Source organism: Apodemus sylvaticus, chromosome 1 (assembly GCF_947179515.1).
Source record: "Apodemus sylvaticus chromosome 1, mApoSyl1.1, whole genome shotgun sequence".
Taxonomy (NCBI): domain Eukaryota; kingdom Metazoa; phylum Chordata; class Mammalia; order Rodentia; family Muridae; genus Apodemus; species Apodemus sylvaticus.
The window spans coordinates 7,696,975-7,769,063 of NC_067472.1; the positions used below are offsets into that span (position 1 = coordinate 7,696,975).

The 72,089-nt window shown below is 42.6% G+C and overlaps 1 protein-coding gene across 1 annotated transcript; it reads right to left on the bottom strand.

The window, feature by feature from the left end:
* Positions 1-7,837: 7,837 nt before the first annotated feature.
* Smc3 (structural maintenance of chromosomes 3) lies at positions 7,838-47,756 on the bottom strand. The gene is made up of 29 exons (XM_052183733.1): positions 47,590-47,756; positions 46,606-46,681; positions 37,055-37,093; positions 35,717-35,784; positions 33,758-33,829; positions 33,360-33,439; positions 33,054-33,132; positions 31,269-31,386; positions 30,196-30,371; positions 29,575-29,655; positions 29,035-29,199; positions 28,670-28,791; positions 26,308-26,521; positions 23,880-23,983; positions 23,682-23,781; positions 23,034-23,194; positions 22,174-22,315; positions 20,074-20,224; positions 17,556-17,708; positions 15,748-15,899; positions 15,012-15,170; positions 13,041-13,148; positions 12,420-12,528; positions 11,320-11,567; positions 11,023-11,235; positions 10,620-10,811; positions 10,300-10,477; positions 8,739-8,845; positions 7,838-8,218 (listed from the first exon to the last, which is right to left on the bottom strand). Exons 1-29 carry the CDS (start codon positions 47,602-47,604, stop codon positions 8,147-8,149), a joined length of 3,654 nt encoding a protein of 1,217 aa, XP_052039693.1. The 5' UTR covers positions 47,605-47,756; the 3' UTR covers positions 7,838-8,146.
* Between the last annotated feature and the right edge of the window lie 24,333 nt (positions 47,757-72,089).

Here is a 72,089-nt window from a genome sequence, read left to right on the forward strand (position 1 = left end):
AGGATGTGTCCTGCACGTATAGTCTGGAGTCCTCAGCCACCAGTTGCCCGCCCCCACGCGGTAAAATGGGCGGCTGGGGCAGCTTCGCTCTAGCACCCTCTCACCATGTTCTGCGGGAGAGTGAATTAGGGCAGCACAAGTTTGTGGGGGAAGGCCAGGGAGGCCAGCAGACTGATCCTGAAGCTGACAGAGCACCACCTCTGGTGGAATTCGGAAGTGGCAGGACCTCTCAGGGTGGCTTTTCATGGCGTGGTAAGCAATCTTAACCTCTGGGCGGCTCAGCTTCTGTGGAAATGGGGGGTCCAGAGAGCACACAGTAGATGGCCTATAAAAGAGGGTGCTAGGCCCCTCCTCTCTCTCTCTCTCTCTCTACCTTTTGGCACTCTCACCTCTCTCCTCTCTGCCCCTCTTGGGCTCTCCTCCTCCCCTCTCTCCATGTGGTCATGGCCGGCCTCCACTTCTCTACTCTCTCTGCCTCCACTACCCCATTAACTCCCATCGTCTGCCCTGAATAAACTCTACTGTATACCATGTCTGTGTGTTCTGGTCCCTGGGGGAAGGGATGCCTGGGCATGGGCCCGCCTAGACACCCCCTTCCCCACACCGCTGCCATATACCATTCTCTAAACCTTTCTCTTCTTATGAATGTAACAATGGTGCTGAGACCCGGGAAATAACAAGCCTTGTAATTACAGCATCCTCACAGGCTACCTTATACTCATCCACACACAGTACAGCACCAGACTTTGGAATCCGGATGCTTCAGCCAATGGGCCAAGTCACTTTTTTTTTTTTAAGATTTTAATTTATTTATTTTATGTATGTGAGTGCTCTATCTGCCGGTCAGAAGAGGGCATCGGGTCCCATTACGGATGGTTGTGATCCACCATGTGGTTGCTGGGACTTGAACTTAGGACCTTTGGAAGAGTAGCCAATGCTCTTAACCGCTGAGCCACCTCTCCAGCACCAAGAAGTGGACGGGTTAGAAATATCCACGAGAGGGTAAAGCTAATCAAACAGCCCTTTTGACACACAGCTGCATGTGCTCCTCAGAGTTGACTTCACGGCCAAGGCCACGCTCAGAGCAGTCAGAAGATGGTTTGAGGCCATTCTGATGGCAGCTGGGGTGCTCAGAACTGTGTTAACACAGACATGTACGAATGCCTCTCCAGCTGCTCAGCATCGGAAAAGCTGTACTCCTTTCTCAAAAAATTATGTGTATGGGTATTTTGACTACACGTCCATCTATGCACACAGTTCCTGAGGCCACAAGAGGGTGTCAGATCCCCTACAACTGGAGTTTCAGGTGCTTGTGAACTGCCATATGGGTACTGGGAATTAAACCCAGGTCCTCTGCTAGAACAACAAGTAAACAAGAAAAAATGGTTCGGGGTGGGGACAGGCCTTTATCCCAAGACTTGGGACACAGAGATATATAGATCTCTGAGTTCAAGGCCAGCCTAGTCTATATGGTTCTAGGCCAGCTAGGGCTACAGTATAAGACCCTGTCTCAAAAACAAAAAACAACTCTATTTACTTTAGTATTTGGTTGGTCTTTGTTGTTTGTGTGTTTTTTTTTTTATTCGATATAATTTATTTACATTTCAAATGATTTCCCTTTTCTAGCCCCCCCCACTTCCCGAAAGTCCCGTAAGCCCCCTTCTCTTCCCCTGTCCTCCCACCCACCCCTTCCCACTTCCCCGTTCTGGTTTTGCCGAATACATGTTTGTGTGTTTTTAAGGACTGGGTTTTACTGTGTAGCCTTGGCTAGCCAAGTCAGGGAGGCAGATCCACCTACCTTAGCCGCCTTAGTCCTGGGATCAAAGGTGAGAACCACCATGCCCACCAGAGCCCTTGACTCCTGCTGAGAGTGCCTTCCCCTAAGCTTCAGGTTTTCTGGAAGAAAGTCAATACTCCTACAATGCTGTGAGCACACAGAGGGAACTTAGGAACCATAAACGAAACAGCACAAAGGGAAGCCTGTGCTGTGGGAATGCCAGGCTGCAGAAATGAGAGAACCAGGACGCCTGAGCTTAACGAGGACTCAGAAGGACAAACAAAGGAGTGCAGGCAGGCCTGGTAAGAGGAAGAGCTGCCATCTTCCTAACACCCAGGCTTCCAGTTGTTTCTGGAACAGTGACACAACCTGTTGTGAGCAGTAGGCACCTTTGCCCAAAAGTGTTCCGTTTATGACTGAGCTGCCAGCAGTTAACACTTAGCTCATAAAGTGCTGCCCCAGCGGTCTCAGTTATACCACACCTTGACCTCACAGCTTCTGCAACCGAAGCAAGGAATCAGTGTGGGGGGAAAAAAAGATTCCCAAATCGGAGGGGCTAGCATGTATTGTGGGCGCCCTCTAGTGGTTACGGGGAAAAGAGCTTGAGGTTGAGAGAGCTGAGAGGAAAAGGTGAAGAAAGCACCATTCTGTTTGTGAGGAGGTAAGGCAGGATGTCTGGAAACTGCTCCCAGCACGTCTCTGCCTAATCATTAGACATTAATAAGCTCTGTCACATTAGTCCCAAACAATGTGGCTCTAAACCCATGTTCAGGCTCGCTCTTCCCATCTGTCTGAATTTTCAGTCTGTGGGGCTCTTATGTCACCACCATCACCGCGACCAGCACCAGCACCGCCACCAGGACCAGCAGCAGCACCAGCCCGATGCACTTGTTTGCCTGCACTCACACCAGGTGTCTGATACCTGGGAACTTAGAGGCAGTTGGGAACCAACCAGCAAGTGCTCTCCGTAACAGCTGAGCCATCAATCTTAATTTCAGGTAGTGGTCGTGGTATCATTGCTTTTGAGATGTGCCTGATGACCAGCTTGCAGATAGTCAGTTACACGGAACCCATCAAGGATAATGTTCAAATGTTAACGTCTCTGGAAAACTCCTACCACAGCGTGCCAACCTGACAGAGTAAATATATCCACATTCTTTTTGCAAACCTAATCTCCATGCTGCCTCATATCCTGTGTAGTTACTGGCTGCCACAAGGTCTCTTACACCCAGGAGACACTCTGTCTCTAGGAAGGGGAGACTGTCGGCCACATGGTGGCAGATTTATAGGCAACACTGGCATCTTCCTTGCAGAAGCCTGGCCGTTCTGAGTAACTCAGTCCCGCAGAGACATGGGTAAGCCTGACCTGAGTGTTCCTAAGTTGGTGAGTTCTTTAAAACGACAACAAAAACAGCAGAGGACAGGGACAAACTGAAGGTGGCTATCGACTGTACCCTTAAAACCCATCTTTGTGTAACGTACAGGGTCAGTCAACACCGTACGAATATGGTGAGTTTCTTGATCTTCAGCTCATGCCAGAGAAGGGACCCACGGCTTGGTTCTGGTTATCTAAGTATGCTAATGTGTTCGTTTGGGCTTCTAGCCTGATCTGGGCTTCACAGTTCATCTGTAAAACTAGAATATTAAACTAAAAAAAAAAACTGCATCTCTGGAACTAAATATGTTCTAATTGCAAGGTCCCGCTATTTTTAGCTTAATGTGCAAACGGCAAAGCCATATTTAAAGAGGACATGGCTTTGCAAAACCTGAGCTCTAGACAAGTCAATGTTTCTTGTAGATATATTAACCCACTTTATGGAGATTTAACATGACCAAAGCCGGAACACGTTTTTAGGCAAGGCTATTACTACAACAGAAAATGAGCCCTCAGGAAGGTGCAGCCTCCTCAGGCAGTGCCTGCTCTGAAGCCAGCAGCTTGCTGCTGTGGCCTGTAAGGACCACTGGCTGGAACAGTGAAGTTCCCTCTGGAACACCAACTAGCAGGCTCCTGTGAGCGGAACGGAGAACTAGCTCCTTCTAGTTGCTAGAAAAACCTTTAAATGATCAAGTCAAGCAAGTGTTTGGAAACACTTTTGCTGATGCTTAACTTAAAAAAGAATCATTCAAAAATCAGTTTTTGCCCTTTCCCATTTCTAAATTTGTACTTTTATTTTTTTTGGGGGGGGGGCGGGGAGGTTTCAAGACAGGGTTTCTTTGTGTAGCCCTGGCTGTCCTGGAAGTAGACCAGGCTGGCCTCAGAAATCCGCCTGCCTCTGCCTCCCAAGTGCTGGGATTAAAAGGTGTGCGCCACCACTGTCTGGCGAACTTGTACTTTTCAAAAATTATTTTTAAAATTGTGTCATTTCCTAAAAATGTCCACACACAAATACTAGCCAGTCTAATTTGTTATTTAAAAGGGATAACACAGCATTAAAGTGCTTCACTTGCTGATTTCCAGAGGCAACCATTATAAGCGTCACAAGCTTGAGAATACACTAAGCCCACGCAGTGGTGCAAATATATGGTCTGAGTGACTGTGAAGGCCAAAGCAGAAGAAGCACTCAAGAATTGGAGACTAATTTATATACTAGAACTAAATTCCAATTATGGTTAAATAACTGAGGATGAGGTGTTGGGCTAAGGATCTTGGGCTCACTGTTTACACACGCACAAAATCCAGGTTTAACCCCTGGTTCCAGAACATGATCACAAATAGTAAATTTCTTGGGCATCAACATGCAACCCACAAGTCTTCAGCCTTTGGGGCTGTCAGGATGGCTCAGCGGGCTAAGAGCACTGGCTGCTCTTCCACAAGTCCTCAGGGTAATTCCAGCAATTCTAAAATGGCTCGCAACCATCCACACTGGGATCTGACCCTCTTCTGGCATGCAGCTGTGTATGCAGATAGGGCACTCATACAAAAAATAAATCTTTTTTTTTAACTTTTTTTTTTTTTCGAGACAGGGCTTCTCTGTATAGCCCCGGCTCTCCTGGAACTCACTCTTGTAGACCAGGCTGGCCTCGAACTCAGAAATTCGCCTGCCTCTACCTCCCAGAGTGCTGGGATTACAGGCGTGCACCACCACCGCCCGGCTTAAATAAATCTTAAAAATAAAACAAGTGCGTGTTCTGCAAGCCTAAAGGCTGAGCTTTGATCCCTGGAACCCACCTGTGGGTGTAAAGAGATAACTGACTGCATAAAGTTATCTGACCATTGTGTATGTGCGCGCGCGCGCGCGCGCACACACACACACACACACACACAATGCACTCCTTACATTCAGTGAAGTCTCATTAATATGTATTTTAAGTGGCTTTCAGTGTTTCTAGGTTCTATTAACAGGCAAGTGGCTGTTAAAACAATCTCTTCCACAGACAATGACCCCAAGGCACTGGAGGTGTCAGCAAGCAAAAGAAAGTTAAAGGGAAACATGGTATGAAGAAGAGACAAACTGTCCCTTTGCAAATAACATCAGACACAGAAAAATCTCAATATCCCACCGAGGGAGTTATGATGGAAGTTTCCTAAGACCACGAGGAGAGACCAGCACTGTAGCTGCAGGGAGGCATCGCTGAAGAATCACAGTACAAAGGGGTAAAAGCCAGTCTTGATGATGGTGGCAAACTGTGTTAGGAATGCACTGTTTTATATGGTGACACTTCCTGTTCGTAGTATTAGTTTACCCTAGAAAACCATCACAGAAACACAGGTTGAGGGACATTCTGTTTCTGAAAAGTACTCTTCAAAACTGTGAAGGCTGCCAGGTATGGTGGCACACATCTTGAATCTGTAGCCCTTAGGAGGCAGAAGCAGGTGGATCTCTGTGAGTTTGAGGCTGTCCAGCCTGGTTTATATAGCAAGTTCCATCAAGTTATAAGAAACACAGAAGATGGAGAAAAGCACACACAGGAAAGGACACATGGTGTAACTTCTGTGGACCCTGCCTGAGGCAGCATGAAGGGTAGTACTGGGTAACACTAAGCAAAACCTGCACCTTTAACTGATGGTTACAGTCATGTTAGGTGACCAACACACCTAGGAATCATGGGGCTGAACTGTCTCTCCCCAGATTCACATGCTCAACTGTAACGAAATAAAGGCTGTGTCTTTAGAGGTCATAAGTTAGTATAAGGCCCATGACTGGTATTCTTACCAGAAAAGGAAATTCAGAGTCAGGCAGTTTTGTTTGTTTTTAAATGTCCTACTTCAAAAGACACTATATTAAAAAAGTTTATAAACACACACACATACACACACTCACACACACAGGGAGGGAGAGGGAGGAGAGGGAATTAAGTAAACCTAACGTTAAAAACATTTTTAAAAAACCATCTCAAAATCTGGTAAGAGCTGGAGAGATAGCTCAGTGGTTCAGAGCCCTGACTGCCCTTCCAGAGGTCCTGAGTTCAATTCCCAGCAACCACATGGTGACTCATAACCATCTGTAATGGGATCTGATGCCCTCTTCTGGTGTGTCTGAATACGAGAATGTGCACATATAAAAAATATCTTTAGAAAAAAATCCTGACAAGAACAGGGTTGGCAAGATGGTTAAGTGGTGAAGGCACTTGACACCAAGCCTGAGGGCTCGAGTTATCCCAGGAACACACGGTGGAAGGAGGAACTCCCATCCGCACGCCCAACACGGACAGAACATATGCACACATACATAAAAATAATAAAATGTAGGGGAAAAACTCTTCAAGAATTAAAATAAAATTCCAAAGATATGGACAAGTTTCAGCAGAGAAGATATACAAATAAGTGACAAAATAAATACAAAAGCTCATAAAGAGTTGCTTAACATCATTGGTCATCGGAAAAATAAGAATGAAAACCTTTACTGAGCCAGTTTCACATCAGCAAGAAGGGCCATTTTTTAAAGAAAAGGGAGTATATAGCAAGTGTCGGTGAAGATGGACTTTTTTGGAAAAGCCTGATAGTTTCTCAAGTACTCTGTGACAAACAACAGCGTTCCTGGGCACAGTCAAGAGAAACAGGAGCTCACCCAGACACCTACCTCTTCAGTGACACCCACAGCAGCATTATTTACAGAAGCAAAAGGTAGGGACCGGCAAGCCCGGCTAATGGAAAGATGAGCAGGCCTCGGTACACATCGTCAGCAGGACACCCACACCAGGAAAGACTGATCCTCACAGCGCTGTGTTAAGCGAGAGCTGCCACCACATGAATTAAGCGAAACAAAGAGATCCATGGTGGAAAACTGAAAGCCATCATGGTCTCCAGAGGCCGGGAGGAGTGGGTCCACTCACACCTAGTTCTAAAATTGAAGCAGTAACTATACAATTCTGAGTGTACTGGCATGAACGGCACACGGGCATACATGGGCACATTTTATGGCATAGGAATGGCAATACCATTTAAAAACAAAGTGTCCCAAAGACCTCATGGTGAATGTGGTCTCAGCAACAGAACCTTTCTTTTTTGTGGTCCTAGAACTGAACACAGGGCTCAGTCGTCTTAAAAATGTCTCCTGATACTTACTGTCTTTGTTTAGCAAACAGGGAGACTGGCTCATTTTTGGCATCAGCCTGAATCCCACTTAAAACTGCTTTTCCAAACCCAAGACTTTGATTAAGATAGAGTCATATTACATTTACAGTGTTGAAGGGGGCTGGGGAGAGGTGCAGCAGGGAGCACTGGCTGCTCTTCCTGTGGCAGCTCACAAACATCCTTAACCTGCCCCATGAGATCCAATACCCTATTCTGGGTGTATGGACGCACACACAGACAAAAATGTTCAAAGGACGAGCATGGCTTTTAGCATCCTCAAACTCTACTATCTGAGGAACTTATATGCAAGGTGGTTGGGACAGCACTCCCTTAAGATTATGACAAGACTTCAGCACTGTGATACTTTTGGAAAATTAAAAACAGATTATAACCTGTTGCCAGAATTGAAAACCCAGTGATATAAAGAAGAGAATATGGAACTGTACTTTTTAGTCCTCTATTAACTGACAGCAACACTTTCTTATGCAAAATAGGTATTTAATGTTTCTAAACATTACAAAGACAAAGGCCGCATTTACACTAAGTTAGTCACAAACCAATTATTTAATAGAAGCTATAAAATAATTGGGAAGAATATTTAAGAATATCTCAAAAGATTTAAAATAGGAGAACACTTTACAAAAAGCCGCATAGGAAATAAAATTCCTCAACTATACGTAGAAATGTAACATTACAGGGGAGCTTATAAAATACAAAGACAAGTATAAAAGGACTGTGTATTCTAAATCCAAAAACTCAATAATAACCAAATATTTAGTTTTAAAATGTACAGTTCCTGGGTATGGCTCACATTACTATACACATCTTCCAAGACAGCAGGCATTATCTTTCAGTTAACCATGTGTGGTATCATCTTCTACAAAATCTTTGGCCATCTCTGCTGTGATCACATCAATGTGACTAACCTGAAAAACAATGTTAAAGTCTGTTAAATTTTAAAGGAACATACCAGTTAGTATCTGCACTACATGGGGTAGTAGCTAATACACACAGCCTGCCACCTATAAAACTTTTAGTTTTACACACCATGTCAAGTGGTTCTGAAGCACGGACTGCTAGAAGTCTTTACAACCCAGTCTGTCCAACGCTGAAGAGTAAAAAGCACTCTATAGCCTGGCACCGTGTAAATACCTGTACTTACAGAGTCCCAGCACTCCAGAGGTAGAGGCAGGATTGGCAGCCTAGGGCAGCCTGGGCTACAGTAACTTGTTGGGGCTGCAGAGGATCAAGGTCTTAGGCTCTCTAACAAGCGGTCACCACCCACATCTTTTTCTCTTAATGGAAATCAAGGTAACGAATGGATGAAAGAAGTTTTTCATTTTTGAGGAAGACATTTAAACAACGACTTTCTAAGTTTTCTTTCACTAATATAAAATCAAAATAAAAAAATACAATAATTATCAACCTAAAACAAAGTAAAATTACCTTATTTCTGAACTTTACACCATAGAATTTGTCAGCTGACTCAAGCAGTTCAGGCCTAAAAGTGGTAGTAATAAACTGGGCATGTACAGCTAGCTCCATAATCATATCTGTGAAAACAAAGAGTAAGTCTCTTTATTACACCTGAAAATTTAAAAAGCAACTATTTTTTATTTCTGGCTATAATTCAAATCTGTCAAAACAGCCTGTGATTTTTTTTTTTGTCTGCAAATTATCCACTTGACTTTTCAAAGTAGGAATAAAATGTTTAATCCTAGTATGTTACAGCAAGAAAATGCAACATTGTTATTTACTATAAAGAATCTTCTAACCCAGTATGGGAGGAAGCAGGTGGGTCAGAAGTCGTTCAAGACCATCCTACAAGACACCATCTCAAAAAGAAAAGAAAAACAAAACCTGAAATAAAAGACTTTCAGCATAGACATGTCAGAGCCAAACATTTCTTATACACACAAAAGTAATATTAATTATCCTCTTCCTGTTACTCCCTCCAAAAGCTTTGAACTTGTAAGATCAGATTTAGCATCTCTCTTAAAAAAAAAAAGGTTTATGACAAGCATGACTTTCTGAACATCTCGTGCGTGTGTGTTTCTGCACAAATGTTTAGCCTGCATATATACATGTGTGTGCACAGGACCCTCCCTCAGAGTCAGACGAGGGTGTTGGATCCCCCTGGGAATTATGGACGGCCATGAACCACACCATATGGGTGTGAAATCAAACCTAAGTCTTCTTGCAAGAGCAGCCAATGATCTTAACTGCTAAGCCATCTCCAACCCCACAAGCACTACTCTTAACACTGAAAAGACAAACAAGTTTTAAGGCTTTTGTATAAAAATTAATGCAGGATTTCTCAATTAAGTGGAAGAATTACATCTGTAATTCCCCAAATTAGTATTACACCCCCGAAAATAGTCTAATACGTATCTATTAAAACTATTCAGAGAAAATGTTATTGAATATATACTGTCTACCCAAAAACTTTAGGGAACAAATGACTAAGAAGGGCTAAGCTACCACCATTATCTCTAAGACATTCCTTGAGAGTGAGTGCTCAGTGCCTCCTAGACAGGCCATGAACTGACTCCGCCTTCTAATGCTGAGAATGCAGACGAGTGCCACCTCGCCCGTTTTACTGCATGTGAAGCCCACGGTTCTATGCTGGCTGAGTGAGCACTCTATCCCCAGCCAGGCAGTTCTGCATTTAAGCCAGAGGCTGATACTGCTGTCCTCCTGATTATCCTTAATCACATTTGTGTGTACACGGGTGTTGGTCAGAGAACAACTTGTGGAATTAGTTTTCTTCCACTCGGTGGGACACAGGGACTGGAGTAAGGTTCCTGGGCTTAGTGACAAGGAACTTTATCAACTGAGCTGTCTTGGTGGCCTCCCGCCTCACCGAACCGGAAGCTCCTGGTTGGTCAGGCTGGCTGGCCTGAGTCCCAGGATCTTCTGTCTCCTTGTGCTACCTGCTTGCACAGTCAGCACTTTATTCCCCACCTCCAGCCCACAAGTCCTCACTGAGCAGAAAGCAGCACTGTACCTGACACAGCTTTCCTATGCTGCGCATCCAAAGCTTGGTCAATCTCATCAAACAGGTAAAAAGGAGCAGGGTCACATTTCTGAATGGCAAAAATGAGAGCAAGGGCCACCAGAGATTTCTGTCCTCCGGAAAGCTGCTGCATCTCTCTCATCTCCCCTTGCTTCCCTGTAAAGGACACCTAAGAGAACACAAAAGGTGTCAGACCCCAAGGAGATGGCACCGTCATCCATCAAAATTAAGTGGTACACGAGCAATTCAGGTAAAATATGAATTCTACTCCAACAATGCTACAAGAAACAGTGAGTGTCAGGGGATTTTACCCTGATCCCGACTCCTGTGAACTGGTCAACTGATGGAACACTGCTCTGTGAGCCAGAGCCCCTCTCGCTCTCGCCGCTCCCCTCTCCTTCGTCCTGAGACTGGCTGCCCTCCACATCTCCTTTCTTCATCACCAAAGTCGCTTTGCCACCAGGTACCAACTTCTGGAAAACTTCACTGAAGTTCTTAGATACCTTAAAGGAAATTCAAATGTTGCTTAGGCATATTTCTATTTGAAACGGGTATTTAAAAGCAAACAGAGGTATTTTTACTTTGTCAAATACGATCCTTTCCAGAGCTGCATAACTCCAACTCACTTTACTATGTTAGTAGCCTGTGAGCTGGATTAGTTCACATACATTAGACCTACTTCCAAACTAGATTTTAATTATCAACAGAGCATACCTGTTTGAAAGTTAACTGAATAGCTTCATATTTCCGAAGTTCGAGTACATTCATTAACTCCATGATTGATTTGTAGCCCCTATCCAACTCCTCTTGTCGCTTGATCAGCTTTTCTTTCTGCTCAGAGAAGTTCACGAACTGATCTAGAGCCTTCTTGTTCACATGGCTGTACTTCTTTAACTCGGTGTTGCACTGCTCGAGTTTTCGAAACAACTAAAAGAGGAATACATTAATATAGTCACACACCACAGGGACTCTTACAAGGTTACTGTAAACTTAAAATGTAGTTAGACTTGCCTGCTTAAGGCTCAGTGTCTGGTACTTCTCAAACGCTTCCTGGGGAAGGGACCCCAGCTCCCGAATCTTCTTCATACACTCTTCCTTCTTCTTCAGCAGCATGCCCTGTCGGTTGGTCATCTTCTCCAGTTCTTTAGTGTCATGATTTATGGCATCCATGTGTTCTTTCTCCATATTTTTCCAGCGCTCCATACTTTTCTGGAGCTCTTTAATTCCAGCTTCTGTTTTGTCAATGGAATTATCCAAATCTAAGATAGGGGACAACAAAATGAAGGACATTAAGACGCATTTCACTATCAGAATTTTACCTGAGTAAACTTTAATGGTCAGAGTAAAAGCACTAGTCTTTATCAGCAGTAGTAATACTCCTGAAAGCATCAGCAAGGACACTCACGTACACCATGGGGAACACAGAAAATGTCATTGCATCTTTTGTTAATAACATGTGACTGGAGGGACACAGGGGCACACAGTTACCCCATCATGGGGAGGCAGACAGGCCGACGAGAGTTCAGGGTCAGAGTGATCTACATAGACCCAGGCCAGCTAGGACTACAGGGAAGAACTTGTTTCAAAAACAAAACCAACCAAGGTCATGAGTAAGCAGACAGATGACCGACTGGACAGAGTTCAACACCCAGCATCAGCACGGTGAAGGAAGGAAAGAGCAGCCGCAAGCTGCACCCCTGCTGCCATGCCCTGGTCCAGCATTCTCTCTAGTTCCTTCTTTAATCTCACCCTCTCCCCTAATAAATAAAATGCAGAACATTCACTAGTCTCATGAAACTGTCAAAAATATTTTAATAAAAAAGTTGGTTTTGTATTTCATTTTGTAGTAAATAATTTTGCAAAGCAAACTGCATTTAGTAAAATACTGAAAAAAATCTTTTAATGATTTGTTTTTATTTCACGTATACTGGTGTTATGCCTGCTTGTATGTGTGTATGATGAGGTCAGGTCCCCTGGACCTGGAGTTACAGACAGTTGTGAGCTGCCACGTGGGTGCTGGGAACTGAACCCAGGTCCTTTGGAAGGGTAGCCAGTGCTCTTAAAGAGCCAACTTTCCAGGCCCCTGAAAAAAATTTAAATTAAACATTTACCTTCTGATCTTGCCATAGTATCTTTTACTCTTTTATTAATAGCTTCAAGTTCTGATGTTGTGGCAGTAAGAACAGTACCACCTTCTGTCTCTCTCAGTTCATTAAGTTCCTGCAATGCAAAACAATAAAGTTTAATGAGAGTAAACCTCAAAATATGATTCATGAGTTATATGTACACTAAAATATATTATATTAAATATGTTATAACTAGTTACTTAAATAAACATTCAAGGAAGCAGATGCTGTGTGCTTGTCCTCATGTATGGGTATGTATATGAATTTGGGCATAATTGTAGAAGCCAATAAAGAGGAAAAAATGATGTAATTGCTAGAAAATCTGAGTACCTAACTACTAAGAAACTGTAAACTAACACTAAGTTAGATCATCTAGAACTTATCACGATTGCAATCATACAAAGTAGATGATACTGTTACACTTATTCTATACTACAGAAAATCAGCAAAAGAAATATGAAATACTTCCTCAGGTCACACTCTAGGTGGCAGTGCCAACCTGAGGAGCACACTCAGTCTTCTGGCCCGACTGACACTTCCAGTGAGTGCTCACTGACGTACTTCCTATAGCTATGATCAGCAAGGAGCTCTCGGAAAACAATATACCTGTTCTACTTGGTCCAAGCGTTTCCTCAGATTCTCATTCAGGTAAGTCTCTACTCGAGTAATAATACCTTCTAGTTTAATTCTTTCATTTAGCAGCTGTCTGTTTTCCTAGAATAGAAGAAAATATTATAAAAGCGTTAAAATGTCAAGAAATCTATTAAGGGCCAGAGATGGCTCAGCAGGCAGGTAAAGGCACCTGCTACACTGTGGGATGTCTTAAGTTTACTTGTGGAACCCACACGAAGGTAGAAATAGAGTCAACCCCAGGAGGCTGTCCTCCCTCCACATACGCACTGCAGCACACACACAAACAATAATGAAGTCACATGTTAGGAAGAAAGACGAGCAAATGCCACCAAATGTGCTGCCCTGTTGCCTGCACTCAAATGAGCTGAAATGGGAGCTGTCTTTTTTTCTTTTTAAGATTTATTTATTTTACACATTTGAGTGCTCTATCTGCATGTACACCTGTGTCCCAGAAGAGGGCAGCAGATCCCATTACAGATGGTTGTGAGCCACCATGTGGTTGCTGGGAATTGAACTCAGGACCTCTGGAAGAGCAGTCAGTGCTGTTATCCTCTGAGCCATCTCTCTCCAGCCTTGAAATGGGAGTTTTTCGATCCTTGGGACCCAAGTGGTGCAGAGAGAGAACTGATTCTCGCAAGATATTCTCTTATTTCCATATCCAGCCAAGAAATTAAAAGAAAAGTAATTTTCAAGTTGTTTCTGTTCTAGTTGTTTTTTAAAGAAATGTTACCAAGGAGACAGAAGCAATGGTGCAGCAGTTAAGAACACCAACACAGTGGCTCGCAACCCATCTCTATCTCCAGGAACCTGACATCCTCTCCTGGCCTCATAGGGCATCAGGCATTTAAGTAGTGTACATACATATACATACATAGGCAAAATACTTATACATATTAAATATGAATAAAAGACATGGGGCTATCAAAAACAACAATCTTTTCCCATTTTTAATTTTTGGCCCCAGTGTTGATTGCTTGCATCAATGTATGAAAAAAAAAAAAGTCATGGGCTGGCAAAATGGTTCAGTGGATAAAGGTGTTTGCTGCTGAGACTAAGAACCTGAGTTCTATTGCCAGAATTCACATAGTAGGAAAGAGAACTTTTCCCAGGCATTGTCTTCTGACCTCCACATGTGTGAACCACACACCCACACCCCCCTAGACATGAGTGGGGCAGACTAGGCTACAAGTGGAGACTTCATCTATAAGAAAAAGCAAAACCAAATGTAATTAAAACATTTAATGAAAATATCATATACAAAGGAGGTCATATGAGCATTATGTGTGTGCATGCATATACATGGAAGTGCATACACATAAAGAAAGCTAAGACTATCACTGTGATTAACACTGTCTACCTGACAAGCTCTACTCCATACAGGAGGCAAGGCTCTGGACATGCGGTCAAGACAAGGACTATCTCTAAAGTTATCTGAGGTGGGAAGACCTACTCTGAATGTAAGAGGCACCATTCCATGGGCTGGGGATCTGAACTGCATAAAAGAAAGCAAGCTCAGTACAGGTTCTCGCTTCCTCTGCCTCAGACGCAGTGAGCAGCTACCCTGAGCTCCCAATACCGTGAGTGTCATAGTACTAAATCCAGTACTATGCTGTGAGCCAAATAAACCCTTTCTCTTTAAAGCGGCTTCCGTTGGCATATTTTATCAAAAGTGACCACTGCACTTATTAATGATCAACATGCAATGAATAAGACAAAAGAAAATTAAAATTTCATATACAATCCTAAAATATCCAGAACAGCTTAGACAAATGTATCAAAAACCTTATTTACTCTCATAGGTATTCAAGATGAATGTCTAGTCTTCCCGTCTTTTTAATATATTTTCTTAACTATTCTCTTTCAAATACTATGAGACAGGGTCTTCCTGTTCCTCTAACAACAGCCAGTCTTCAACAGGTTTTCTTCACTCTTAAGTGTACTTACCTGCTGAAGTTGACGGATCTCATCATTTAGTGCATCGACTCTCTTCTGATCTTCTAGACTGAGTTGAGAAAGCAAATCCGTCCCTAGTTCTGCTTTCAGTGACTCTCTGGTGGACTCCATAGCATGCAGACTTGCCTCCAAGCTTTGTAAGCTACGTTGCTACACGAGATTATCAATTATTAATCATTGTTGCTATGTTACATCTAATGGTAAAACCTTGCAAACTATATACATATTAAGTGAGCTAAACAATTGTATCAACTCAATAATTTAAGCACTACAATGTTGATAAGTTGCTGTTAGATTTACTAAATGTTTTTTGTGCTTATGGTATTTATAAGTTATGACAGGTTTATTGGGATAAAAACCAAAAGAAACAGAAACATGTACTAACTAATTTTTTTTCTCTTGTCGGTGCCCGGGAGTTGGATCCAGGACCTCAGGGAAAGGATGCTGAGCAAAGTTCTGTCACCAGGTTCTCCTCTAGGCACTATGCTAAGTTCAATCAACAGAGCTGTGTAGGTATTTACAATGCAAAACTGAGAGAAGGGACAAGTATTACAACTATTCAAGTATATTTGTAAAAAAAAATTGATAGATTGTTTTGAATAATAAAAAAATCTTTTTTGTCTTTTAGTCCTGATATATAAAGCATAAAGTCAATGATAGATGTACAACCTATGACCCACCCCAAGTCTACACACAAGCAAAGCTGTAACGAGACATACTCACGGACCTTTGGCATGAAGGTCTTTTCTGACTGCTGTCTCTTCTCTTTTAGCATCTTCATCTCTGACAATATGCTATCTCTGGATGCTTTAAATTTTCTTTGTTGGGTCTCTATCTGCTGCATTTGGTTCATCAATTGATCAATTTCATTATTAATCCATATACAAGGCTAAGGAAAATTCTCCTAAGATTGTAAGTATATTACATACTCTCCATTCTCTTCATTTCTTACAAACATCATCACGAATCCTCTCCTCTCCTCCTAAGTAATCCCCAGATTTATGGACTACACAGATGTTGAACTAAATACTATCACTAAAAATGTTCAGTCAGCCGGGCGGTGGTGGTGCACGCCTGTAATCCCAGCACTCTGGGAGGCAGAGGCAGGCGGATTTCTGAGTTCGAGGCCAGCCTGGTCTACAGAGTGAGTTCCAGGACAGCCAGCGCTACACAGAGAAACCCTGTCTTGACAAAACCAAATCCAAAAAGCCAAAAAAAAAAAAAAAAAAAAAGTCAGTCATAAAAGAAACTTGAAGCATTTTGCCATACATTTTACTCTAAAATATGCACTTATTTAACTTATTGCTGAACAAAAGACATAGAAATTATTAAATGTTAAGCAAAATCAAGTAATAGCATATATGTGGGTATATAGACAAACATACATAAATACTTAAATATATTTTCATTAAAAAATTGAATATGCAGAAGGCACTGCTTTGGTGACTGAGGTAAAAAGAACAGCCTTGCCTAATGTGAAATAATGAAATCTAAACAGACTGTACAATCTATGGCAGCTGGAAGCTGTCAACATCCTCTCGTCTGTATGCATGACGTGGGGTGCAGGGACAAGTGTGGGTAAGAGCAGAGGGAACACGTGTTGTCTTCTTTTATTGTTCTCCACAATACGTTACGAGACGGTATTTCTTCATACGTTTAGAAAGCACCAGCAGGTTAAAGCTCGCTAGCCAGCAAACTCCAAGTCTCCACCTGCCCCATCCTTCCCCAAGAGTTACAGGTTACAGCAGAGCACCACCACAGTCAGCCTTTCACATGAATGCTGGGGACCCGAACTCAGGTCTTCATGCTTGTGCTGCAGTCAGATACCCTCTGAGCCAGCACCCAACCCATAAGCACCCCTTTTCTTAAAAGGTCCTCATATCCCGCCCTACATCTTGCCACATTTAAGAAGTTCTCAAAGTGTTACACATAGATAGATCCCTGCAGGGCACAGCTAAGGCATTTGTCTTTGTCTGAACTACAAACAGGACACCACACTAAAGCAGCACAGTGGCTGTCAGAATGCGTAAGTGCTCTGTTGGAGCTGAACTCGCCGCCCTCTGCGTAGCACCACACTGATTTGGCAGACCTGCAGATATTCATAATTGGAAAGCTGCTGTCATCATTACCTCCACTAACAAATCCAGCCCAATTTTTGCCAAGATAGTGAACCCTAAAGCACGTTTCCAGTGCTTAAATCCACTAAGTAGATTTGACATCTAGAAACATCAGCCAGGACTCCCCTTCCATTTCCCCTTTTGGTCTGACAAACCTGAATTCTGTTGCTCCTCAAGTTCCATTTCTTCAAAACATGCACTAGTATTGTCTACTTAACAGTGAAACAAAGATCAATATTATTTTTTAAATCTTTTCTTAGTCTTCAGTAGTTGAAAACGCTCTTGTGTTTAAATAAAAAGCAAAGTGAAGCATCAACCCCTGCCCTCCAACATTCATGAGAACCTAACATACAGGCAGTGCATGCCACCAGATGCTGTTTCTCTGCAGTGTCCTGTCAAGCTCACGACAGAAGGATATTTTCAATGTTTCTGCGTAGGTTTTCATTGAGCTTTGCCTCAAGCTCACCCAGTTCCTCTTCTGCTTTTCTAACGTCTTTCTGTAACTCAAGTCGAGATTTTCTTGTGTCGTAATAGCCTCCAGTCAGAGCACCTCTATGACTGACTTGATCACCTATAGACAAAACGGAAGCAGTCATTCTGTATACCAGCCTCTATTCAATAAGTAACTTATAATGAAATACTAACTTGAGGGCTTTAACAACAGGAGACTTAAGAGGGAAAGTCAGGAATTTTACTTATTCGAAAATATCTTACTTTTTAAAATAATTTTTTGTTTTTTTGTTTTCTAAGACAGGACTTCTCTGTGTAGCCCTGGCTGCCCTCAAACTCAGAGATGCACCTGCTTCTGCCTCCCGAATGCTGGGATTTAAAGGAATGCACCACCACCATCACCTTCCCACTCCAAAATTGTATTTCTTAATATAAAATTGGTAATTGTACTGGCTGGTTTTGTGTGTCAACTTGACACAGGCTGGAGTTATCACAGAGAAAGGAGTTTCAGTTGGGGAAGTGCCTCCATGAGATCCAACTGTGAGGCATTTTCTCAATTAGTGATCAAGGGGGAGGGCCCCTTGTGGGTGGTACCATCCCTGGGCTGGTATTCTTGGGTTCTATAAGAGAGCAGGCTGAGCAAGCCAGGGGAAGCAAGCCAGTAAGAAACATCCCTCCATGGCCTCTGCATCAGCTCCTGCTTGAGTTCCAGTCCTGACTTCCTTTAGTGATGAACTGCAACGTGGAAGTGTAAGCTCAATAAACCCTTTTCTCCCCAACTTGCTTCTTGGTCATGATGGTTGTACAGTAATAGAAACCCTGACTAAGACAGTAATCTTAATTTGGGAAGATCTGAACAACAATTTGAATTTAAAGAAAGAACCCACCAACATTTACAAACCTGAGGAGGGTTCTCTGCCAAAGTGACAAGCAGGGTAAACGAGAGGCCACTGCTCTGAAACCCAGCTATCGAGAACAAGGATGTTTATCAACAAAGCATTCTTAAGCAACTGACAGGTATGTATGCATGTAGATTTTCCTATGTATTTATTTTTGAGCGGCAGGGTCTTACTATGTAGTCTTGGTTGTCCTGGAACTAATGATGTAGACCAGGCTGTCCTAAAACTTGAGATCCACATGCCCCAGCCTCCTGAATGTTGGGATAAAGGTATGTACCACCATGACCAGCTCAGAGACCGAATAATCTCACATTGATTTAGCTACAAGTAAAGTATCTTTACCTGAGAGACATTCTAAACTTTAGCACCAGGAGTAGTAGGACACATTATAAGAAACAAACATCACTCATACAGTAGTCAGACCAAGAATGCTGACTGGGATAAATATGGCAAATCCAAAGAATGGACATTTTCTCAGAGTTGCCTGATAGGGAGGTGAGAGGGAGGAGCTGGGTGTAGTGGTGCACGCCTTTAATCACAGCATCTCTGGTGGCTGAGGCAGGAGGATCTGTGAGCTCTGGGACAATCTGGTCTACATTATTTGAGTTCCAGGATAGCCAGAGCTGCGTGGTAAGACCCTATGTCCCAATCCACACCCCCAAGTGTCAAAAAGGGAGGAGACAGGAGGCACTGTCTTTAGTAATTTTCAAATGTTTAGGTGTAACAATGTATCTAGAATGGCTTTGTTAAGAGATACTTGCTAAGTTCTAGAGATGAACTGCTGTAATGTTTAAAGCTTATTTTCATTCAGATGACTTGACAATGTGGGTATGCTACTTTGAGAAATTAAACAAAAATGAAAACACTAAACTATATTATTAAAAATTCTTGCCGGGCAGTGGTGGTGCACCCCTTTAATCCCAGCACTTGGGAGGCAGAGGCAGGTGGATTTCTGAGTTGAGACCAGCCTGGTCTACAGAATGAGTTTCAGGACAGCCAGGGCTACACAGAGAAACCCTATCTTGAAAAAACCAAAACCAAAACCAAAAAAAAAAGAAAGAAAGAAAAATTCTTATCATGAATTACAAAGATAGTCGGGTGGTGGTGGCGTACGCCTGTAATCCCAGCACTCTGGGAGGCAGAGGCAGGTGGATTTCTGAGTTCGAGGCCAGCCTGGTCTACAGAGTGAGTTCCAGGACAGCCAGGGCTGTACAGAGAAACCCACTGTACAGAGTGCTAGGATTACAGGTGTGCGCCACCACCGCCCAGCTTTAACTATTATCTTAATGAACCATATTAAAATTATTTTGGTAATTATCCAACAAACTGGTCTCTTAGTGCCCCAAGGCATTTTATTTAACATACTTTAGTTTTTGAGAACAGGCCCACAGGCTTCATTCACTGTTCAACAGCTAAGGGAGCACACTGGCCAGGGACCACGCGTTCACACTTACTAGAATGGGTCTATACTCTGCTAAACTTACCATGCACACACCAAATATGTACAGCCCAAGCGACAGGTTACACATCCCATGTTAAATTAAATGTTTTATTAGCATGTGCTTAAAGCTAATTACTATTACACACCTTCCAAAGTAATGCAGTCCATAGTGAAGGCACGAGCCAGCTGAGTTGAAACCTCCATGCTCCGACAGATGAGGGTCTTTCCAAACACATGTTTGAAAGCTTTGTCAAACCTGGGATTGTACCTCAGCTTACTGATCATAGGAATAGCATCCTGTAATGAATAAATATTTTGTTAGAAAAAATACTGTCACATAGTCAATTAAAAACTGTTTGCAGAATTATTACTACCATCTATGTCTTTAGGAAATAAAAAACGCAAGTGGCCTTAGAAAGGGCATTAGAAAAATCATTCTACTGAACTACAATGGAAATTTTGCTTCTGTATCCAAGGTTTAACAGCTGGTTACTGTAAAGAACTCTTAAGCTGACCATGAAAGCTTTACTCCTAGTTCTGCCTCTAGATGTTTTCTTTGGAGGACTTGCTTAACTTATCTCGTTAAGACCTACTATGTGTTCAAGACTGTAACAGTCCTTCCTTTAAAATTGTAAAGAGCACATGAATGAATGAATATATATATATATATATACATATATATATATATATATATATATATATGTATGAGAAAGTATGTGTGATATAAAAGGTAAAGGTGTAAAACTAGTATTTCCTCAGTATTCTAACTAGATATGGCAGACATTGAAATTAGATATTCAGTAAATTACTTTTTCAGACAGTATTTATCTTCCAGGCTAGGGGAATAGCTCAGTGGGTAAAGGGCTTCCTGTGAAAGCATGAGGACCCAAGTGCAGAGCCCAGTACCTATATAAAAAGTCAGGCACGGCAGCACACACCTGTAACCCCTGCACTGCTGACAGGTGCTGGGGAGGCTGGAGATAGGTGGATCCCTGGAGCTCTCTGGACAAGTTAATCTAGCCAATTAGTGAGGTTCAGGTTTAATGAAATGACCCTGTCTCAAAAATTATGGTGAGAGTGTACAGGACATTCTCTGGCCTCTACTTGCACATAAGCGCATACACACACCATTTTAATTTTCTTCTCTAAACTCAGAACAGGACTTTTTAATGCTAGAGGACACCACTGTGACCACCGTTCAGCACAAGGAATACACTACAGTCTAGAAGCCATTTCCAGCTACACCGCAGCGATCTCTGTGGTTAGCCACTGAAGGTGATCACTACTCACACTGCTGTACCTTCTAACTCTCTGGTCTGTAATAAGTCACTGTGCAACAGAACCACACTGCAGCCATTCTTCTGTCTTTCTGTTGTGCTGAGGATGGAACCCAGAGCACCATGCACATTGCAGAACTGTTCTTCCAATGAGCTACATATTTCCATCTCAAGCTCTTTCTTTACAGAATTTGTGTATGCACCTGTACTGCATGTGCATGAATGTGTTTGGACATGAAACAGTATGCATGCAGAGGTCAGAGGACAATCTGAAAGACTCAGTCCTCTCCTTTACCAGCTGGGTTCCACGGACTGACCCAGGTGGTCAGGCTTGGCAGTGCATGCCTTCCCCCACGGAGTCATTGCCCCAGGTTTCTTTTGTGTCTTGTTTCATTCATATGACCTCATATCTGTGAGCCTCAGTTTTCCTCCTCCCCAGAATTTCAAAGTAAAATTGGTAGATTTGAAAGCGGGAAAGATTCTCAATATTCTCCTTAAATTACCAATCACTCTAATACAGGTTCAGCCTTAATCTTACAGCAAGACAGTTTGCTTCAACGTGAACATGCTGAGATCAAATACTTCAAGGCAATAAACATTACTACAGCTGGCAATCCCTTTAAGGATATGTAAAAATATAACAAGAATAGACACTTCTTAGACTATTTTAAAAGCATATCCAGAAAGCCTCAACATATTCCTTTTATGTGACAGGATTCTTGGGGAATTCTTCCCAAATCCCTAAGCCTGCTGTTACTCTGAAGATGATCATATATACAATGTTTTGTTCCATGTCTTAGTTATGACCTCTCCCTACTCAGCCCAATCCAGCACTAAGTATACTACATAAAATGAATGTCTACCTTACAGTCCACAGAATCCCACGTACCTAAACACTACCACATATTAAGCAGATGTCATAATAACAACTTAGCAAGACTTTGCAACTAAGGAACGACTGTGACTCACGTTAGTTTCAGGATAGGCAGTGTCCCTCACATCTAATTTGTTAAGAGGCAGGAAAGTCACCTCTCCAGGAAGATTCATTTTATTGAACTCCATTAAAATTTTCGTGCTGACTTCATCTGAATCAACAATGTGATAAAATAACCTGCATAAACAGAATAAGACACATCTTTACTGCCAGGCTGTAAGGTGTCACAGACATTTAAAGACCACGCAACTCACATTTTTCTACGCAGTCCAATCAATTATTTTAATAAAAAACTTCCAATGAACTGGATAAGGTTCTAATTTCTAAAATTAGAAACAAGTATCTAGTACCTACTTTTTTTTTTTTTTTTTGGTTTTTTGGATTTGGTTTTTTCAAGACAGGGTCTCTCTGTGTAGTCCTGGCTGTCCTGGAACTCACTCTGTAGACCAGGCTGGCCTCGAACTCAGAAATCCACCTGCCTCTGCCTCCCAGAGTGCTGGGATTACAGACATGTACCACCACCGCCCGGCTAGTACCTACTTCTTTAATTAGAAAGTTATATATAGTCGGGCAGTGGTGGTGCATCCTTTAATCCCAGCACTTGGGAGGCAGAGGCACGGGGATTTCTGAGTTGGAGGCCAGCCTGGCCTACAGAGTGAGTTCCAGGACAGCCAGGGCTATGTGGAGAAACCCTGTCTTGAAGAGGAAAAAAAAAAGTTATATATATAGAACAAATTATAGTGTAATAGAAGACATATTGTACTACAATTACAAAACTTTTTTTTTTTTTGGTTATCCTCATTTCTTCTTTATCTTTAAAAGGAAAAGAACAAAAGCCATTTAAATGTCAGGCAAAACAAAAACCAAACAAACAAAAAAAGCCCCCACTTCTCACCTGTTACCAGCAGTGACTTCCACACAGGTATAGAAAGCTGGTTCACACTCAAAGTTATTCATTACGATGCCATGGTAGCCATTCTGAACATGTTGGTTTATACCTTTTCGCCGAAAATGTTCTAGTACTTTATTAATGCTATCTATTCCATTTAAAATGGCCTGTAAAGTATTAATGACAAATATTAGCATCACCAGTGACACTCCTGCTGTCAAGAACTGAGCCTACTATGCCATTCATTTAGTCATAATACTAAAAATTAAATACTATCTAGCATATCATCCACTTGAAATATGGTAACTACATTTTACATTATTGTGGGTTCTGCTCTATGATGCTAGAGTTTAGGCTCTTTAACAAGCAAACTGGCTTTCCTTAATACAGGTAATGAACCAGGTCTGAGGGCAGCATCTGAGCTTCCAGCACTCAGTGGGCTGAGCAAGACCATGAGTTTGAGGTCAGTCTGAGCTACATAAGGAGACCTTATAACAAGTAAAGCAAAGTAGAAAAGTATAAAGCAAAGACAAATAAAAGCTACCAATATAACCCAACTACGTCATACTTGTGAGTGATCTGACTCTGCCATCTTGTCCTGGGAACACGGGCTGCAGGCACTAACTGGTAGATGACCCAACAAGACCGGCTTACCTTTCCTGTGGCCGCTCTGAGAAGCTGCTGCTTCTTCTCAAGGTCTTCTCTTTTAGCAGCCAGTGCTTGCTGCTCTGCATTCTCCTCTCTCCACAGGTAACTAAAGAGTAAGAGTGAGGTGTGGACAGTATTTAAGAGTTACATACTAAAACCAAACAGGGACTATGTCAAAATTACAGCATATCTTAGTCTACTAACTTTCTTTCACTTTGTAGTTCATCTTTCTTATTTTTTACTTCATAATATTTTCTGTCCAGTTCTTCAACTCGAGCTTTGACTTCATTGAGATCCTGATCCAGTTTCTATGGGGAAAATTTTTTCTAGTTTGTTATCATTGATTTAATCCATAGTGACAAACAGCAGATACATATACTGAAATTCAAGAAATGGCATAATTTAAATATGTCCAATTTATTATATATTGGCTATACATGAGAGAAAAAACTAAAACCGAGTTTCAAAAGGGCCACCAGGTATAACAGAGAATCTGAAGACACAAACCATGTAAATGAATGGTTTCTAACGAGGTGATGGGATCTGTGACAGGAAAGCAGAGGGCGAGGTGCAGCAAGGGGAGGGGAGCGGCTGGGGAGGTGGGGTGAGAAGGAAGCACAGCAGGGATGTAGGAGAATGTGAGCTGGGGTGGTGACACACGTCGATTCTAGCATTCAGAAGACAGAGGCTGGCAGACCTGTGAGTGCCAGGCCAGCCTTGTCTCTCTGGTGAGTTCCAAGACAGTCAGGCTATGTAGCAAGACCTTCTCTCAAAATACAAAACAAACAAATAAACAAACCCAAAGATATAATAAAACCCATTACTCTCTATGGTAAGTTAAAAGAAAAAAAAAGAAAAAGAAAGGATTAGAAAGGGCTGGCAAGACAGGCAGCTGAGCAAGTGGAGACACTTGCTGTGCAAGCCTGACGGCTGCTCTGTCACAGGATCCACATGCTATATTTCTTCTCATGCACCCTACGACCTTCCACCCCCGCTCGTACAAACATGCACATGAATTGAGTTCTTTTTAAGCTCAATAAAAACTTCCATCCTCTATTTCAAGTTTTAAGAAAAATGTTAGCTAAATATGTAAACGATGTTTAAAAAAACATCATTTAGAAAAAAAACAACAAAAAAATCACTATTATTTTAACTAAAAAAAATATTTTGCAGTAAATTATGAAACTGGGGGAGGAGCCAGAGAGCTAGCTGAGCAGTGAGTGCTGCTCGCACAGGGGTCCACATTCGTAGTTGCCAGGACCTACAGAGAATGGCTCATGTCTGCCAGCTCCACAGGATCCAACGGCCTCTTCTGGCCTCCCCCACCCCCCAAACATGCACATACTCACACATAAACACATCTGAATACAAAAAAATTTTTAAAATGTCCCCAAAAAATGAAAACTGTTAGAATAGGAAACTGAAAATTATTTTTAAATTAATATAAATTTATTTTAGACTCGTCTAACACATTAAAATGGCAGAGTCAAGACATTTGGTACATGTCTTTAATCTCAGCACTCAGGAGGCAGAGGCAGGCAGATTTCTGTGAGTTTGAAGCCAGCCTGGTCTACAAATTCTCAGATAGTCAGGTCTACACATTCTCAGATAGTCAGGTCTACACATACATATACTCTCTCTCTCATAAATGAATAAAAATAAAGGCAGATTATGAAGTAATGAAAACACTTAAAATATACTCAGTCTAGGATCTGGAAAGATAGCTCACACAGACATGCATGCAGGCAAAACACCAATGCATATAAAATAAAATCATTTAAAAATAAATAAAATACAATATACTCAAATCTATGCAATATGTCATGGACTAACTATCCTTTCCTCCCCAACTTGCTTCTTGGTCATGTTGTTTTATACAGGAATAGAAACCCTGACTAAGACACTGTATGTACACACCACACTGTGGTGGGCCTTTCTAACTCCTTTGTTCATTTTAAGAACAGCATGGAGAAGCTGGGGTGATGGCACAATGGGTAAGAGGACTTGCTTCCGTTTGAAGGAGAGATCTGAGTCCTCTGACATACACACATTCAAATACTCAGTTTAAAAAAAAAAATTGCTAGGCGGTGGTGGCGCATGCCATTAATCCCAGCACTCTGGGAGGCAGAGGCAGGTGGATTTCTGAGTTCGAGGCCAGCCTGGTCTACAGAGTGAGTTCCAGGACAGCCAGGGCTATACAGAGAAACCTGGCTTGAAAAAACCAAAGCCAAAAAGCCAAAAAGCCAAAAAGCCAAAAAGCCAAAAAGCCAAAAAGCCAAAAAGCCAAAAAGCCAAAAAGCCAAAAAGCCAAAAAGCCAAAAGCCAAAAGCCCAAAAAAAAAAAAAAAAAAAAAAAAATTTAAGCATGCAAGCTTACTTAAAAACAACACAAGCAATGCAGATAAAATTTATGTTTATCATATTAAAAATATTTCACAAAACTTACTAAAGTTCTTATGGTCTGTGGTGATGCATGCCTATAATTCTAACATTTAGGAACCTGAAGCAAGATTGCTTTGAGTTTAGGGATAGCCTGGGCTACACAGTGAATTATAGAAACAGCCTGAGCAACAGTGTAAGACATTGTCTCAAACAATAAACCAAACCAAAAAATATAAAACAATTTTTCTTACATTATATTGCTCCAGATTTTTCTCTTTATTTGCCTCGGTATCCTCCAAATCCTTGTGTATAGCAGCAATCTGTCTTTTCTTATCATTGATAGCCTGATCTAAAGACTTCAGTTCCTTTTTAATCCACTTATCCCTTTCTTCTTTTGATGTAAACTGGCTTCCTCGACCCTGCTTTGCATAAAGATCAGTTCTTTCCTGTGTAGCTTGAGCCAATCTGCAGAAGACAAATACAAGAAATAAAATTTAACTGTAACTATCAACCCTACAGAAACTATCCTTTTAAAAGTTAGGGAATTCATTGTAAGGGAATTACAGGTTGTTGAGATGGCTCAGGACCCATTTGGTAAAAGGAAAAAACAAACTCTTAAAGGTTAGCTTCTCTCCTCCACAGATGACGAGCACGATGACCGGAGCAAGGAGGGGTTAAGTGCTAATAAACCTCCCACATCAGCTGTTTTCATGTTACTAACACCAAAGGAACCTTAAGATCAGAACTACAAGCAGAGTAATTCCTTTACTAAGGATTTTAGACATATCCAAGACCTGAATGGTCACTAAATTCTAGACAGTGCTACTGCCCTGCCTCGGGAACTTTCAGAAATACTCAAAATATATTTAACTAATACATGAACTTTCAACTCTTCAATAAAACACTCTAAAAGATAATATAATCAAATTAAGTATTTAAACAAATATAAGTATTCTGATTATATAAAACATTCCTATAAGATAATAAATTTAAATGATTTAAAAATGTTAATGTACTACAGCTAGGAAAGTAATTCAACAAAAACATGGAAAAGCACCTGCAAAGCATGTTAAGAAAACAGAAACAAAAAAATTAAATCACAAGCAATCAGCAAACACTGAAATCTAGATGAATATTAAAATGTTTGGAAGTTAAAATAGCACTGAGTGATAAAAATTTCAAAATGAAACCTAGTATTATTTAGATTTGACGTGGCAGCATATATCTTGTGATTCTCAGGTAAACCTGAGGCTGAGAGAAGATTATCAGGAATTCAAGGCCAGCTTCAGACTATATAGGAGGATCTAGGCCCCACCACCAACCCTCCAAAGATGTTGCTTGGATTTAAAAAAGAAAAAACCAAACAAACAAAACCCTGAAGGTGTAGATACCATTCAGTCACCTTAAGGCACCTAGCCTCTCAGAACAAGGCTGGGCAGGCAGAGCTCCTTTGGTGGAGCCTGCCTCACACGCAAACCATGGGTTTTTCGTAGCACCTACCACACCACTGGTGTTGCACACGTGCCCGTGACTGTAATTCCAGCACTTTGCAAGTGGAGTTACATAATGAGAGACACCCTGGGCTTCATGAGACCCCATCTCTAAAACAAGCAAACACAATCTCTCAGAATCTCAGGTTTTTAATATAGACACTGGGAGCCAGCAAGAGATGACTCAATGGGGAGAGGCTTGCTAGTAGGAGAAGCCAACTGGAATCATCTCCTGACCTCCACATGCACCATGGCATTACTACACACACAATAAAAAGGAATGGAGCTTGGGCATGATGGTTCACACCTTCAACCCCAGCACTGAGGAGGCAGAGGCAGACAGATCTCTGAGTTCAAGGTTAGCCAGAGCTATAAAGTGAGGCTGTCTTATTTAAAAAAAAAATTTTTTTTTAAAAAGCCAGGGGTGGGGACAGCAGTGGTGGCACATGCCCTTAGTCCCAGTACTGAGGCAGAGGCAGATGACCCTCTGGGCTACAGAGTGAGTTTCAGGACAGCCAGGGCTACACAGAGACCCTGTCTCAAAAAACAATGAACTAATTACTTTAAACCCAAGAGTGGGCATGTCCGTCTCCAGGGCTTTGAGTAGTAGCACCCTAGACCATAGGTACCCCAGTGCCATGGGTGTGACGGCGCAGACTTCCCTTACACGGTGAGATCCAGTCTCAGAGCCAGAACAGGCTCACAGTCCTCAGCAGCACTGCTCACAGGAAGTGAGTGGCCTATGATTTTGTCTTTGCTATGCTGGAACCTTTTAACTCATAGCTATACAGGCTATATAGATGGACTTAGAAGCAGGCAACACAGGCTCTGGGCTTGTGCTGTGCACACAACCTCTCCTAAGGGCACTCAGCAACCCAGGACCCTATCCTGCAACTGCCTGAGCTGCCTGGTTACCCCACCTCAAATACAAGTCACTCCCCTTCGCAACCTCCTGATAACTACCTGCCTGTGTTCAATCATGTTTTTGCATTGCTCTTAATAGTACTGGTTATCCTCTTTTTGTGTATACATCTTTTCTAATTCTTTAAACAAGACACCAAGAACCAGAGATCACTGGTAACAACTATGCAGCAAGGCTAATTGTTGGTGAAAATTCTCAGACCTAGCAATTCCTCGCTCTTCTTTTTCTTTGACGCTGTTGAATTTAGGTTCTGTTTCAGCCAGTTCTTTCTGCTTTTCTTCTATTTTTTCAAGCAGCTTCTGCCTCTCTTTTAATAAACGTTTCTGTAAATAAAGCAGTAAAAACACAATTTGCTTAATTTATACATCATCAAAAAGTTTTCTCATGAAAATAACTCAATTCTACAACTAAGCTATTAGTAAAAAGAGCACTTACTAAGTTAATAGTTGAGTACAAATCAAATGTGGCAAACTTACAAAGCCTCAGTTCTGCATCCATCACAGAAACCGTTCAGTATCTTCTGTGGTCTGCCCACCGACACGGCTTTTGTTTGCAGCAGAACTTACCCGCTGTTCACTGTTGCCCGCCAGCTCGTCTTGTAAATCCTTGGCTTTAAGTTCCAACTTAGTCCTTTGCTTAATCTGCTCTTGTCTTTCAGCACTAAGCTGTTCTTTTTCTTCTTTCATAGCTGAAATTTTTGTTTTCAGTTCTCTAACCTGGCGCTCAATATCCTAAACAAAAGGAGAAAGGTCATAAGCAGAGGTACAGTGGAAGGACTGTCTTTACAAACTTGTGTGGCCCTGCGTGCACAGACTGTGAGGGTGCACAGGCCACAGAGCACAGAGAGGCCAGAGGCCAAATGTATGGAGCCGGTTCTCTCCTGTCACTTTTCCACAGTTCCAGAGAAGGACCTGAGGTGGCCGAGCTGCACCCCACACACCACATTGCTGGCGCCATCCTTTTCTTTCACTTGAAATGTGACACAACAATTACTTTCCAATACTCAACCTGTCGTCTCCTTTATGGCCACCATCCCACAGTTCTGGAACAAAAAATGTCTCAACTGTTGAAAATTCAAAGAAATCTGAGCTTGTGTATGACCTTACCTCCATTTTATCTCTTGCATCCTGCTGGGCGTCTCTTAATTGTCTGGATTTCTCTCCACTTGTTTCTCGCTTAGCAGAAAGCTGAAAAACAAAAAATATTTTTAACTCATTGTGTACCTAACATTTTATAACATAGTTAAAATTACTTTGTAATTGCCAAGAAAAACTAAGAGTAATCATTTGCTTAAAATGTAATAGAGAAAAATTGTTTTCCATTAAGTAGAACGCTCACAGATAATCTATAATAAAATTTTGTATAAAACATCACCATTATTATTTTACAAAATACATTCTAAAATGTGAAGAAAAAAATATCTGGCCTAAAATAACCCTTTACTGTATTTTAGATATAATTAGAGCATTAAACATTTCCTTTTCAGTAACCTAAAGGAAATTATTAACCAATGAATCTATATGTGTTTTTAGGCTGGTGTAGAGGCTAATTCCTGTAATTCTACACTCAGTAGTTACAACTAGTCTGGGTTTTCTAGTAAAACTATCTCAAAACACACACAAAAAGGGTTTCATTTTTAAATTTCTAATTAAAAATTACTAAAAGGCACAAATGCAGAGGAGTTAGCATGCTCATAAAACAAATGAGCTGTAAAGGAAGCATCTGACCTCATCCAGCTTCGCGCGAGTCTCGTTGAGCTCCTGGTTGTAGATGGTGTACTCCAGGGCACGCCTCATTTTATCCCACTTCTGATACTGGGCCAGTTCCTCCTTTTCCTCCTCTAGAGTATGTAATCGCTCTTCAATGTATTTTAACAATTCATTGATCTTTTCCCGTTTGCCCTCTTCAAAACAAAAATAAAACAATGGAAAGAAAATGGTGCTAAATATAATATTCATGTATCAACTTTTTAAATATAAATTAAAATTACCCTCTAGAATATAACATCCTTTCTTTGATATCATGTGGTAATGAAATCTAAGATGTAGAAATAGCAATTGAGTTTTTTTAAAGGAAAAAAAAAAAGAACAAATTCACACACTAACAGTCTCTCCCATATGTGGCAAAGAGCCTCAGTTCAGACCTACTTCTCCCATTAGTGTGCTATCCCACAACATGGAAGAAAAAGATCATCACTAGCATTACTAATTCTCAGTTTTTAGCATTAAGGGCACTGCATGCCATTACCATACAATGAATACTTAACTATAATCCAGGCATGACATTATCTTAACTGCCATACTCTACAAAACAAGTTTCCAGACAGGAAGTCTTGGGACCAGAAATATGAACTCTAAAATCATGTCAATTTACTAACTTTAAGCCTAGAACTGTCAGTTTCTAAGCAAAATAGGGTTCTTGTAGTAAATACACTAATAAGGACTCCAAGTTAAATTCTACATCTACCTGTTTCTGAACCATTTAGCACTTGTAACAACTGATATGCCAGTGTCTGGAGAAGAGGGAGAAACAGCCAATTTACTGACTTCTGTAACACTTCTGAGAAAGTTGAGTCAAAACCTGGCCAACTTAAAGGCCCTATTATCTAATGACAGTCTTCCTTTACTCAAAGATAAACTACTAGAAACCTCAAACCTTATGTTACTTCAAACTACATTTTACTTTATTAAGTATGTGGGGAAAATTACTATAGAATGTATTTCTGAGGCCAGACAACACCATTTAACTATTATTAACACAAGAAAGATAAGTACCAAGAGAGATTATGCAGCACTCATACCTGTTTCTTTCATCAGGGAGATGCTTTCTTCTTTACGTTCGTCATACACTCTGGTACCAGCTACTTCTCTCAACAGTTTTAATCTCTGAGAATCTGGTGCTGTTGCCATTTGGTTGATCTATAATTTTGGAAAAAACAATTAACTACCAACTACTCCTACTCCTTAAGAATAAAAACTCTACATTAAAAATTAGGTTTTGCTGGGAGGTGGTGGTGCACACCTTTAATCCCAGCACTTGGGAGGCAGAGGCAGCTGGATTTCTGAGTTCAAGGCCATCCTGGTCTACAGAGTGAGTTCCAGGACAGCCAGGGCTACAAAGAGAAATCCTGTCTCGAAAAAACCAAAAAACCAAAAAAAAAAAAAAAAAAAAAAAAAAAAAAAAAGTTTTATTGTTCAGATTCTTTTTGAGACAGATTCTATGTAGCCCTGGCTGTTCTGAAACTTTAATAAATAGACCAGCCTAGTCTCAGACTTAAAGAGATTCCACATGCCTCTAGCTGAGTCTTCTACAAGAACAGATGGTGCTCTTACCCACTGAGCCATATCTCCAACCCTACTTCAGACTATTTTTTTCAAACAGGCTGTATTAAAATCCTAACAAGTTTGTATGAAGATGGTTCAGCAGATATACAATGTCTGTGCTAAAGGCCTGGCAATCTGAGTTTGACCTCCAGAACTCACATAAAGGTGGAAAAAAAGAACTGACTACAAGGTTGTTCTTTGATCTCCACATGCAAGCTGTAACACACGTACCCACATACCATGAACACATATTAATATTTTTTACATTTTAAATTATAAAAGATAACAAGAAATTTAATAGACAGAGATACTAGTACAACCTAAATTACATGTGACTTAACACGAATCATTAGATACCAAAATACTACCACTGCACTGAAGAAATTTGTTATTCTTTCACTTTTACATAAAAAAGAACTAGTTCACTATAGTTTATCAAAGTACACACATCAAATAATACTCTAAGAAAAGATTCCCGAAAAAAAAATATCTACTGAAAAATAAGTTCCAAGATGGAAATTATAGAGGAAGCAGCAGAATAATCAGTCAAAGTTTATAGTCTAGCTAATAAAAAGATTGCAAGGAGAATAACATGTAGCACTCTGGTTTGCTTTTGTCAATGTAAGCTTTTTAATATTTAACATTTTAATCCTATAATGTGATAAAAATGAGACATTATTACATTTAGGAAGGTTCATTCTTGTTTTTTTGTAACAGAGTTTTTCTCTATAACCCTGGCTGTCCTGAAACTTGGGCTTTGGACAAGGCTGGCCTGGAACTCAAGAGATCTGACTGCCTCTGCCTCTTCAGTGCTGGGATTAAAGGCACACATCACTATTCAGCTTAGGAAGTAATTTTTATCAAACCTAATTTTTATAGAACTTATGCAATTAGTCTTAGATATTATCACTATTCAAAAAGTCAATGCCTTCCAATAAACACTACCTCAGTAGGTCGCTAGTTAACAAGATCCACTTAATCTACTGATATACATCTTTCAACATAAAACTAGCAATGGAGTGTCATTTGGTTCCAGCACTAAGGCAACTCAGGCAGACATCTATGAGTATAGGTCAGACACTGCTCTACATAGCTATAAAAAACATTAATATCAATAAAAAAATTATCTATGAATACAAAAGACAGTAATGCCTAGTTTTTTGGTCCAACTTAACAATTAAAACCAATAAATCAAAATCATTTAGGGGAAGACCATATCAAGAAAAATAATTTCTACAAAAAAGGACGTGCAATTATTTTACCTTTCCTTGTTTAACAATGTAATAAGGATTACTTCTCGAAAACCCAGCACTTTCAAGGAGATTCATCACATCATTTTTCCTGTTAATAAACAATAGAAATTTCAAGGTAAATAATTTTAAAGCACCCAATAATAAGCAAGCAAATTAGCTTTGAAGTTACACAGCATTAGGAACCACAGGTGAGAAACTGAACCCCATCTCTCAGAGAAGCGTGGAACCGCATGGTCATACTGAACGCTCTGCTAAGAACCCACTTGCGTTTTTATAAACATTTGTAACAAATTGTAAACAAAATCAAATCCTTACGTGACCATCTTCTTATCTAGGAAATACTGATCTTTTTTGGCACCAATAACTCTTCGAAGCGAAACTTCCTCTTTATCAATCTAAGGGGGGGAAAAGCCCAGATAGTCAAGTAGACAACTTTTTACCTAAGTTCATTTTAAAGTCCTTGATTATAACTATTTCAGATCTTCAATGATCTCACTTAAGAGGATACTGTAGTATTTAGAAAAGGTTTTTTTTACAATTGCTTTACATAATCCTTTGTTTTACTAAAGTGCTAATTAGAATTTAAACACAAAATCCATTGACAAACTTATTTACTTTAGCATGAACTAAATAATAAATCTTTAATGCTTATAATTTTAAGCTATGTTAAAAATCCTCAACATTACTAAAATAGTTGACTATCAATCACTTACCGGTAATCGGTTGTCTGAATTGTCAAAAATGATTTCCACAAAAGCAGAAATAACACGAGGACCTGTACCCTCCTGAAACATGGAAAGAGAAAGAATGGGGCATGTGTAACTTCAGTGTTATTTTCATACTCTTTAAACCCAGTTTAAAGTCTAGCATAGCCAGGCACGAAGAGTACACTTGCAGTCTCAGCACCTGGAAGACTAAGGATTAGCACTCAGTTCAGTGTCAGCCTAGGCTACACAGTAAGACCCCTTCTGTGCCCCCAGCCTCCTACACATATAAAGCTGAGTACAAATCCCCTAGAACTGGAATTACAGACAGTTGGGAACTGACATGTGGGTGCAGGGATTTAAACCTGGGTCCTTTGAAAGAGCAGCCAGTGCTATTAACCAATATGTCATCTCTCCAGCCTCCTATATACAATATTTAAAACAGCTAAATTGTGTTGTCTCATTACAGCCATTTGTAACTTCTTATTCTAATGAAATTTATAACAACTTTCCTAACAGGTTTTGTTTTGTAATGCCAGGGGTCAAACCTATCAGCCTCAAACACACTAGGCAAGCATTCTACCCCTGAACTACATCACTAGCCCTCAGTATACTATTTTTCACATTGAAAACAAGATGTTCTAAATACAAATACAGACTTCACTTGGTTTGCAATGGTTAATTCTGTATGCCCTCAACTTCCAGCTGGTTATCTTAAAGCTCCCCAATTTACAATTCTTTGTCCTCAGCAAACCTGTCCAGAGAACCAGGCCAGATAGCAGTCTTACATAATGTAAATGGGCTAATGAGATGGCTCCGTCATTAAGAACACCTACAGTTCTTCCAGGGGACCCAGGTTCAGTTCCCAGAATACACACAGGGTGGCTTACAATCACCAGTTTCAAAGAATCCAATGCTCTCTCTCTTGCTTCTCAAGAACCTGCATTTATTTGACTCATACAGAGAGCAGGGAACCACACACACACACACACACACACACACACACAAATAACATTTTAAAAGGAAACTTAAAAAGCCAAGAATGGTGGCTCACACCTCTAAATCCAGCACTTGAGACTAGGCAAGAAAATTACAAGTCTGAAGTCAATGGAGCAACAAAGTGAAAACCTGTCTCAAAAAAGCTAACAAGGACTGGCAAGGTGGGTCACCAGGAATGAAAGAATGCTTGCTGTACAACCTTGCTGGCCCTGAGTTCAATCACAGGAGCTCACAAGGGAGAAGTCAACTCCCCAAAGTCCTCTGGTCTTAATATATACACCCTGGCACATGTACCCACCCACATACATACAATAACTTCTAAAAAAACAAAATTAGGAAAAGTTCATACAGAAAAAGTACTACTATTTCCATATGGAAAAGATCTACTATTATAAAATTATTAGGCCTTTGTCTGGCACTGACTAAATTTTACAACAAAGTAACACACTTAAGGAATTAAGACTACATCATGCTCACAATGGATTTGTAACTTGAACTTTTTTTAAAAGCTGTATTTACTTTTACTTTACATACAGGTGTTTTGCCTGCATATGTGTCCATGCACCACATGTGTGCCTGGTGCCCAGAGGCCAGAAGGAAATACAGAAGTTTGTGAGCCACCATGTGGATGCTAGAAATACAGCGGACTCCTGGAAGAGCAGGCAGCACACTCTCACCCTGAGCCATCTCCCCAGCCTGCCCGCCCATCCCTGTCCCCATCACCATCACCATCACCATCACCATCCCCGGCCCTGGACCTGGCCCCTCTGAAGATAGGGAGGGTCCCACATTGCAGCTCAAGCTGGCCTGGACTACGAAAGCCCTGGGCGGGCTCAAAAACCAAGGCAAACCTGACTTTCGTCCAAAAGCTGCAATTACAGGAGTGAGTGAGCTGCTACACCCAGCAATTTTTGTCAAAGTAAGGATTGAATTTAAGTTTAAAAATACATAATAATGAGTCTCACTCACATGCAACAAAGCCAATCGCTGCTCTGGACGAAGATGACTAAATTCATCACTGAGAACAAACTGGATTGCTAAAAACACAAAAATAAGGTTATTAGCACACCCTAAAGGAGGACTTAAGGCTTATACATAACTCCATAACAATACCATATGTAATGTAACAAGCACTGTAGATAAATTGTTTCACATACACAAAATGATTGCAGTCAATTCTCCAGTATATGAGACTAATCACTGGTAGGGAAATCAAGAAATTAAGCTTCTAGTGAAAAAGACATTCAAGTATCAAAAAACTAAAAGAGAGAAGCAGAAGGCAAGTCTAATTCCTAATAAAAGCTTACACTGATTAATTAGGTCAGTACTATAAAGTTATATATGACATAACAAACTATATAAAGGGGTCAGATAATGTTTTAATCACCTAAAAATATTTTTGCCTAATGATGTAAAATGTACTGCTACACCTGAACACAGTTCTAGAAACTAAGAAATGCAGGGAACTATTCTGAATTCCCAGCTTTTTTCTGCTGCACTGCTTATACCACGGTTCTATGAGAACTAGTCCTATACTCCACACAAAACGAATTAATGAACCACTGTCAAGATACAGAACGTTTTAACTCAGCTATTCTTGTCCAGGTCTACCTAAGAGATCTCTAATATAAGTCAGCCTGAGAACACAAGAGAGGAAGCACTCATGCAGGACACTACGCTCTGACAGACTAGTCATTCCTCATCGTCATAGGATGGGTGGATTAAAACTGCCCACCTTTCTCTGGGATTCTGAGTTGTCTGCGTTACTTCAATCTGCTCTCAGACCAGCACCAAATCACAGCCATTACAGGAGTTTCTGCATCCTTCAGACACATGTGTAAAGACACAGAACCTTTCCTCCGACTAAAGCCTGTTTCCCATGAGCACTACCAACTAAGTTAACATATTTAACCCCTCCTTAGTCCAAGTCCAACTTGGCTAATTTTCTTTTCTCCTCAAAGAATTTGTTAACAAAGGCATGTCTTATTTTTTTTCATCCTTAAAGAATTTTCAAAGTTCTATCATCTTCAAATAGTATCAATATTTTTTGCTACACTGCTCTACCGTTTCTTAGATTCCATCTAAGGTAGATACTGCCATTATTACAGCATAAATAAGTGTCTCTGCTGTCTCAAAGACAGACTAAACACACACAATTCAGATCCTCATATTCCTGCCACACTAAACCACAACCACGTACAACTTCTCAGGTTTCATGGAAACATAATTTCAGAAATCAATTATTTAATAAACCTTCTTAAAGACACTTGAGTTCATATAGTTAAAAAACCAAAAATCTATACTTACCATAAAAAAAGTTGCTTTTTCCAGATCCATTTCTGCCCACTATAAAATTTCAAAAACTACAGATTAGTTCATATAAAAACCAGACAATTTAGATTTATTAAAACTATTTTAAATTTTTAAATGCAATTTTCTAACATACTACCTTAATATTCAAATAAAAAGCAGTGAGCAGAAGAAACCAGCAGAGCTGTAATCACCTACGGAGTTTAATCTTTATACAGCCTTTAGATGATAATTTTTCTTTGTTCTACTTTGAAACCCAATCTTCTAACACACCCTGGTTAGTCTGCTATTGTGCAGTCCAGGCTAGCTGATGATGTATAATCCTGCTATGCCAGATTCCCAAATGCTGAGATTACAGACATGCAACACTACACCTGGCCTTAGACAGTTTTCCGTTTCTTTAATTTTCTCTGTCTGTTGTGTTTGTGTACACCCATGCATGCATGTGGAAGGCAAAAGTCAACATGGGTGTCTCCCCCTCTTGCTCACTGAAATTCTGAAGAACCTGTAGTTCACTGTTTCAGCTAGATGGAATGGCCATCAACCTGGTATGATCTATTCCAGCCTCAGTACTACCCCATGCCCCACTTCTACATGGATGCTGAATCCAAACTCAAGTCCTATGCTTGCAGAGTAAGCACGGTACCCACTGAACCACCCCACTCCCTGATTCTCTCTTTCCTAATATTTTAAGTATAAGTAACTACGTTACCTGACACTGTAACTCATTAAAATACATGAAAAATTATACTTAAATTATACATGCTACTTTAGCAATTTAGATTCACATATTGTTAACTTTCTTAAATACCTAAGCATTTAAACTCCCAAGCTAAATCACTTATGATCAACCTTATACACTGATGCAGCCTAGTGGAATCACAAAGTGGAGACAATTATAAGGCACCTCTTTCGTTTTGTGTGGTTTTTTATTTTTTTTGGAGACAGAGTCTCACACTATGTAGCCCTGGCTAATCTGGAACTTACTATATAGGCTAGGCTGGCTTCAAACCAACAGAGATATTCCTGCCTCTGCCCCCTAGTTCTGGGAATAAAGGTGTGCACCACCACGCCCAGCTCCAAGTTTTCAGCTACTTCTGTAAAGTGCTACAGTGTCCGGAGTTTTCACAGTATTTTTGGAGAGAGGCGGTCCATTCATTTTATTGGTGCTGTTAGTTAAGTTAACTGGTCAGGGACATGACTAGTATTATATACACTATTTTCCCCCTTGTAAATAATTAATATAGGTAAATGCTTTTGGACCATGCAAGTATTCTATCCCATTTTCTTCTATTCTATGCATATGGGTCTTTTGCCTGCATTTACGTCTGTACCATGTGCACAACTATAGAGCACATGAACAGAAGGGACGTTAGATTTCCTGGAATTGGAGTTGTAAACAGTTGTAGGTGCTGAGAACTGAATTCAGGACCTCTAAAATTCAGAGGCATGTTTTAACAACATTTAACTTTATTTTTAGGGTGTTTGGTTGTCTTGTTTTGGAGACAGGGTTTCTCCATTTTATAGCCCTGGTTGTCCTGGGCCCTGGCTCTATAGACCACACTGACCTTGAGCTCAGATATCAGCCAGCCTCTGCTTCCCAAGTGCTGGGAGTATACCTTGCAGAGATTTTATTTTGTGTGTGCATGTGTGTGTTCACAAAGAAGTTTTGAGTGAAGGATGCTAGGAATTGAACCCTGACCCTAAGCAAAAGCAATGCAGTATGTGCTCACAGCTCCAGTCATCTCTCCTGTTCCCAAAGGCAATTGAATTTGAATATTAACAAATCTACATATTTGGCTTTCACCAGCCAAATCCTGGATAATATGAGTACCACAATTGCTACCCTGATTAGAAGAAAGAATTCATTAGTTTACAACAACAGTAAGATAAATAAACAGAGAGCTCTTGTTTAGAAGGGGACACCCATTGTCAAGTGATTAAAGCAAAGAATGCTTGAAATAGAAAAATCATTATTTTGTAACTATCAAACTTAAGTATAAAGGCAATTTAAAAATATAGAGTTGCATGGGGCTAGAGAGATGGCTCAATGGTTAAAAGCACTGGCTCTTCCTTCAGAGGTCCTGAATTCAGTTCTCAGCACCTACGACTGTTCGAGACTCCAGTTCCGGGAAATCTAGCGTCCCTTCTGCTCCATGTGCTCTAGTTGTGCACATGGTACAAACATAAATGCAGGCAAAAGACCCATATGCACAGAATAGAATAAAATGGAATAGAATACTTGCGTGGTCCAAAAGCATTTCCCTGTATTAATTATTTACAAGGGGGAAAACAGTATATATAATATTAGCCATGTCCCTGACCAGTTAACTGTAATTACTAGCACCAGTAAGGTGAATGGACTTCCTGTCTCCAAAAATACTATGGAAACACAGGACACTGTAGCACTTTTCAGAAATATCAATGCTATAAAAGACAAAAAAATTACCAAGGACAGTGGTTCAGACCTGTAATCTAAACACTCTAAAGGCTAAAGGGTAGGATTTCTAATTAAGAGTAGCCAATGAAGCCAGGCGTGGTGGTGCACGCCTTTAATCCCAGCACTTGGGAGGCAGAGGCAGGCGGATTTCTGAGTTCAAGGCCAGACTGGTCAACAAAGTGAGTTCCAGGACTGCCAGGGCTACACAGAGAAACCTTGTCTTGAAAAAACAAAAAAACAAAAAACAAACAAACAAAAAAAAGAGTAGCCTGTGTGACAGACACAGCAAGGCATTATTTAAAAACCAAATAAATATTAAGTAAATAAGTTAAATAAAAAATACCGTCCATGGGAGGATAAACGTCCTCCTAGTAGTCAAATGCTATAAAATGAAAATCCTAGTACCAGATACAAGCTGTTGATCAGGGAGTCTCCAAGCACCCACAAACATTATAGGTTATTGCCAATGTTCTTGGCTGACTACTAGAACTATATTGAAAGAACCTATTGTTGAAGACAGACAGCATGTACTCTGGTCACAAGTCACTGAGAGATCAAGTTGTATCTGAGCTGCAAGTTTCCTGACAGCTCTCATAGGGCTGGAAAATACTGCAGTAGCTATTAGGGAGAAAAGTTATCAATAGTGCCAATCCAGCTGTGGACTCCATAAACTACAATAATGATAAGATCTGCCCAGTGGTGTAACAGAGGCATGACTATTGTGGGGTAACTAGGCTTTCTGGTTGGATGTGAGGCCCCGTCCACAGGTGGAAACTTAGCTCTGATACTGTAAACCTAGACAGAGCTCATAGTTAGGATCAGCATAGAACCCGGGGAAGTCCTTTCTACAGTTTTGCTAAATGGATTTGACAGTTTTTAAGATTTTGTTTTTATGTGTATGGGTGTTTTGACTACAAGTATATCTGGTCACTGCACGCATGCCTGGTGTCTACAGGGTCCAGAAAAGGGCACCAAATCCCCTAGAATTGGAGTTCAGACCATGGTTAACTGTCACGCGGGAATTAGGAATCCAACAGTCATCTGAAAGAGCAGCCAGTGCTCTTAATTGCTGAGCTCTTCTGCAGACCCTAAGTGGACATGGTAGTGTTTATGTCCTTTGATGAGTGAGCCAGGGCAGTGCTGCAGAGCTCGCCCCAGTGGTGTGAGGACAGGAGAGTGGGCGGCTCAAATACCTCCCAGGCCCAGGCCCATGGCTGTGAGTTGGTCCACCCCAGTATCTACCCTCATCAGTGACTTTCTAGAGCCACTGAATTGAGACGGACAGTCCTACAGATCCCAAACTACAGGATCTCCATGACTCAGGGCAACAGGATATCGGGAGCCCCATTTGAGACTCCAGTATTGATTGATAGTGTGTAGCACAAGCCAGAGGCCTCAAAGCAGACCAATGAGTTATTGCAATGAACATCTGCAAGCAAAGAAGTGGGGACAAAGGTCATACTGGAGCATACTATATCTTCGACAATGAGGGTTGGGGGGGTGGGCTGTAAGGGTAGAAAGCAGGTACAAGGGGACAGGGAGAGATGAGTGAGATTAGGATGCATAATATGAAATTCACAAAGAACCCCCCCACCCCCCAAAAAAAGTATTTTAGAAAGCTGTAGACAAGGGGCTGGAGAGATGGCTCAGAGGTTAAAAGCACTCACTGGCTTCTTTTCCTGAGGACCTGAGTTCAATTCTCAGCAACCACATGGTGGCTCATAACCATCTATAATGAGATCTGGTGCCCTCTTCTGACCTACAGGTATAGATGCAGGTAAAACACGTATACATAATAATTTAAAAAAAAAAAGAAAATTGTAAATATACATATGCCTAGTTAAGTTTCAATTTCAGACAGTGAATAATATTTTAGTGTGTGTATGTCTTATCCAATATTTCCTTTCTCTTACTTGGAATTTCTAATGGTTAAATGATCATCATGTCAAACAAGGGGAAAACCTAAACCTACTGCTGTGTAGAAATGTGCACAAATTCCAGATATCTACAAGAGTCACATGCACTCTCCTTTCCAGTGCTCAGTAATTTAAAGATGCTTGTGAAATTTAAATTAAAAAATTATTTGTGTCCATAGATCAGTGCTGCTCTCAGACTTCATCAGAGCAGCTCTTTGCAGACTTGCAGTGGTTAATGCAATGACTGCAGAAACTATGAAGTGCTTGTCCCTAAATGAAAGTCTTCTTTTTTATTTTTAGACAGGATTTCTTTGAGTGGTTCTGACTATCCTGGGACTCAACTCTAAATCAAGCTTTAAACTTGTAACTATACAATGACTACAAAAATATCCCTGTCATGCAAATTACACATTCAAGTCAGAGGCAAAAGATGCACATATCTTACTGGGGCAGGGTGGGGAGTAAGACGTATAATAAAAAAATTACGAGCCGGGCAGTGGTGGTGCTCACCCTTAATCCCAGCACTTGGGAGGCAGAGGCAGGTAGATTTCTGAGTTTGAGGCCAGACTGGTCTACAGAGTGAGTTCCAGGACAGCCAGGGCTTTACAAAGAAACCCTGTCTCAGAAAAAAACCAAAACTAAACAAGCAAGCATTTGTTCTCATTGGGAAATTTTCCCATAAAGTCAAAATTAATTCTAAATAAAAGCTGAAAAAGATCAAATGAGTTTAAGTACTTACAACTGGAGCTAGAGAGAGGGTCAATAGTTAAGAGCATAGCCCTCTTGCAGAGGACCCAGGTTTGGTTCCTATAACTACAGCTCCAGAGAAATCTAATGCCTATTGCCTCTATTGGTACCTGTGCTTACACACATACTTAAAAATAGGTCACAACCCAATAATAACTTAAAAAAATTAAGTATCTCTATTACTCCTATCCATAGAGTAAAACACTAAATCAAGTACTCAGAACACAGAGAAAGGAGGACTCCAGCAAGTTTCAGATCAGCCAAGTCTCTAGCATTGATGCAGCCACCTTGAGTTTGATGCCAGACTGGGCTACACAAGACTATATGGAAAATTAAATTAGTCTAGCCCCAATTTAACAAAAGCAAGCATTTACTCTTGGAGTAAAAATTAGATTTACCAACGTATTATAAGGTGAACCCATTTTTATTTAATAAAGCTTAAGTAAGTATACTCTTAAAGTAATCCTGAGGTAGTCAAGGTTTCTACAGGACAGTATCTTTGGTTGTTTCAGCCTATTCTGAGATACATTCAAGTGAGGCCTGTCAATAAGGGAAGTTATAACACCACAGAGTACTTCAGAGTTCTATATTCAGAGCAAAACATTCCAAAAGCACCAGGGAATAATGATGTCTTATGCAGTAAACTACGACCAATTAATTGAATGGCAGGCACCAGTGGACAAAGGGCTCTCCAGCCTTCTCTCATCTGACCTGTCAAGACATGGCAGGTCCACAAAGGTGTTTCGAAGTTAACATGACAACAAAGCAAATGTGTCTTTAAAAATCTGAGATCAGGGGCTGGAGAGATCACTCGGTTGTTAACAGCATCTACTATTGCAGAGGATCTGAGTTCAGGTCTTCACATCCACATGGTGGTTCACAACCATGTCTTAACTCCAGTTCCAGAGTATCTATGACCTTTGTAGGCATAAAGCATGAACATGGTAGACTCACATACATGCAAACAAAACAATCATACACAATGTGGTGGTTTGAACGAGAATGGTCCCCAGTTAGTGGAACTGTTTGGCAAGGATTAGGGGCTATTGCCTTGTTTGGAGAGCTGTGTCATTGGGAGTGGCTTTGAGGTTTCAAAAGCCCATGCCATTCCCAGTTAGCTCTGCCTCAAGCTTGTGCTTAAAGGTGAGGACTTAACTACTATTACTGCCCCATACCTGCAGTCATGTTTCTAACCATGATAGTCAAATCCTTTGAAATTGTACATCCCAAATAAACTCTTCCTGCTATTAGTAGCCTTGCTCATAGTGTCATTACAGCAACAGAAATGTAACTAAGACATAAATAAGGAAAAGTTCATATCAGCTTTTCCCCTTCACTCTTGCCCATAGACTGTAACCATCATTAAATCTTTTAGCAGCTCTGCCTGCTTATTCTGTCTTCCAGAAAATCAGGGTTAACACACTTATCTTATTTTTAAACATTTATTTGTGTGACTGAGTGTATAGGTGCGTGCGTGGGTGGGTGTCTGTGTGCGTGCACGCACATGTGTGAATTAGAAACCCAATTCAGGTCTTCTGGAATAGCAGCAAATGTACTTAATAAATAATTAGCTACCACTCCAGCCAGGCCAGGGGTGCCTTATTACTGATTTTGGAGCTGAGCACGGATATTCCTGCAATCCCAGCACATGAGCGGCTGAGGCAGGAGGATCAAGAATTTAAGACTCAGCTTGTGCTGGATAGTGAAGCTCTGCCTCAAAATGAATGAATAAATGAATGAATGAAACTTTAAGAGTTAGAGGAAAAACAATCATTTCTAGATGGAATTACAATTTAATTTCTTTCAGCTTTCTTGATTTCTCATAATATCCTAAATTATTTATTAAAAAACTGGCAAGCCGACGGGCGGTGGTGGCGCACACCTGTAATCCCAGCACTTGGGAGGTAGAGGCAGGCGGATTTCTGAGTTCGAGGCCAGCCTGGTCTACAGAGTGAGTTCCAGGACAGCCAGGGCTACACAGAGAAACCCTGTCTCGGAAAAAAAAAAAAAAACAAAAATAAAAAACAAACAAACAAAAAACAAATCCAAAAAAAAGAAACCCCAAAACCAAAACAACAACAACAACAACAAAAAAACTGGCAGAAGGCTCCTAAAAAGTATATACAAATAATCTATAATATACACAGGGGATTGGTTCTACAAGAGATTCCTCTCTAGCCATGAATACCAAAATCTGAGGATACACAAACCCCTTCAAAAAAACAGCATAACGTGTACATACAAACTTACAGGTCTTCTCTGAATTACTTATAATATTCAATGCTATGGTTAAATAAGATTAAAAAATCTGATCCTTAATATTTGAAATGTAAATAAAGCAAATATCTAATCCCTTTGTTGTACTCTCTGCCTGAAGTGCTATATAAGTAACTGTCATACTATACTATTTTAGGGAACAGTGACAAGAAAAAACTGTAGACTCGCAGGGCAGTGGTGGCTCACACCTTTAATCCCAGCACTTGGGAGGCAGAGGCAGGGAGATTTCTGAGTTCGAGGCCAGCCTGGTCTACAGAGTCATTTCCAGGACAGCCAGGGCTACACAGAGAAACCCTGCTTCGAAAAAAAAAACAAAAAAACAAAGAAAAAAAAAAGAAAGAAAGAAAAGACTGTAGACTCACAAAGGTAGTTTCCCTGCTCTAATACATCTTCAATGTGTCTTTGTTAGATTTGAAGACTGGGGACAAGGACATACAGGGCAAGCAATATTTGGGCTATCACAGATGCAAACATCAGCATAAGAGATATTTGCGTTCAAATCTTTTATTTATTTTAGGATCAAAATCATTAAACAAGTTGGGATTTTTTTTTTTAGGCTTACTTATTTCATCTTATATGTATGAGTATTTTACTTGCATGTATGTATATGTATATCATGTATGTGTGCCTAGTGCCTGGAGGTCTGAAGGCATTGGATGCTCTCCGAGTTACGGATGGTTATGAGCCACCATTAGGGTGCTGGGAACCAAGTGCTCTTAACTTCTGAGCCACCTCTCCAGTCCATTACTATATATTTTATAAGACAATTTCACTACATAACTACTTCCTACTTTCCTCACATTAATAACAACTTCCCATTTGTCTCACATTGAAGTCTTTAATATCACCAAAAAAAGTAGCACCAAGAAAGGCACTTAATCTTAGTTAAAACATATAAAAGAATGCTTTCTTCTCAAAAGAAACTATGTTGCAAGCAAAGGGCAGAACTGCTGCTCTCTGACCACAGCTAAAACAAAAATACTTGACAGACACGACTCTAGATAGCGATCACTATCTCACAGATCACCTGCAAAACCATACAACTGAAATATTAAGGTATTTTTCAGCTTAGAAGTAAAGCAAATACTGTAAAATCTAGTTAATTTTTTTTCTCCATTTCTAGTATTTTCAGGCTGGCAAACATCAGGAAGCCCCTATAATGAAATGCAACAAAACCCTAGTACAATCGAGATACTTCTATGTCGTACTAACCAATTAGCACCCTTGTGTAGCTAGAGTACGGTTTCTCTACTCTCACAAAGGGGTGCAGCCCATGTACTGAAGGCAAAAAAAGTCTAGCCTCCAATTCTTGTTTGTACTTCTTTAATGTCTAGGTCCAGCCATACTGACTAAATTCATCTTGAATTCCTGAATTCAAGCGTCCTCTCATTTTAGCCTCCTAAGTAGCTGGAACTAAGTGACAATCAGAACTCAAACGTGCTCTTTTCTCCAGAACCGCCTAGTCCACGAGTCTAGAGCACCGCTTCTGGCCTGCCTAGCAAACTGCAACTAGGACACTGTAACAGCCAAACTGTCAATACAAGAATCTGTTTTCTCATGTCTAGCACTAATTCATCCATCCTTTAATATTCAGCAGAATGTGGTTCTGTCAACTGTAACAGCAAAACCAAGACATTAAACAACAACAAAAATCTTAACTAAGTACTGTTAATGACAACAACCACATGCTCTTTAATTTCAAATTTTCATATACCTGCTCCTTACTCTTTCCAATGGCCTTCTGAGGCAGCAGGTACAGTGTCTGTTCACATCTACCATAAAAACACACTAAGAAACTTGGCAAGGGAAAAAGACCACAATCTGCAAATAAACCATCTTTCAAAGAAAGTAATAGTGTTTGAACAAGAATTTGTTCACAGGCAAAAAGCATTTAAAAACATTCTCTCTGAAATAAAGCCACAAAATCAACACCCTCCACACATACACTAGGCAAGCATTTTTACGACTTAACTTACACCACCAGGCCCCAAAATGGTTTACCTAAGTTACCTAAGCATTTTATTTTTATAAAATAAGCAATTCGTCGGCGCAGATAAGAGAATCTCACAGAGGAATATTAACATTCAGAGACAACTCCTGTCTCCTCTTGCCTATCACATCTACCTGTATCAATTCTAAAACTGACATATTAAACCAAGAACACTTACCAATAACATTATGTTTTGAACTGAAGGGATCTACAATCGTTTGATCTCGGTAACTTCGGAAACCCTGGATAATCACCTAATAAAGAAGAGACACCCTTGAGAACACGGAAAGCACGCTGTCTGTGGCAACATTCTTTCCTTTCCATTTCTCAATCCTCATTCGAGGCATGACAGAGACATTCCACTCGGCGTCCAACATTTCGATCGAGTTTTGCAAGTTAAAGATTTGCTAAAATCATTGCTGATGCGGCGTTGCTCTGGGAGACGCTCTCAAAATGGAGAGCTGTATAGAATAAATAAGCTGGTACGCCGACCACTGCACGACAGGAAAGGGATAGACAGACAGCAAGCAGGCGAGCTGCCTGACTGCAAACCCAGGGAGGGCATCTTTCAGTCACACCAAATGAGTCCATTGAGAACATGAAGAAGATAATAAAGTAAAGGGGCAGGGGTGGAATACTCAGCGCCTGACACGTCCAATAGGAAACGTCGTCAAGCCTCAGTACCGGGGCCCATCCCTCTTGCGCGGGAAGACCATTTTGACAGAAGTAAACAAGCGCGAGAGCAGGCGCGACGCGCTCTGCAAGCGAGGGTCCGCCCTTGTGGGGCAGAGCCCGAGGCAAGGTGGAGATAGTCCTCAGCCCAGCCCGGGGCCTCGAGGCCGCCTTCGCCCGCGGCGGGCCGTGCACCGCCATCCCTGCAGAACGGCGCGGTCTGCCGCAGCCCCCGGCCAGCTCGCAGCAATCCCGCGGCGCCCGACAAGGCCGGGCCTCCGCCTGCAGCCTGCCGCGCGCGGGCCCCCGGCTCCGCTCCACACACCGCGCCCCGAGGGGCAGCTCCGGCAGCAGCCCGGCGCTCGGCCCGCTCGGGCCCCGCGCCTCCCCGCCCCCCACGCCCGGGCTAGCTCGGACCCACCGCGGGTCGCGCCGGGACACGCCGCCTCTCGCCTCACGGCCCGCGAGCGCGAAGCACGCCAGCCCCTACCTGCTTGATGTACATGGCTCCGCGCCCCTCAGCAGGGGAAGGCTTCACCTCAGAACCGCAACAGCGCGGCGGCAGGGTCAGGAGAGGCGCAGCCGACCCCCTCCCGCCAGGATCCGCTCGCTCCCCGGTGTCCAAACAAAATGGCGGCGGCCGGGGAGGCGGGGCCCGCGCGTCGGGCGGAACCACGGTGGAATCGATGCGGATCCCAGGGGAAGCCAGGGCCAGTGCCACTTTGTCGCGTCGGAATCGCCGCTCTCCCGCGGCCCTCTTAGGTGTATTTAATTTGATATCCTATTTCTTATCGTCTTGTGTACTGAGAGTCAGTTGGAAGTTTGACTCGGAGGAGCCTCGCTCCACAGGCTGGCCGGTACTACCTCCGTACGCCGGGACAATGGTGGCGCTCATGAGGGGCGGGGCCTGCTCGGCGCCAAAGCCTAGAGTGAGCCGAGCGGAGCCAATCGCCGGGCGCGCTGGAGGTCACGCGGTCGCCGGCCCGCTTAAAAAGGATGGCCTGTCAAGCTAGCGCCGGACTTGAATGTAGGTCTCATTGTGACGGCTCTGGATTCGGAGCTCCGAGCCTCCGCGGCTCCATTATTCTCTTTATTAGCTTAGAACGCCTCCTGCCGGTTCTGAGCCGCCCGAGCGCTCTGAGAGGACTGGAGGGTGCTAGAACACTCGAAGGTTTCCTGTTTGGTTTAGGGAGTGTTGTGACCACTAAAAAGAGAAAGAGGTAGAGAATGTGATCTACGGCGGTGTGGGGGAAGGGGTGCCTCGGCGGGCCCGTGCCGAGGCATCCCTGCCCCTCAGTAAGAGTAAGAGAGGCAAGAGAGGGGAGGGCCAGACCTACCTGGCTGTTGCCGGTAATTGTGGGGAGGGCCGCTCGAATTCACCTTGTAGCTAAGGATGACTTTGAACTCCTTCCCTTCATGCTTCCCTTTGTAAATGTGATCACGTATATCCAGCCGTTACTGTGTGCGAGCCCCAAGTCTAGAAAGGCCTGCACAAAGGCCACAAAGACGTGTCGTGAAATACAGTAGGTCCTGGGAGCAGTGCCTAAGTGCATAGGATCTTTGTAGCCCTGGCTTTCCTGGAATTCACTCTGTAGACCAGGATGGTCTCAAATTCAGGGATCTGCCTGCCTCTGCCTCCCCGTGCTGGCTAAAAGTACCCTCTCAGTGTAGGAAGTAGAGTTCTGGGCAACTCTAAAACTACCTGCTGGGAAAAAACAAACAAAGCCCCAAAACTGGACGGCCACGTCTAAGAGGAAGAACCAATCTTGTCTTGTGCCCTGCTGGGAATCCTTTATCTGAAACTATGGCCAAATTCCACCCAAACTCTGAGGAAAAAGAGAAGAATGAAATATTTTTTAAAAAAGAAAAAAGGTTCAATTTAAAAATTTCCTTTTGGGGGTTAAGGACTCTACCCCCTATCAACTTGTGAGGTTTTGGGTTTATCATGAACAGAGTTCTAAGCCTTCAGTTCCTCAGGATGACAGGGTTGTAGCTCAGTTGGTAAAGCCCTAGTCTGTCATGCAGGAGGTTTTGGACTCCTTCCCCAGCACTGGGTAAACTAGCCTAGGGGCACACATCTGGAATCCCAGAACCCTGGGAAGGTGGAGGCATGATCAAAAGTTCAAATTCATCTTCTACTACTTAGAGAGTTTGAATGAGACCCTCTTTTCAATAATAATGAAGCCAGCGGGGCAGTGGTGGAAAACGCCTGTAATCCTAGCACTTGGCAGGCAGAGACAGGAAGATTTCTGAGTTCAAGGCCAGCCTGGTCTACAGAGTGAGTTCCAGGACAGCCAGGACTACACAGAGAAACCCTGTCTTGAAAAAAAACAAAATAATAATAATAATAATAATAAAGCCACCAGAACTTTTGTGATGGTTTCCACTGCACTAAGAATTTTACTTTCTAGCTGGGCGGTGGTGGCACATGCCCTTTAATACCAGGGGCAGATTAAAGAGGCAGAGGCAGGTGGATTTCTGAGTTCGAGGCCAGCCTGGTCTACAGAGTGAGTTCCAGGACAGCCAGGGCTACACAGAGAAACCCTGTCTAGAAAATCCAAAAAAGAAAAAAATAGAATTTTACTTTCTTAGGCCTCTATGCATTTTATGAATTTTGTTCAGTTAGCTTGTATAATCATATGAGCAGAAAGAAAAGTTTTCTTAAAAAAGAAACAAAAACTCTACAATATCAAATAGTGAATTTAGACTATTGCCTTGTTTATATTTATTTTCTCTCTCTCCATGACAGTAAAATCCAAGAGATGAAGAATTTAAGTTTGTTACTGTTGTTTTTTCTCTTAAGCGATTATTTTGCATAAAGTAACCAAATGGTATGAAGGGAAAATGCAAGGAAGTTCTTAGCACAGCACAGATATCACAGAATATAAAGTATCAAGTGACATAAAATGAAAGTGAAATGGATGCCACAAAGAAATACCATTGAGCAATAAAAAAGAACACTGATGCATTCTGCAAACATGAATGATTTCTTTAAAAAAAAAAAATGCTAAGAGAAGGAAGCCGGCTACATACGGCTACAATGTGTACAATGTGCATGAAGTGCATTCAACACCAAATAAGATGTCTGTAGGGTCTTTGATGCAAATGGTTTAAGATAATTATACAGGAACATTGACAGCACTTCAGTCCTAGTAGCTGAAAACTAAGGGTACAGGTAGTTTGTACAGAAGGTGCTGTCAGACAGCAGAGTGATGGGGTCCAGAAGAATTAGATATTAAAGAGAGAAAAGCCTGAAACTTCTACTCCAAGCCAGAAGGTCCTCTGGGGTCAATCCTCGGAAACTCAGTGGAGATTAGGGCAATGTATATTGTCATATCAAAGCACAGGACAACTTGAAAACAGCCTTCAGAAGCTTGACTTGCCCCTACTCTGGAATTCCAGCTGTTCTGGCCTGTGCAACCTCCCTCGGCCTTTGAGAGAGAAATAAGCAGAGAATTGAGTTGTGCTGGTGCAGCACTTGAGGGTGGAGCTGTCTGCTACCGGCTGTGTTTGGCTTTGCTTGCTTGCTTCTGTTTTACTTAGGCAGCCTGGAACTTGCTGTATATAGCCCAGGTGGCCTGAAACTTGATCCTCTTGCCTCTAGGACACTGGGATTACTCTCTCTCTCTCTCTCTCTCTCTCTCTCTCTCTCTCTCTCTCTCTCTCTCTCTCTCTCTCTCTCCTCCCTCTCTCCTCCCTCTCTCTCTCTCTCCTCCCTCTCTCATTCTCTCCCCTCCCTCCCTCCCCCCCTCTCTCGCTCTCCCTCTCTCTTTCTCTCTCCCCCCTCCCTCCCTTCCTCTTTCACAATTTAGAAGGTATTTATTTCTGTTGCTTCCTTATTTAACAGCCACAGTATGCCATGAGGCAGGAGGCAACATATTTAAGTTTCTAAGTTTTAGTTATGTTTTAGTTTTTTGTTAGGTTTGAATATGTTTTATTTTTATTTACTTGCTTTACATCCTGCTCATTGCCCCCTCAATCCTTCCCGCATTCCACCTTCCCCTTCTCCTCTTGGGTGAGGACCCCTAGATATCCCCCCACATGGCACATCAAGTTTCTGTGAGGCTAAGCACATCCTCTCCCACTGAGGCCAGAAAAGGCAGCCCAGCTAGAAGAACATGTCCCACAGACAGGTAACAGCATTTGGGACAGCCCCCACTCCAGTTGTTGGGGACTGACATGAAGACCACGCTTCATACCTGCTACTGCTTGGACTACAGTAAGAGAGCCTTCTGAGTCAAGAGGAGGCTAACCTTTAATTCTCCTAGTTCTAAGATTAGAACTATTAACAAGAGAAGAAGTGGGGAATGAAAGGTTAGGAAATACAGTCTAACTCTCTAAGGACCCTAAGAAGTCAGAAGTTTAAAATGCTATTTCAATCCAAAGATGCTCTAACTCCAGCCTTCAAAGGAGCCCCAAACACCTCATATTCCAGAGCCCACTCTTTGTTAGAAACTAGGTGAAAGGTCGCATTCCAGAACCCACCCTTTGTTAGGAGCTATGCAAAAGGACCTTGAGTATGTGATCCTGGCCCTGTAAGGATCACATACTCAGGAAATGAGCTAATTAGCTGCTTATCTTGCTTCTGTAAACTGCTTACGCCATCACCCCCACCCAGGAGTTCACGCAGCTATAGACCTCCAAGAAAATAGGAAACTAATTGGTCCACAGAGTGCGGGCTCCGATAATTTAAATTGATTGGCCTAAAAACTATGGAGTGGTACAAATCGATTGACTTGCACTACACGGGCTCTCGATGCTAAGGAATGATTGGTTTGTGATTCAAGGGCTTTGTTGTAAACTTATAAAAGCTGTCCCAATTCTGCACTCAGGGTCCCACAGTCCTCTACCCCTGCGTGGTGTACAACTGTGGACCCCAGAGCCTCTGGAATAAAAATCCTCTTGCTATTGCATCAAGACCGTTTCTCACGAGTGATATGGGTGTCACCTTCCGAGGCATGGGGTGCCCTCTGGTTTTTTTTTGGGGGGGGTCTTACACTACATATGTGCGGGTGTTTGGGGGGAGGGGGAGGGCTAGTTCCACATGTGTCTCTTTAATCTTCTAATTTTTTGAATGTTTATGCACCTTCGTTTTGTCTTGAAATTAATTTCTTGAAATTAAGCAGTAGCCTGCACATTTGCCAATAGTTTTTCCTCTTTAACCATGAAATATGACAATTGTAGCTTTGCAAGAAAGAAAGATATACTTAGAAACTTACATCCAGCTGGCCTGGCCCTCTTCTCACTCAAAACACTGCTTGTGCCTTCATCTCCGATTTGTGCATCCTCTAGCAAAAAATTAGAGACGTTGGTATGAATATTGGCTGTAGGCTAAAGAACTGGAAGTTATGAAATAAAGTCTCTGCTGTCTGCAGATCATGCCTGGGTCACAGTTATCACTTTATTAAGTAGAAAGGGGGACTCATTGGGAGTACTGATCATATTATGTCATCCGAGATGGCTTTATAATCACTGTAATGGCTTCCCTGAGAGGAAAGATAATGATTCTGGTAGCTGGAGAGGAAGACTGTGTATTACTGCCCTTGGTCTTAAATTACTAACACAATGCCATCATATACAAGCAGAGAGCCAGCACAATACAATGTCCACTGTATGATTAGATTACCAATGCCACTGTGGTGGTTAAATTGTCAACTTGACACAATCTGAATCACCTGAGCAGAGAGCCCCGGTGTGTGATTATATACACCAGGTTAGCCTATTGGCATGCCTGTGGTGGACTGTTTCAGTCACTGTGGTTGACCCATTCAATAAATGTAGGTGCCACCCTCTCATAGTGGTCTGCCTAAAAGGGCATGCAAGCAGGAACACCAGGAACTTAGCTTCACTGTCATTGGTGAGTAGTTCTTTCCTCCTCCTGCTGTGGCTGCTGGTGATGGTGATGGTGATGATACTTCCCTGATACTGGAATCAGTGGGACGGCTAAGACACCCAGCCTCCAGGCTGGTCAACTACCAGGTTCTCAGCCTCTCTCGTGCGGGACAGCTACTGTTGAACTACTCTGACACGTGTGTAAGCTGACCTGAAGTCCTCTCGTTGTGTATTCATTCTAAAAGTCTGTCCTGATCCTACACAGGACCTTGACTACTACAGCCACGTACATAACTAGGCAGTCAAAGTAGTGTCTCCACGGCAGCTGGATGAAGTGCTCTGCATAGTTTCCATATGCAATTGCTGTAGTAATGCGATATGAAGACCTGAAGGATTTTATAACCGGGGCTTTTCCCACCACACCCCAGTTCCTAAATACTCAGAGGCTTAATATCAATAAATGCCACAAGCTAGGCTCACTTGCTATTTCTTTTTTTTAAAAGATTTATTTATTTATTATATCTAAGTACCTTTAGCTGTCTTCAGACACTGCAGATGCCCCAGAAGAGGGCATCAGATCTCATTACAGATGGTTGTGAACCACCATGTGGGTGCTGGGATTTGAACTCAGGACCTTCGGAAGAGCAGTCACTGCTCTTACCCGCTGAGCCATATCTCCAGCCCCTCATTTGCTAATTCTTAATGTAATATCCCACTTATCCTGAGTTCAGCTACATGACTGTTTTTCCTCTCCTCTCCTCATGTCCACCTCAGTTGATAACTCCTTTGTCAGACTGTCTCCTAACCAGAAGTTCCGCCTTCTAATCCTGCCTCAGCTTATTGGTTGTTAGATTTTTATAGATAGGTGATTCTTCCACACAGTACAGAGGAGATTAGCCTTATATCTTCCCCTTTTAGTCCAACAAAAATCTTTCTCTACCATTGAAAAACTGTATATATAAGAACAATTATGAAAACTATCAGGTAAGAATCACATTCAGTGTCCAGTCCATATGCATTTAGCAACCTTGGAGAAAGTATTCTACTCTCTATCTTACCTTGGTAAGTCCTAAGTTCTGTGCCTAAGTCATTTTCTTAAATCCTAAATAACTTAAGCTTAATTGTGAGACTATGACCATGTAGTCTTCAACACCTTCCAAAACCCAAGAAGGATAAATATTACCTGAGTATGCAAGAGGTACAGAACAAGCGGATTCCAAAACTATATAGTGACAGACGTTGCTGGCTATCTGGATGGATACCAAGATACTTCTGCAACGCTGGAGTATCATCTTCACCTTTCTGGCCCACAATATCCGGCAGACATTTCGTGAAGCAGGAGTTAGGAAGGACTGTCTATTTTGTCTTGGCAAAGCTTGGCTGTAGCCTTCCTTCGTGTCTGGCTTGTTCACAGCCTGGGAAGCATGCTGTTAGCAGGTGAGGTAAGGGCAGTTTCTTGCCTGGTGGCAGCTTGCCACATTTGAAGCAGCTCCCTAAGGAGGGTCTTCAATGCTCATCATCATCTTTGAAGTAGTGTGGGGGTACCACCAGGAGCAGACATGTCTCCCTGTCAAAATAAAGAAAAAAATCTTTAAATGCCATAGTGTAGTGGGTAATAATTAAGAATGAGTACCGCCCTGCCAGGCCTCTGCACCGAGTCCTGGAGGGTCTCTCTCAGGGCAGCTCTCGCTGTTGCCGCTGGGCCAGTCTTTCTCAGCCAGCTCTCACAGCATCCCGGCTGTGTTTCCTCTCTGCCACAGACTCTGTAAATGTCAGGAGTCCTGCTCCCGCCCTACACACAAATACCTGGTAAAGCATAACTCTTAAATAGTTATCCAAAATCTTTATGTATATAAAACTCCCAATCTCATAATGCCAATTTACAATGATAAGGACTTATCCCAATATTTATAACCTCTTCAAAACATCAGAAATAGTCTGAAGCCATCTGGATATCCGTGCCTCTCTTCCTGCTCCATTCTGCTTCCTGTTTCCTACTTCTGCTCCTGTCCATGGCTCGCTCGCTCTCTCTCCCCTTCCCTCACTCCTCTTAGCTCCTCCTCTCTCCCCTCCAATCACTGGCCTCTCATTGCCTCAATAGGAAATATCTTGCAACACAATAGTGTGTAGATTGCTGAGGTTTTTGAGGCCATCTCTATCTATCTATCTATCTATCTATCTATCTATCTATCTATCTATCTATCTATAGTATATCTGAATAGGCAACTATTGCTTGTTTCTAGCTATTTACTATCTGATTAACTTTGAAAACAGTCAGGCGGTGGTGGCGCACGCCTGTAATCCCAGCACTCTGGGAGGCAGAGGCAGGCGGATTTCTGAGTTTGAGGCCAGCCTGTTCTACAGAGTGAGCTCCAGGACAGCCAGGGCTATACAGAGAAACCCTGTCTCAAAAAAAACAAATCCAAAAAAAAAAACCCAAACAAACAAAAAACAAAACAAAAAAAAACCTTTGAAAACATTTACAGAAGACTAAACAAAACTTATTTCTGTGATTAAACTAGTATGTTATGTTACTATAAGTTTAATTGATTGACTACTAACTTGTACTTCTTGATAAATACAGTTTGTAATTGCAGCTTTTAAAAGGACTGGAACTTCACATTGCATTTTTCAAAGAACTGTATAGGTACAATACCTTATATAAGAATTGAAGCATATATATATATATATATATGTATATATATATATACACACACACACACATAATGTAGCAAAATATAAACCTAAATCTGTATCAATATACAAAGACCATACCAAATGTAAACTATTTGGTTTATTAATGCCCTTTTATTAATTAGGTTATTATCAATTAGATTATTCATCAAGAATCTACCCTTTTATCCTAGTATCCTATGTTCCTCTTTTTTTCTTTCCCCTTTCTTCCTGACTCTAGATAGGAGAGAAAGAAGATCAGAGGAAAGAAAAAGAAAGAGAAAAGATCCCAGAATCCAACCTCCCTTACTTGTTTCCTCCATGACCAAGACCATTAACAACTTGTGATCAACCCCCCCTTAAACAACAACAAACATCCATCACCCATCAAAATCCATCCAGACCATCTCGTGGGAATGGGGTGTCATTCTCTAAAATTGCTTCCTGCTGTCTGGGGACATATTGGCCAGTCGTAAGAAAGCTAGCTGTAACATTTATTGCCCAGTCTCTATTGTGAACATGTAGGTGCAGGGCTTAACTCAAGTCCTGGCTAAAACAATCTGAGAGGCCAGGACACATGGGATCAGCCATCTTGAAGCTGTCCTGGAAGCAAATTTTAACAAAACAGCTAGTGAAGTCGTCTAAGGCTTGTGTCTGGGCTTGGATTTCTTCTGCATGTGGTCTGTGGCACTCCTCCTGCAGTTTAGTCAGCACCTGGTGTTGGCAGCTGGCTTCTTTTGTTCAGCTGGGTCTAGCAGGCTACCCATCTGGTTCTGCCTTCTGCTGGACCTGGCCACATCTCCCAACCTGCCTTGCTCCTGTGAGGCTTCAGGCCTTCACCCATAGGCATCCCCTCCCCCCCGTTACCTTGGACCCTCAGACCCTTCCACACTAGGCTTGGCCTGCAGCTTAGCACTGGGCTTGGGATGCAGTGGACCTGGAGTAGGGTGCTGTTTTTCCCATGGGGCACAGAGTAAGCTGTGTCTAGTGTTACATAAGAGACAAAAGAAGCAAGTTCAACACCTCCCTCCAAAAAAAAAAAAAACTTTGAAAGATAGAACATTGAATCTAAAACATAAAAGGGGCTGGAGAGAATGCTTAGCCATTAAGAGAACTTGTTCTTGTAAAGAATCTAGGTTTCTCAGCACCCACACGGAGGATCACAACTATCCGTAACTCCAGTTCCAAGGGATCTCACACCCTCTTCTGAACTCTGCAGACACTGTGGTACATATGTGCTACACAGACATACACGCAGAGAAATCACCCACACACATAAAAATGAACAGGTCTTTGAAACTATATTTATTATTTTCCATATATGTATGCCCACATGTCACAGTGCACATGTGGAGGTCACAAGACAATTTTATGGAATGTTTTTCCTCCTCTGGGATGGGTCCCAGAGACTGAGCTCAGGTCACCAGGTGTGACAGCAAGTGCGTCCATCTTCTTGTTAACCACCTCTCCAGCTGCCTTAGTCAGTGTTCTATTGCTGTGAGGAGACGCCACGACCAAGGCAACTCTCACAAAAGAAAGTATTTAGTTGGGGCTAGCTTACAGTTTCAGAGGGTTACTCCATTACCATAGTGGCAGGGAGCATGGTGGCACACAAGCAGACTTAGTCCTAGATAAGTTGCAGAAGTCTATCTACATCATGACTGGAAGCAGCATGGAGTCATGGGGCCTGGGGTTGAGGGGGGATGAGGCCTGACACAGGCTTTTGAAAGGTCAAAGCCTAGCCTAGTGACACACCTTCTCCAACAAGGCCATGCCTCCTAATCCTTCTAATCCTTTCAAACAGTTCTCCTCTCTGGTGACTAAGCTTTCAAATACACGCTCCTCTGGGGACCTCCCTTACTCAGCTCACCACACCAGCCCTCCACTAAATTCTTCTTCCTCTCTCTCCCCTCCTCTCCTCTCCTCTCCTCTCCCTACTTCTCCCATGCCCTCTTTTTTTCAGACAAGGTCTCTCTCCACAGTCCTAGGGATCCTGGAACTTGACATGTAAACTAGTCTGGCCTTGAACTCATAGAGATACTCCTGGGTCTGCCTCCTGAGTGCTGGGATTAAAGCCTTGTACTCTATGAACGACTTTCTACTAAACATTTTGTTTTCTTGAATATTTTAATTTTTTTATTTTATGTGTATGAGTACTTTGCTTAACTGTATATCTGTGTACCATTTACATGTCTGGTGGCGGCTAAGGTCAGAGAAGGGTGTTGGACTCCCCAGAACTGGAACCATGTGGGTGCTGGAAATTGAACCTGGTCCTCTACCAGAACAGGTACTCTTAACCGCTGCGCCAGCTATTTAGGCCTCCACGCCAGCGGTTCCGTCTGGTGCTGCTGTGTACTCAGATGCTAAATACTGGCCCCCAAGATCTGGTGGTCCCCAATGAGGAGATCTTGTGTCACCAAATGATGCTTTGTAAACCTTGCCCCCCAAATTATCACTGATTACTTATAAAGATGCCTACAGCTTGGGCCAGGCAGAAGGTAGGGGACACAGCACAGGTTCCTGGGCTTGGGGACTGAGGTAGGGACCATGAGGAGAAGGACGGAAGGAAGGAAGGAAGGAAGGAAGGAAGGAAGGAAGGAAGGAAGGAAGGAAGTCACCAGGCCAGGTGCATCGTGCACACGGCCATGAGGGCTGGCCTGATGCAGCAGGCGGCCCTGACGGAACACAGCCAGTGATGTGTCGGGGACCCACCCCATGGGGAAGCAGACAAAACAGCACAGAGGGCTGGGATCCACCCAGATCTGGTGCTCTTAAGCTCATTGTAAATCTGAAGCTTTCTGTGTCTTTTTCTGGGAACAATATGATCTGAAGTGGGGTAGAAACCCCAAAAGATATTTAAAGACAACAAGGCATCTAGTAATCCCAGAACAACAATTAGCACAACACACTGCTAGCCTCTTATTTGAACAAAACAGAAACTGTTTTCGCACACATTACACCTTGTCTCCCTGGAGTCCTTCTGGACTGGACAGTTTAAGCAATCGTAAGAGTTGTTTACCCTTTCAAGCTTCTGATCGTGGGTATACACAACACTCAGGAAAACCAGGGAGACAGTATTCTACTTGAGACTTTCCATTCAGTTATGACAGCAAAACACCAGAAAGTGCAATTCTCTATATTAGTTAAAAGCATTCAACAGACACACACCAATGCAGGCATAATTTCCCCCAGCATTATGTTTTGTTTTTTTGTATATTTGGTTCTTTTTGTTTGTTCGTTTGAAACAGGGTTTCTCTCTATAGCCCTGGCTGGCCTAAAACTCACTCTGTAGACCAGGCTGTCCTGGAACTTGGAGATCCTCCTGCCTCTGCCTCCCAAGTCTAGGATTAAAGGCCTGAGCCACCACCACCCAGCTATGTTTCTTCTTGTTGGAATGTACTTTTATCTGTTGAATCTTGGCTTTGGTTTTTATTTGCATGCTTTTGTGTTTTGATGCCATGTATGCATCAAGTCATTGAGAGTGTACAAATGAATTGCTTTGCATGACCCACCCCTCCAAAAAACAAAACATGGGGCTCCTCCTAATCAATTTGAAAAACACCATTCACTTCACCTTGTTTGGTTTGTTTGGTTGCTGGTTTTTTTGTTGTTGTTTGCTTTAAAAATTTTATTTACTTATTTTATGTATATGAGTACACTGTAGTTGTATAGATGGTCGTGAACCGTCATGTGGTTGCTGGAAATTGAACTCAGGACCTCTGCTCAATCCGGCCAGCCCCACTTGCTCTGGCCCAAAGATTTATTATTACATCTAAGTATGCCGTAGCTGTCTTCAGACACACCAGAAGAGGGTGTCAGATCTCATTATAGATGGTTGTGAGCCACCATGTAGTCGTTGGGATTTGAACTTGGGATCTTTGGAAGAGCAGTCAGTGCTCTTAACCACTGAGATATCTCACCAGCCCTGTTGGCGTTTTTTTTTTTTGTTTGTTTGTTTGTTTTGTTTTTTGTTTTTGTTTTTTTTAAGACAGGGCTTACAAACTGAGAAATTCACCTGCTTCTGTCTCTGTGCTAGAATTAAAGGTGTGCACCTGGCTGTCGTGTTTTCTGAACCAGGCTCTCCCTAGGTAGCTCTGCTTAGCCTGGAACTTACTCTAGCTCCTAGCAGTTCTCTTGCCTCCACATCGTAAATTCTGGGATTACAAAACCACTACACTCAACTTTTAACTGACTAAAATTTCAGACTCAGCAAAGTCGGTAAGAAAGCAACACAAGAGACAGGTGACATTTGTCACCACCACCTGCTAGAAAGCAAATAGGCTTATGCTGTTCTTGGCATCATTTTCATCATCCCCACTAGAGGGCACTGTTACACAACTGCGGGCACTTCTAAGCTAGAAATTGGGGTGAGGAGCACAGAAATCAATCAGCAAACATTTCTCCAACATTCATGCCATACTAAGACTCAGTTAAAGCTTTATGGCCGGTAAGATGGCTCAGTGGATGAAAGGTACTTACCACCAAGACTGCCGTGCCAACCCACATGATAGAAGGACCTGCCTCTTCCAGAGTTCTATGCTCCATGTGCTCATCCCATATACTTTCCCCACCAAATAAATGAATAAAAGTACATACATACATACATACATACATGATATATACATGAATTCATTCATACATACATACATACATACATAGTGATAAAGACGTTAAACCCAGTGATTGTGTATTTGTGGCTAAAATCCAAGATGGCAGTAGAAAATATGAAGAACACAAGGTGAAAGACACAACTTTGCACCATGAGGGAGTCCTGGATATTGGTTGTCCAAAAGTAGAAATGTAAACACTGAGAATAGTTAATATGGCAAATTTTGTGTTGTGTCTACTTCATAACTTGAGAGAGACAAAGAGAGACAAGAGAGAGAGAGAGAGAGAGAGAGAGAGAGAGAGAGAGAGAGAGAGAGAGAGAGAGGAAGAGAGGGAGGGAGAGAGAGAGAGAGAGAGGGAGGGAGGGAGAGGGAGAGAGAGAGAGAGTGGAAGAGAGAGAGGGGGGGAGGGAGGGAGGGAGAGAGAGTGACATGCTTGGTGTCCCATTCCAGAAGCCCGAAGTGGGCAGGAACTCTTTCACGGGCAGCTGGAGCTCACAGGTATGGAGACACGGGACAGCAGGGCATAGGCCAGCATTTCAAAGGTGATCTGAGCTTTTACTTTCTATATATATCTATATGCCTGAGTTTGTGTAACACACTTGTATTACATTCTATTATTATGTGTGTAGATATGCATGTACTATGGCACTCATGGGGAGTCAAAGGACAGGTTGCTCATGTAGAGGTCGGAAGGGTCAGCTCTCTCTCCACCATGGAATTTCGGGATTGACTCCAGGTAGTCAGGTTTGGCAGCAAGAATACCTTTACTGGCTCAGCCATCTCCCCTACACCCTTTCATTTGGGGTCACCACTACTACCTTTAATCACAGTACTCAGGAGACAAGACAGGGAATCTATGTGAGTTCAAGACTAGCCTCATCTTCATAGTGAAGACGCTTTCTAGACATAAAGAGCCATGGCTATACAGTGAAACCCCATCTCAAAAAAATTATAATCTCTCTCTGTCTCTCTTTCTCTCTCTCTCTTTCTCTCTCTCTCTCTTTGGTGTGTGTGTGTGTGTGTGTGTGTGTGTATGTGTGTGTGTACATATGCATATGCGTCACAGCCTACATGTGGAGGTCACCTTCAGGAATTAGCCCAGCTGTCCCTCCACCAGACAGGCCCCAGCTTGTCAGGTTGGTGGCAGTCTATTTACCCACTAAGCAATCTCACTGGCCACTACAAGCCTTAACCTATTACTCTGACCTAGGTTTTTAGCCTGTGGAAAATGTGGCAGCCTCCTTTCCACAACTTATCATTTTGCATGGATACACTGTACATTTTCTGAGCTCCCCACTCTGTTCCAAGCACTTTGTAAGTCACTGTGGTCTGGCAGTGACGCAGACAGGCGCTTAGAAAATACCTCTTGTTCTGCCCGGAGCATGAAAGTCCTAGCAACTTTTTTTTTTTTAATTTCACATTACCTAATCTTCAGTCATTCACCAGTAGGTCACTGGGAATGGCTGTATCAAAAAGGCAAGGGGGAAGAATAACTTCAGAAGCACAGAGTCCTAAGGTTGCCTTGACAACAAGATCAGAGAAAACAGTCAAGCGCGGTGGTGCCAGGGCCAGCTCTGAATCTCAGCTAATCATCCACTCAGTGTCACCTTTGACTCTCAGGGACCGTCAGTGAACCTTTGAAATCCACAGATAGAGGCCCACGCACTGAGAACTCCTCCTACAGCTACCCTGGCTCTCTTCCGGTTCTGCAGGAGCACAGAAAGGCCTCCTCTAAAACTGAGAGAGACTGCCAAGCGGTCGGGAGCCAGAGTTTGGTTTAAGAGCCCAACAAAAAGCCAAAACGTAGCTATTCGACTTTGGATTTTACAAGTGTGGTTGAGCCTCAGTTTCCCCATTTGTAAAGTGGAAATATAGTAGTACTTCAGGGGTGTTATGTGGATGTAGATCACCTGGCAGGCAATAGCACAGTTAACAATCACTTGAAAACATGAGGGGGGTGGTGGGATTTGAGGATGGGGAGTTGGGGGGAGCACCCTCTGAAAGACAAAGAGGAGGGGGAAGGGTAAAGAACTCTGGGGGAAGATTTGGAATGTAAATAAAATAGTAAAACTGAGAGAGAGACAGAGACAGACAGACAGACAGACACACACACAGAGAACATAAGCTGAGCTGGAGCCCAGAGACCACCCAACTCCTCCATTCCTCAGCGGAGAGAGAGGAGACCCAGAAACCACACAAGACTAGCAAGACTAAAACGCCAGTGAGCGGATGCGTTAGACAGACCCAGTTTTAAATCTTGGCTCTACCCTTTGACTTCAGGAATTTTATCTAATCTATGAAATATAGCAAGATTGTTGCCAGGAGCAAAGGAGAAATGTTACACTCCTGGCACCAACTCCTGACATAGAATAGTTGACCTTAAAATGCTTCTTTGATTCATTCTTTCTGGTTTCAGTTTTGTTTTGATTGTTCTTGTTTTTTTTTAATAATCTTTTTTTAAAGGTTAAAGATTTATTTATTTATTATATGTAAGTACACTGTAGCTGTCTTTAGACCCCAGAAGAGGAAGCCAGATCTCATTACGGATGGTTGTGAGCCACCATGTGGTTGCTGGGATTTGAACTCAGGACCTCTGGAAGAGCAGTCAGTGCTCTTAACCTCTGAGCCATCTTTCCAGCCCCTATTTGATTGTTCTATTGGTTTGGTTTGGTTGTTGTTGCTTGTTTTTGGGTTTTTGTTTTGTTTTGTGTTTTGTTGTTGTTGGTGGTGGTGGTTTTGTTTCTTTGGGTCTCAGAGTCAAATATGATCCTAACTTGAAAACGCAGCTCCCACCCGCATCAGCAGCTGACCTGAGCGGCTATACGCTAGAACCTGGACAGATGGGAACCCACACGGAGTCCCTAACAGAGGGCAGACCTTGGCTGCAGTGTGCTGCTCTGTGACAAGAGGGGATGATGGTAACTACCTCCAAGTGCTATTGAGAGACCTGTGCTCCTTCTGGAAGTCTCTGTTAAGAGTTCCGTTCCCCTTGCTTGGATTTGGGACAGGGTCTTGCTACGTGGCTCTGACTGTCCTGGAGCTTACCGAGATCTTCTAGCCTTACCCTCCACAGAGCTGGGATTGTAGGCACACAGCACTATGCCTGCCTTAAACGCTGGTTATTGTGTCTTGCAGCCCTGGCTTTGATCAGTGAGACTCTGTAGCAGGTAAGTGAAATGGTAACATGCATTCACCAATGGCTTCATGTTTTTGTGTGCTAGGCTGTTATCACAGCTGCAGTTCACAGGATTCAACAAGACTACTGCTCTCTTGTTCCTCACAGTCCAGAAGGGGCAGAGGCTGTAGACTAATTTGGTAATGTACTAGCTTAGCATGGGTTCTGTTCCCAGCTCTGCAAAAACAAACAAACAAACAGGCACATGCCTGCAATGCCAGCATTGGGGAGGCACAGGCAAGAAGGTCATAAGTTCGAGGTCATCCTCTGCTGTGTATGGAGCCATCACCCTGCACTACATGAGACCACTTCAGCACAAAACAAGAGGCAGCTCATGTCCTCAGGACTTGAGCCAGGGGCTTTGAGGACAATCTGGCTAGGCAGCTATTAAAAACATAGACTCAGAGACTGGGGAGACGGTTAATAAAGTGCTTACCATGTTAACATGAAGAACGCACATTTAAAAAATAAAAAGCTGAGCATTGTGGTATACATTTATAATCCTAGCATTAGAGTGACAGAAAAAGGAAGCTTTTTCCTGAGCGTACTGGCCAGCCAGCCCAGCCTGCTAGCAAGCTCTAAACCAACAGAGACCCTGCCTCACAAAACGAGGTGTAGAGCTGAGGGACAGCATCCAGAGCTGACTGCTGGTCCACATACCCACACACTCCCAGACAGGTGCACACACACATTTTATGTTGATAAGAATGCAGGCATGAGCTTGCGTCACGTGTGCATAGGTTTAGACACTGGAGCCAGGCAGCTGAGACTGCCGTAAGCCCGGCCGATTTAACATCTCGTACAATCCTTACCTGTCCTGGGCTCCCACACAAAAGTGGCAAGCCCTTTGCTCATCGGTTGCCCTGAATACTAAGTCATTTTGTTTTGGTAAAGGGCTTACAATGGGTCCCAGCACAGGGAAGGTTCTCTGTAAGTATTTGTTTGTTTGTTTAACTAATAAAAACATGGCAGCATTTAGATGGAAAGTGACTTCCGTGAACAGGAAATAGAGAACGAGATAAACTGAGTGTGGTCCCTGGGTTTAGTTTACCCTCATTTCACTCAAAATATTCCCAACAGCCACTCCGGGGAAGGACTGTGGAGGGAGTTTGTTGACCCTTAGCAGGTAAAGAAATTTGGGTCTGACAGGCTTCGAGGATCAAATAATAATAACACTCAAACACGTCCCTGTCCCAGTCTCTATGGATATCAGACACAGTATGTCAGAGGGACATTTAAAGACTTTGAAGCAGGGAGACTCTTGGCTTATCAGGGTGGGTCCAAGGTCATTACAAGTTTCTTATACGGGGAAAGGGGAGAGGAAAATGTTGGAGATTGGGGTGGTGTGCACCAAGAAGCCGAGGAGAGACTGTGTGTGTCTACACCCCTTCCAGATGATCAGATGATCTGAGCCCTTGTTTTCCTGCTTTGTCCCAGGTACCAGGTTTTTACTTGGAGCTTTGATAAAAATGCCCTACCCCCACCCCACGCCTTGGAAACAGATCAGAGAGCCTTACCTCAGCAGCAGAAGCCAGCGTGTAATCAGAAAGCCAGTGGCAACCTTTGCCAAGAACTCACCTTTGAGCAAGATGTGCCACCAAAGCTGGTGACGGTCGAGGACATTGTCTACAGTAGGGAGGTGGGGGGGTGGGACTCAGGAGAGAGGACCTGGTGGGCGAGGTGGGAAACTGGCAGAAACCACTTCTCTCCAGACCTGTGTGTACAGAGCCAATGTGGGCAAAGAGGCCTGTTGAGGCTGATTTTGAGGGAACTGGGTTCAATTTTGGACACCTCAAATCTATGAAAGTTCAAGTCTCGTAGAAAATGGAATATTCTGCGTTACAATTATGCTTCTCCTCAAATCCTCAAATCTCATTATTTATGACAAGCCGTGTAGATACTACACAACTGTCCTTTTGATATGTTTAGGGCATGTTCAGGAGACACAGGTGGCTTTTTGTTTGTTTATATCTTTGTCACTATGTCAGGGTCTTGCTGTGTAGCTTTGGCTAGCCTAGACTTGCTTTGTAGACTAGGCTGCCCTCTCTCATCATGACCTCTTGCCTCATTCTCCTCAGCACCGGACTTACAGGAGTGTGTCACCATCCCATCTCAGGCACAAGTTACTGTTATTGCTTGAGAAGGGTCTCTGTGTAGTTCCGGCTATCCTAGAACTTGCTATGTAGACCAGGCTGGCCTTGAATGCATAAAGATCCACCTGCCTCTGCCTCCTGAGTGCTGAGATTAAAGGTTTGTGTAGACTCAAGCTTTTAAAATAGTCAAGTTTGTTTGTTTGTTTTCTATTTTGCTGTGTTGAGAGGGGGTCTCACACAGCCCACACTGGCTTCTGACTCCGTAGTAAGCGCGGGGCGGTGGCCTTGAACTTCTCATTGTCTTGCCTCTCCCTCCTGGGTCCTGGCAGTTCAGGCGTGCACCGATATGCCTAGCTTTCTTTGACATAGGGCCTCACTCTGTAGCTCAGGCTAACCAGAAACACACAATGTAGAGCAGACTGGACCTCTTGACTCTGCCTCCCGAGTGCTGGAATTACAGGCACGAGCCACAAAACCTGGGGTTAGTTAGATTTGGGAATGTAGAGCCCACAGCAATAGAGGGCCAATTATATTTGGACAGAAACGTCCCTGCAGTAGATAAAAGGAAGGATCAGGTTACTGCTGCTGGAGAGAAAACAGAAATGACAAAATCCAGGTTTGGCCTTTTGTGGGCACAGTGGATGATGCTGGGTGAGGTGGGAATAAATTTACCTGAAGTTTCTGGAAGGCTGTTTGTCTGCAGGGATTACCAATCCTTCAGGACGTCTGTCATAGAGAAGCAGTTGCTAAGATACTCCATGCAGAACTGTTTATAGCAGGAGCTGCTGGGCAGTGCAAGAGTTAAACATATGGTGTGCGACTGCTCAGGCCACCGTATCTCATGCTGTTTTAAAAGCTGATGCTCTGGAAGAAGATTGAGAGACGTGAGCTGGGGCTGGAGAGATGGCTCAGCGGTTAAGAGGCTGCTCTTCCAGAGGTCCTGAGTTCAAATCCCAGCAACCACATGGTAGCTCACAACCATCTGTAATGGGATCCGATGCCTTCTCCTGGTATGTGTGAAGAGAGATGTGAGTGGATGTTAATACACACTCAGAAAAGGCACATGGCACGGGGCAGCATGAACTCAAGATCATGTTTTTTGTTTTGTTTTGTTTTTTGGTTCTTTGAGACAGGTTTTCTCTGTGTAGCCCTGGCTGTCCTGGAACTCACTCTGTAGACCAGGCTGGCCTCGAACTCAGAAATCCGCCTGCCTCTGCCTCCCAGGTGCTGGGATTAAAGGCAGGCACCACCACTACCCAGCCGTTTTTAAAGATTTTTAATTATGTATTTTTATGTGTGTCTGTGTCAGGCAGAAGAGGGTGTTGGTGCCCCTGGAGCTGAGGGCGAGGTGAGTACCGGATGTGATTGCCCGAGCTGACCTTGGGTCCTCTGCAAGAGCAACAGGCACGCTTAACCACTAAGCCCCAAATCCCATTTTTAAAGAAAAACAATACACTAAAAAGTGCAGAAATAGCCTGGCAGTGGTGGCGCACACCTTTAAAATCCCAGCACTTGGGAGGCAGAGGCAGGTGGATCTCTGAGTTTGAAGCTAGCCTGGTCTACAGAGTGAGTTCCAGGACAGCCAGGGTTACACAGAGAAACCCTGTCTTGAAAAAAAAAACAAAAACCAAAACAAAACAAAACAAAAAGTCCAGAAAAACATATAATCTAAGGCTTCTGATGATTATTTCCAGCTCATGGGGTTAGAGGAAACATCAATGGTTTTTCTCCCGCTTACCAAATAGTCTCCAGTTTAATACTAACATGACAATTATCTGTAAATTATCTGTAAAAATAATTAAGAGGAATACCACTGATACCTACTTTGTGTCTAACTCTTTCTGCTTGGTGTCTTGCTTATTCTCAGTAGAGCTTCTCCTGTAGGGAGAAGTTGCTAGGCTCGCGGTACTGCAGGGAAATGAACGCAGAAACCAAGTAACTCACCTATGATGACAGAGTCCACAGGGGCCAGAGCCAACCATTTCCAGCTAAGACCAAACACTGACCTTCATCTGAAGAATCGCCAGGGTCTCTGCGATTTGTTCCAGGCAACATTTTCGCAGGAGGGCAGAGATGGTTTGAGGTAGTCTTACACCATAGTCCTGGCTGTCCTTAAGCTGAGCATGTAGTCCAGGCTGCCCTGGAACTCACCCCAGTCCTGCCTCCATCTCCCTCGGGTAGGATCACAGGTGTAACTCAGCAGGCTCCAGGGTATTCAGTACCCTTGGCTTGCCTCCCTCTCAGGGGAGAGGACAGTGCTCTGACAGCCATCTCACTGCTCCAGACCTTGACCATTGTCTTGGAAAACCAGTGCATCTGTTTCCTGTTTCATCATCCCCCTTCTTGTTAATAAATCAGAATAAACTAGTCTCTTGAAAATAGATTAGGGAAGGGGAGTTGGTACCCTAGCATAGCACAGACCTGGGGGTGGGGCGCAAACTCACAGGCTATGGCTGTCTGTCTTGGCTGCTTTCCTTAAGCCTCCTTCACCCTGACTCCTAGAACACAGGTCATTGGAAAAAAGCCTTCTCTTCTGTACAGAGATCTGCCTCACTTCTCCAGCATATGGTAACCTAGGACCTTGACATAAATATTGGTTTTCTGGGAACTGGAGAGTTGCCTCAGTGGTTAAGGGCACTGACTGCTCTTCCAGAGGTACTGAGTTCAAATCCCAGCAACCACATGGTGGCTTACAACCATCTGTAATGAAATCTGATGCCCTCTTCTGGTGTGTCTGAAGATAGCTACAATGGACTTACATATAATAAATAAATAAATCTTTTAAAAAATGGTTTTCCATTGTGAAATAACCAAAAGGAGAGATATGCCAGACTAGAGTTGGTACCCATACCACTTTGTACAGTGTTTGGCATGGAACCCCCAAGATGGGGTGACTTCATCCCTGGCCAGAGAAATCAGCCAGGTAACTGGGGGACCATAATGGCCCAGGATTATTGAAGGGTCGAGGGAGCGTCAACCCTGGATACCTCAAACATGAGATAGGAGTTGGCTACCTCCTCTCTCCCAACCTAGCACCATAAAGCTACCTCCCCCACAGTCAACCCTGCAAGAATGTATTACCCTGACAGTTATCAGTTGTCACTCTTTGTTTGACCTTGTAAGGTCCTCTCCCCGAGACCCTACGGCCCCTGAGCATGCAGATGAAGCATCTTCCAACACTCCTGCCCTGGCCAATGGTCTCCGGCCACATAAACCTTGTCCCAGAGACCCTGACCACCTCCCCAAGGGCATAAATACCCCTTCTCCCCACCAATAATTGAACCAGTTCTCCGAAGCTGTTCCTGGTGTTAAGTGCTCTCACGCTCACTGCCTGCCAAGATCCTGCACTACACTCTGGGAACACATATACAGACCAGGTCAAGCTGGCCTCTGCCTCCTGAGTGCTGTGGGGTTATAGGTATATAACACCATGCACAACTTAAAAAGAATCTTAAAGAAAACACCATACAGCAAAATCTATTTTATTCTTTCCTGTATATAAGCCTACACATTTCACACACACACACACACACACACACCCCACAGATAGCATTCCAACCAGGATACAGAACACCCATGGGACTTTTAAAAGTGATTTATTTATTTATTTTTATTGTATGTACACTGGCGTTTTACTTGCACGTATATCTATGTGAGGGTGTCAGCCTGGAGCTGGGGATACAAATAGTTGTGGTTGCTGAGAATTGAACCTGGGTCCTCTGGATGAGCAGCCAGTGCTCTTAACCACTGAGCCATCTTTCCAGCAACCCCCACCCCCTTTAGAGACAGGGTTTCTCTGTGTAGCCCTGGCTGTCCTGGAACTCACTCTGTAGACTGGCCTTGAACTCAGAAATTCCAGCACTTGGAGGGGGGCAGAGGCTGGCCTTGAACTCAGAAATCTGCCTGCCTCTGCCCCCCTCCAAGTGCTGGAATTAAAGGCGTGCACCACCACTGCCCAGCAGGACTTTTAATTTCTAATTGTATACTACAGAAATTGAGAAGAGAGTTTGAGTAACAAATGACCCATGACCAGTCAAGCAGGCTCATGTTTACCCAGATGACAGAGGAACTTAGTTCTAAGAGAGAGAGAGAGAGAGAGAGAGAGAGAGAGAGAGAGAGAGAGAGGACATGAACACAGTGCAGTGGGGATACATGCATGTACAATTTGTGTGTGGAGACCAGAGGACTACTTAGTGGAGCCAGTTCCAGGGACTGCACTCAAGGCCATGGGCTAGCACAGCAGTCACACAGTCAGCGCTGAGCCCTGAAGTGGAGCACTCCACTTCACCACAGATGGTGAGTCTCTCAGCTTCAGTCCTGTCTCCTCTGGAGATGCCAGGAAAGCCTTCAGGAGCAAGGAGTAATAGTGGCTCCAGGTCCTAGGACCTTGGCTATACACGGAGCTCTAGACCAGCCTGGACTACAAGGCGTAATGAAATGTCTCCTTCCCCCTTAATAACTCATAGTCATTTTGAAACTGTGAATTCATGCTCACACACACACACACAGACACACACCCAAAATCATTTTTCTGATTCTCCTTGGAGAAATTTTATTCATAGTAAGTAAATGTGTGTGTGTGTGTGTGTGTGTGTGTGTGTGTGAGTGAATTTGCATGTGTCTATGAGAGTATATGTGTGAGTGTGGGTGTGTGTGTGAGCATATGTGTGTATATAAGAGATTGTGCCTGTGAGTGTGCTGTGTGTTTGCATGTGTCTATATGGTACATATGTGTGTGCATGGTGTGTATGGTGCATGTGTGATGTGTATGTTTGTGGTGTGTGTGTATGAGTGTGCATATGGTGGACATATATGTGTTTGGTACCTGTGTGGGGGTGCATATATGTTTATAACTGGTCTTTGTGGGTTCTTCTTTTTCCCACCTTTTATCTCCCCAGTTTTACCCCCTATCACTAGATAGGAGAGAAAGAAAGACAGAGGAGAGAGATCTTTGAATCTAATTTCTTTCTTCTCGGTTCTTCTTTGAGCACAACTATTAACAAACTGCAAGCAACCGCCCTGAATGACCACCAACCACCGACCCTGCCTATCAGGGCTCTAGTATATACCCTCTGAAAAACTCCCAGAATCCCAAATATTACACAGTTGCAGAAACTGTCTACAGAAAACCACAGCCTCTGCTAGAGCATGAGGTAAGTCACAGTCCACTGTTGTGGACAGCCCAAAGAACCCCACTTTCCCACACCTGGGGTTAAAACAAAAACATAGTCTTATTTCTGTATTTTTAAAGAAACTGGAATTCTAAAATTGTCACTAGATTTCCCCCTTCTTTTTTAAGTCATTAATTGTGGTGTATATAGCAGGAAATTATAAACAGAGACATTGTCAATGAACTAAGTGCTTTTCAGGTCAGTGGTCAAGATTTTCGGGAGACCTCCCCTGCTCAATTCTTATCTTCATAAGCTTTTTGTTCCTGTGGAAATATAAACAAATCCACATCCACAACACATTCTGATATTAACACATCCTTATATAGGTTGATTTAATTATACAGTTTTTTCTATAATTTGTGTCTCTTGGCTTTAGTTCCTTGACTGAAGGTTCATAATTTTTGCTGTGGGGCACAAGCCTCGCCTCAAGGCTGTTTCCCAATGATAACCTTGAAGGTGTCTTTTGGACCTGCAGTCATTGGTCCAGTGGCAACCACATTACCTGCACACCCCTGAAAGTCTGGACCTTCTTTCTGGTTTATAATTTAGAAAAGCCCTTAAAGATGGCTTGTTCACAGTTTTGTTGCAAATAACCATATTTCCCACAATTAAAGCACTGACCATTTTCAGATCTGAGACCATTAGTGTCTGGGTCACAGTCTCTTTGCAAATGACTATTTCCTGCACTTGAAGTACCAGGCGCTTCAATACTGGAGGCCTCTAGCTATAGCTTGACCTATGATATTAGCATGGTACACATTAGAACCAATATGGTCTCCACTTCTCTATAGGAACTGCTCATACATACCTTTAATGGTCTAAGAACTCTTTACATTCAGTATTTGAATTTTCATAGGACAAGGTCTCTGTCAACACCTGCCTTGAGTGGGGGTCTGATATGGCTTTGTTGATGGCTGAGACTAATCTTTGTAGAAAAGGAAACCAGCGATGGCTTCTCTGGAGCCTTGTATAATCTTTGTAAATGGACTTTACAAAGAACTTACAAAGTTCTTTGTAAACAGGAAGTTACAAAGTGTGAACTTTTTCCTGGACTCCTCGATCTTGTCCCAGGCTCTCAAAGCCAGTAAGCTACATGGTTCCATCAGAGTCATCGAATTGAATCCGTCCGTGAATACTGGAGAACCATCCTTCACCTGGCAACTGGTCTTTTACTATGTTCACTCCCTCGCTGTATTTCACTGTTCAGTATTTGCAGTCTCCTCCCTCCCTCCCTCCACCATGGTAACAATGGCAACTGTAGACCGACCTCTGGTACATCCTTCCTGTCTGGGGGAGTAATACTATTTTGAGGAGCCCAGTTATTCAGCATTTGTTTCACATAAGGCTTATGTATCCCATATGAAATCACGGCCTCTTTAAACTCCTTAGATCTGTCATTTCTATAGGACACCATCTTCTCTTGCTATAACCTTGCT

Coding starts and splice junctions, on each gene's coding strand:
- Smc3 (XM_052183733.1), bottom strand. Junction 33,133..33,359: donor CTAGATAAGAAGATGGTCAC/GTAAGGATTTGA, acceptor GTTTATTAACAG/GAAAAATGATGTGATGAATC. Junction 11,236..11,319: donor AGACACTGAGCCTTAAGCAG/GCAAGTCTAACT, acceptor TTCCTCTTTTAG/TTGTTTCGAAAACTCGAGCA.